The 72,089-nt window shown below is 43.4% G+C and overlaps 1 protein-coding gene across 1 annotated transcript; it reads left to right on the top strand.

Moving 5' to 3' along the window:
* The first annotated feature begins 31,461 nt into the window (after nucleotides 1-31,461).
* Nucleotides 31,462-32,409, top strand: LOC147664137 (olfactory receptor 2D3-like). The gene has a single exon (XM_086949956.1). The coding sequence runs from the start codon at nucleotides 31,564-31,566 to the stop codon at nucleotides 32,407-32,409; it is 846 nt and encodes a 281-aa protein (XP_086806082.1). The 5' UTR covers nucleotides 31,462-31,563.
* Nucleotides 32,410-72,089: the final 39,680 nt, after the last annotated feature.

Genomic DNA, 72,089 nt, shown 5'->3' with positions numbered 1-72,089 from the left:
ATACTATAATGGCTGTGAGTGCAGCGGCGTAATGGGGGAGCGTAGACTGCATTCCCCTATTTATCGAGGATAGAACTGCTCACTAATACCTGTGAAATGTTTCCCTTTCTGCCTTGCTGATGCCCTACTAAGCTGACCTGGGCGGAGGAGCTCAATGCAATGCTGTTCATGTTTGTATAACATAGGAGATCACTGGGACAAGAAATTCACTGTCTTCGTGAATATAGCCAAACTGGCACAGGCCTCGCGGGGTGAATAACGCGCCCAGCTACCTGTTCAACCCTGCCTGAGAACGCCTTAAAAGTGCCCATTGTTGCTTCATCTCCCGCCCAATGCCGATTTTTGTTAAATAGCTGAGGTTGCTTGTGGCTGTGTACGCCACTGTGGAGGTTGCCTCTCCATAATTGCCGATCTTGAAATAATGATGGCTCCCTTCTAATTTACATATTTTTAGCGTGTCCATGTTTCACTCACTGAGCTGTTGCTACATACATTTGGTTTTCTATGAATGCTCCCCAAGTCCAGGTCAGTAATGAGGGGCATGTTCCTTTGGCAATGCAAGTTTTTAGACCCTCCCTATAACTTACTACCTGTAAATCCCTTGCCTGACCCCAATATGGCTGCCACTAGGTTCCCCACCATGTTGTGCTAATTCTCTGGAAAAAAATGGACTTAGACCAGACCTCGAACACATCCCCCATCTGGCCTACCCTTCAAGATACCGAATCAGTGAACCTACCTCTGACCATGGAGACCTAGCTTTTTTGGACGATGCCCGGTGGAGCTACTTGATAGCTACAGAGGAGATGGGCTGTGGACTACCCCTTCAGCCATCACCTACCCAGCTTGACATTGGGCAGACCTTACTTCGTCTTTCCGTCGTATTCTCCCTCCTACCCCTCCACTTCACCCACTTTCTCCTTTATGCTCCATTTATCCCTCCTCTTAGCTCCCTAATTGTTTTCTAAATGAGACCTAGCTGCTTAACTGATGCCCGATGGAGCTACCTGATAGCTATAGAGAAGATGGACTGTGGACTTCCCCCTCGGCCGTCACAACCCAGCCGGACTTTGGGCAGACTCTCCTTCGTCTCTCCATTCCTACCTCCATCCTTTCTCCCTCCTATACCTTTACCCCACCCCCTTACCCTTCTAAGCTCCATTCAATCCATTTTACGATGCTCTTGAAATGTTTTGTCGTAACTTGTAACTGATGACATTTTGTGGATCCTTATGTAAAGCGCTCTAATACCTCCAGTTCTAGCAGTGCTATATAAAACTCAAAATAAACAGACACCACAGAAACAGTTGTTTCATGCACCCATGAGTAACTCCGGGCCATCTTGTTGAAAGGCCTACTGCAAGACTACTGGGCTACATAGTGAAATAAATAAATATTATAAATTGATTTTGAAAGATGGGGAAAATGTAGTGAACTGTGTAACATGTTTCCTTTATAAAAAAAAAGAAACATTACTTACAAAGAACCAACTAGGCCCCCTACTGAAACTAGAGGTCATCCACAGCAATACATTTGTAAAAGACAAGGAAAGTACAAATAAATCTAGGTGCATGGCTCCAATCAAACGAACAACAAAAATTGTCCAACTTACATGTGAAATCTCAAATTCAAAAGTTCTCAAATCCTATGATATATAATGCAGGAGACACACAGATTGATCCTTCCAGCTCCAAATCCAAATGAAAAGCGACCATGAGATGACAAAGCACTGGGAGGAGCCTTTTGCACAGGAACAGGAAGTTGGGGACTCTGGGGCACTTCCTTCCTCTTAAAAAGTAAAGTAAAAAAGAAAAAGGACCCCTTGCACAAACAAGTAGAGCTACATGTGATTTTGAGGAGTTTTTTTTTACTCCAAATTGTCATTTCAAGAAGGTTTAGATACTGCCTGGAAGAGAACCTTCTCCAGATTGCATTCACAGTAAATTTTCCATGTTCAAGATACTTTTCTTCACAAGACGTCCACCGTAAGTCCGATGGCGTGTACAAATGATGTCTTCACTATAACAAACTCTGGCTGGACATTGCGGTGACCTAGCAAATCTCATTGCTCTCACGAACGGCTTGGGAAATCTCATCAGCGATCGCAGGCTCCCAGGAAGTCGCTCCAGCATGTGCACACATTCTGGGTGCTCAATCAAAACAAACCTCTGCTTTGGCAATTCCACAAGCAGAGCAGAGTTTTACGTCAGAGGTTACTTTACGTATTTGAATTACTTTTCACCCTATTCAGACACACATTCCAGGCCGAGATGAGAGTTTTCTTGCGTTTAATGATTAATATTGAAATATTAATAGGAGAAAGTCTTCCTATCCCTGTAACTTTAATACAACACAACAAAAGACATTTAGATAATGGGTTGAAGGATATATCACAAGCCTGCATGCGGTGGGTTCTCAGACTGTATTGTTTGTGTCTGTACATAGATGAGATCATGGTCAAAATGAATTGATCCACGTGATAATCCATCTTATCATACCAGCCTTCATATGACATGAAGTATTGTGTAAGGAAGCTTTTTAGCCATCACAATTTTTGTCATGTCCCATGTTCTCCTGCTGACTACATTGTAAGAAGGCTATGATATGCTGTGTTGAAAGAAACAGAATGATATTGCCGTAATTTAGCTGCGTGACTGATTAATAGAAACGCTGCTTTATTTTTAAATTTTTAATCCTGTGACCAAAAGCGCTGAAAACGAACGCTGTTCGAGCGCCTCACTTTTATTTCTTCACCGCGCCGATTTGATTTTAAAAACCAGCACGGTGTGATGTTAACTTGTACCTCACCTAGAAACACGTAGGTTCCCTGTTGCCCGGTCCTCGGGAAGCGCTAGCTTTGTGTGGGGAAGGCACAGGGCGGTACCTTCTTCCTGCCTCCTGGCTGGGGCAGGCTCTGATTGGACAAAGTAAGTTTGCAGAGGCGGAGCTGAACTCAAGCACGTCCTCTACAAAATCAGTCCCTTTTTATGACGCGCAGCGAATACGCGCAGCATCTGCGCCGAACACCGCGCCAAAGACTAGCCTAAGACATGCCCGTCTGGGCCCGTCCGGGACAGGACGGGGCATGGGACATGACATCCTACATCCCTCGCGTTGCAGGTATGACCTCCATGCAACTAAAAGCGCTGCGCCCTAAATTACATCACGACTGTATTGGCCTCTCGCCACTAGGGGACACACATTGTAACAACTGCAATTTGGAACTTACAAATATCCAACCCTATGTGGACCCAATACCAATTTCCCAACGTACAACTAAACGCCCATCTTGCACTCATCCCAACTACTCCTTCATTAGCGCCAACTGCAGATCTCTACCTCAGCACAAATTAGACATCTTCACCCTGTTACAAGATGACGCCCCAAGTGCCCTCTTCCTAACAGAAACTTGGCTACACGAGAGCTCCGGACCAGATGTAGCTATGGCTCTCCCTGAAAACTATGCTATCGTACGGCAAGATAGACAAGGTCAAGTGGGTGGAGGGATTGCAATTATATATCTTAAAAAATTTATTTGTAAATTGCTCCCAGCCAATATCCCAGACTGTGAAGCCGCCTCCTTCCAAATCACCCTCAACCCGAATTTCACTCTGTCTGGTCTGCTTATATATAGACCACCCGGAAGCGCCAACTCCTGGACAGCCAATTTAGCAAACCATATCGCCCCATTGCTGTTAAATTTTAAAAATGTTACACTCCTAGGGGACTTAAATCTGCACCTCGAGGATCAAACTAATGTGGCGTGCTGTAATCTTATAGAAGATTTCACTGCTCTAAACCTAACGCTTCTAAATAGTGGTCCTACACACAGGGCAGGTCACCTATTGGACCCTGTTTTTTCTAATACCCCTGACCTAAAATGGACCCAAACCAGCCCCATATGCTGGTCAGATCATCATCTCGTCAGTTTCAGCCTAACTAAACCATTTCCTCCCAGGAATACTACCTGGTCTGCGCAACCCATGAAAAATTGGAAACTATTAGATATGCATAGACTGAACAACGTACTTACTACTAGCACCCCCTTTTATGACCAAAATATGGAAAACATTGCGACAACTACCAACCAGTGGCTGGATACTGCAGCCAACCAATGCCTTCCGTTAACGGGGGCAAAAAAAAATCTCCACCGCCCCCCGGCCCCTTGGTTCAATGAATCCCTCAAAAATGAAAAATCTAAATGCAAAGTTTTAGAAAGGAAATGGCGAAAAACTACATCCATGAAAATAAAATAATTTACAATAATGCAAGAAATGCGTATCATACCTCTTGTAGGAAAGCCCGAGCCCTTTATGTAGCAAACACCGTCAACAATGCCACAAACAAAACAAAGACCCTATTTAATATAGTAAAGGATCTAGCGGGTGCGCAAACAACGGCTACAGCCCACCCGTTAACAAAAAAACAATGTCAAGACCTGGCGACCTTCTTTAACGACAAAATTGAAATCATTGTCACTAATTTCGCAACTAGTCCTCAGGACATTGTTTCAAAGCAGTACATCCAAAAAACCTTGGAGAAAGGAAAATCTCTTGAGAAATGGCCCCCCATAACTTTGGACTCCCTAAAAACGTCTTTGAAGTCCATCTCCTCAGGCTCTCCCTGTGATCCTCTCCCAGTTCGATTTTTAAAACAATTAGACACTTCCCCTTTAACTACTATAGCAAACGTGCTAAATACTTCTCTTCTAACTTCCACTGTCCCGTCAAGCTGGAAACACGCTATCGTGACCCCATTATTGAAAAAACCTTCAGCTGACCCCGCGGTCCTGTCGAATTATCGGCCTATATCCTTACTCCCCGCCTTTTCTAAAATGATGGAAAGACACATACATGCCACCCTCACCTCCTTTACGCTGAACAACAACCTCCTTCACCCATCGCAGTCAGGTTTCCGTGCAGGACACTCAACGGAGACCGCTCTTTTGGGTGTAACAGAAAAAATCCGAAAGCTCCTGGATGAGGGTCAGACTGTCGCACTCATTCTTTTAGATTTGAGTGCGGCGTTTGACACCATATCACACAAAATTCTCCTGACCACACTAGAGAGATTCGGCATCCGCAACGAGGCCCTTCAGTGGATAAAGTCTTTTCTAACCGACAGATCCTTTCAGATCAAATCTAGCATTGCATGCTCAGATACGTTCCCCACTCCATATGGAGTCCCACAGGGCTCTATCTTGAGCCCGCTGCTTTTTAATTTGTACCTGAGACCACTGGCCGATCTAGCCGACTGCGTTGGCCTTACCTTAATGTCATACGCTGATGACTCTCAGATTATTTTTTCTCTATCTGAGTCAAAGCCTTCAACCCCATCTGCTCTGAAAAATGGTCTTCAGGAAATCTTCAACTGGATGACCACCAACCAGTTGAAGTTAAACGGGGATAAAACTGAGGTCCTCCTTCTGGGAAGAAAAAAAGAACTTTGGTGCCCCTCACATTGGCCAACAGAGATGGGCAACCTTCCCATTCCAGCCACACAAGTGAGAAATTTAGGAGTCATTATCGACAATAATCTGTCGATGAAACAGCAGGCAAATAAAGTGGCTGGCCTCTGTTTCACCATAATAAAATGGTTAAAGAAAATTATCTGGATGTTGCCCCAAAATACCCGAAAAACCGTAGTCAATGCACTAATAACATCCCGCATTGACTACGGTAACATTATTTACCTGAGCTCAAATCTAGCAGTGATTAAACGACTGCAACTGATCCAAAACTCTGCTGCACGACTCCTATGCAAGATCCCAAAGTTTGACAGAATTTCAAAACACATAAATGATTTACACTGGCTCAGGATAGAACATCGGATTAGTTTCAAAACCTTGACATATATGTTCAGAATTAAAACCAAAACTGCACCCGGCTACCTACAAGCCATGGCCTCCCCCTATCTCCCAACAAGGGATCTCCGATCCCAAACTGCAGCAAATTTCACTGTTCCAAGATTCAAACTGCAAAAAACGGGAGGGCGCTCTTTTGCTGTGAGAGGGCCCACTCTATGGAACTCACTCCCCCCGCAGATTCGGAAAGAAGAAAGCTATATTAAATTCCGAAAATGCGTAAAAACCTGGCTGTTCCAGAAGCAATTGCAGTAATTTACCACAATTATCTATCTTCCTTCTATCCAATCGAATGTCACAGGCGCCGGGAAACCCTTTTTGGGTAGCTGTAGCGCCGTACAAATGCAAAAAATAAATAATAAATAAATTCTCAGATGAAGGATGTAAAAATACTATTTGGCAACAACATGTGTACTGAAGCGGAACAATTACCTTGAGAGATGATGCAATACAGTAGGAAATCAGTCAGTCAATATAGACTCTCACCCCACAATAGCATTGTATTGAACAATCCAAAAATTACTTGTAACCCTAAAAGAGATAGTTTATTAAGACATAATATACTCTTCCTAATGACAAATAGGTGATACTTCTTTCTACTTTATATCAACTGGAATGGAGAAAACCCTGAGCAAAAATGGAATATAAAGCAATGACGTATTATTATGTTTGGCAACCAGTCCATGCTTACCCTTAAAATACTTTTATATCAATTTCTGTGTACTATGTGTAGTTCCCACATTCATCTTCCCATCAGGTTTTGTGTATTAACGATTATGGCAATGTAACCGATTTTGTGTTAAATTTAGTGTAACATTATTTTGGATTATATTTGGACTTTGATGATGGCATTTATTTTTTAGAATACCAACTGTGCCTATGTATATGAATAATATATGCACTGATTCTTCTGATAACCCTCACAGTTTGAACACAAATAGGGTTGGCTAAACTCAGTGTAGGATTATGATAGTTAGTAAACAATATATTTGATAAGACTCTTTTCATATTTGTTCTAGCCCTGAAGATGTTCGTGGCACTTAGCCACAATGACAAAATAGATGTTGGCTAGAGGACCTATGAGGATGCATTGGAAGAAAATAAAGATTTGGAAGGCACTATACTTTGTCAGTTCTACTGATGATTGAGTGCTCTAAAGGCATAATTTATAATCTGGACTTGTTCTTTTAGGGTTTTTTTTGGGTGGCCATTCTTCGCTTCTGAAGCACCAAACACTTTATTCTACTAAATTATTTTATTTTATCAGGGAAAATTATGTAAGTGTGAGCCAAATCTTAGTTAGCCACTTTAGTTTTATTATTCCTACCTACAATACATTATCAACCATAACTTAATTACAAGCCATACCAAACCTACCATATTTACCATATCAGTCCTAACCTACTATATCTAGCCTTCCGCAAGTACGTCATACAAACCCAATGCACCTAACCTATCACATCCTAACTAAGCTATCATACTTCACATATAGCTTACCTACCTACACACCTAACCTTACTATCATACATGGAATATATAACCTTCACTTACTTTCTTACCTACCCTGTTTACCCTGTTTAACCACCCATACCTACCAAATATTATATTCTACTATACCTAGATAACCAACTTTACCTACATATTGTAACTAATCTATCATACCTACTCTACCACACCTAAACCCACCATTCCTAACTTACTTCCGCCTCTGTAGGTCTAGTATCTAATACCTGCTGTGAGGTGGTGGATTTGTTAAAAAGGGCCAAATTATGTCCATGGAACATGAAGCAGCATCTTTTTGTTCTGCTGTCAGTACCAAAATCCCTTGACCTTTTTTGACAGGCTAATGTCCTGCAGCCTTCAGAACAAAAGACTGCAACTTTTGAAGGAGATGAAAACCAGATAGGCATTGCTTCTTTAAAAATTGTGGAACATGTTGTATTTGCCATTGATTGTTCATTTCTATCTGCCAAACAATTTCAACTCTTTCTCTCTTTCCATTCATACCACACATCACTGAAAATCTTTAGCTCTTCTTTCTGATTAGCCATGCTCTTCCTTTACTACCTTTTGACCTTGAATGCCAATACCCAGCTGTGTTTCAGCCACACTTTGTAATTATCATTTTATCTTCGTAATCACTATCAACATTCCACTTGGGCAACATCAGTAGGCAAGTCATATCACAGCTACAAGACTGGATAGGAGACACAAACATAATTTCCAAGTTTCAAACAGGGTTCCGGCAAGGGATGGGAACCATAACAAACTTAGCTAGCCTGTCACTCCTAATGGATAAAGAAGTAACCAAGGGATCTCGGTTGTACGCCTGTTTTATTGATATAAAGTCAGCGTTTGATCGGGTGTGTAGAGAGGGCCTGTGGGCAAAGTTAAACAGTTACATGCCATAACAGCCCTATACAACAACACTTGGGCAGGAGTGAAATTAGGCAATGGAGGCAGTACAACCTCGAGCATAACAACGCATCAAGGCCTCAAACAAGGCTGCGTGTTAGCTCCTAGCCTTTTTAACTTTTTCCCCTCAGATATCAGTAAAGTTTTGGAAACTGCTGAATGTTACCCACCGTTATTGGCCAATAATCCAATATATTTCTTACAATACGCGGACGACATAGTAGTGCTAAGCAAAACACCAATTGGACTACAAAGAGCAATAAATTAACTAACATCCTATTTGAAACGGGAAACGTTGGAATCAAACAAAGCAAAAACAAAAGTTGTCCGTCTAGTAGAACCAAAAAAGATCAAGTAATAATGGACGTCAAACGGGGTAACGGTGGAAGAACAAGGATCATACAAATACCTTGGAATCATAATAGCACAAGGACTAAAACATAAGGAGGACAAAGCAGTAATAAAAGCTAAAGCCCAATCACTAATTTTTGCTTAGGGTTATTAACATCTAAACTAGACTGTTCTAATTACAAGCACCTTTTAAAAGTCATGGCCACCCAAATCCTGCCCACGCTGTCTTATGGCCTAGTTACTTGGTGCGGCAAGGAGGCTAATCTATTAAACAACCTACAGACAAAGATCTACAAGGCTGTCTTCAACCTGCCAAAATCTGCCTCAGCCTCTCAAGTACGGCTTGAATTTGGACTGCAAAATCAGAAATTCCGGAGCATGAGCGGCTTCGTGAAGCTCTGTCACAAATTCCGCTCCGCCGACCCAGAGACCATGGACTGGCTGTGCTGGGACGAAATTAAACTACAGGCGGACATTGAAACCCCAAGCGACTGGGGAAGGCACCTGAAAACCTGTCTGAGAGAGCTTGATTTAGAATCAGCATGGATAACCAGGACAGACAAAGCAGGTTTAAGTAGCCAATGAGGCAGCAAAAAGGAAATCCTTCCTGGAGGATAAAAACACACTTGCAAAACGTCGGCATGGGTGGACCATCATCACCTCCTTTACAGCACTTAAACCTCAAGCATATCTCTCATCTCACTTCAGCGGGTACTTAAAAAAATCATATACAGACTACCGGATGGGACTGCACGTCTCGAAAGATTCATTACCGTCCTGGAAACACACTCATCAAACGGAGCAATGTCTTCTTTGCGGATTTAAAACCAAATCCTTATCCCATTTTCTTTGTGTATGTCCAGCAGTCATGGCCCAGAGGCGACGGTATTTGAAATCCATTTTCAATAAGCTGAAAATTTGAACTTACAGACACGCAGTAACAAGTTGGCTCAGAGGCTCCTCCATAATTCTGGCTTGCTGGGGAGTAAAATTCCTGATAGAGGTAAGAAAATGCTTAGAGCAAGTTGAGCAGGTGGAACACTGAGGAGGAAGGCCACCTTAATTTTGGGACTCTCATGAAAATCATAAACTGAACTCCAAAGTTGATTGAGACCCCTTAGAAATGGCTGGAGCCAGCCTTGACCCAAATTTTAAAAAATCGTATTTTATAACATTTTTTGGATGCTGAATTGTAAAATGACTAGGACATTTTAATTGTCTCTATACTGTTATTTTATCGTGTGAAAATTGTGATCATTTTCATTAATTCTGCAATAAACTTTTTGATTTGACTTGACAATAGGCAAGTCATTGTTTATACTATAAAAGCAACATTCCAGTGTAAGTGCAGATAGAGCAAGCGACAATACACCCCACTTGGCACAAGAAAAACAAGGCTGCTTGACTGCTAGACTACTATTATCTGTGGATATGAATACAAAATATTCGAGTCATGTTGCAATCTTCTTGGGCATTTCTATGATAGGTCAGGTATGTGCAGCAGGAGCTTCCATGGCACAGTGTGTTCTTCTCTGAGTATATCCATAGCACACATTGAGACTCACGTATATAGCATAAATGTGATGGGTGGTTAATCTTGAATCTCACTGATGGCACATACTCAGCTGGGGCTACAGGGTCTACTGACTTGTTATAATTTTAAACAATAAGAGAGAAAGGGTTAGGAGACACTCCTATTCCCCAAATAAACGGCCACATGCATCATTGTTGGTATTTGAGATTCCTAAATTGCGAAAATTAAGGAATCGCAATTTGGAAATCGCAAATACCTATGAATTAAAAATTCGCATTTTGATTTGCGATTCCTTATTTTTCCTTATTTGCGATTCCCAATTTTGCGAATCGCAAATAAGGAAACCCTTCCCATTGATTCCTATGGGCCAAAAGGCCCATAGGAATGAATAGGAAGGCATTCAAATTTTGCGAATTTCATTTTGAGAATCGCAAAATGTGAATGTAATTTCAAGGGTGCAGGGGGGGTTCAAAGAACCCCTCCCTGCACCCCTGAAATTTAACTTTAAGTGCAATTTACACACACACATGACCCACATGTGTGTGTGTAAATTAAAACTTTCAAATATGCAACTAGTGCATGTTTGAAAGTTTTTGGTAAATTAGCATGAAGTTCAACTTCATGCTAATTTACCCCTTCCAAATTACGAATTCGCAATTTCAAAATAATCATGCATTGCATTTAAGAAATCGCAAAAATGGGATTTCTTAAATGCAATCGCAATTTAAGAAATCGCAAATAAATTGCGATTTCTTAAATTGCGAAAAAGGCCAAAACCTTAATGCATCTCAAAAAAGGGATTTACATTCGCAAACGGACGATTTTTGAGATTCGCACCGTTTGCGAATGCAAAAACCCTTGATGCATGTGGGCAAAAGATACTTATAACAATAAAGGAGTGACTATTGGCGCAAGGAACACAAGACCTCAAACCAAAGGCTAAGAAAGGTGTGTAATGTGTTATTATAAAAAACCATTTAAGTTTTTAAAAAGAACCCTCACTCACCAACCTAGTTGGTGACGTGCTTCATCATCGGGTTCCCACCAGGAAGACCGAATGTCTTCCCGGTGTGCTATGACACCTGTAGTTACAGTGGAGCTGGTTTTTTGTGTGTGAAGTGAAGTTGTGAAAAGTGAGTTCAAAGAGAGCAAACTATTTCCAAGAAATTAACTTTAATAAAGGAAAAGCAAGCAATCGTTAAAAACAAGTGAGGCGGACTTCAGTTGGGTATTAGACTGAGCCAACTTTGTCCTTAGTGTGCAAAAGGTCGACATGTTCCTGTTCATGCGTGCCAATTAGGCTGATATTTCATCAAGACCAAAGAGAGGTAACCACCTGGGCGGTATACAGATGCTAAGGTGTACCCTAACCTCAGGGGCGTGGGTGGATTGAAAAATAGAACTCACGGTTTTGAACCAGACTTTCCATGCATTTCCAGGAGTCCAAACGTGAAAGCACGTTGCGCTTTACTTCTTGAGACTGGTGGCAGGGGTATTCTTCGTGCCAGAGAATTTCGGTCCTGATGTCTTCCCGCCTGTGACCTACTTGATTCACATCCACCACCCGAATTGGGCTGTGAATTACACCTTTCTTTGCCTTTGGTTTTAGGTTGCAAACACCAGTCCCCTTCTTGTGTTCCTTGCGCCAATAGTCACTCCTTTATTGTTATAAGTACTGACTCGTTATACCACCTACACACAGAAGCTGGGGCTGCAAGTTAACAAATCAAAGACTTTTATAAATAAGAGTGCAAAAGGGAGACGAACGTGTAGGGATATTTACATAGATGATAAGAAGATGTAATTTACAAAGACATTTCTGTACTTGAGCATGCTGTTCTACTAGAAGGACTCGTGGTGTCAGGGAATCAAATCTGGATATTTATTGTTCATGAAATATACAGCTGCTTTGGCTAATTTCTCAAGGCAATTGGACAAAAAAAACATGTAAAATGTATTAACATATATAAGGCTAAATGTGTAACTATGGCTATGTATGGTGCTGGTGTATGGGGCTATTATGATAGTCAGCCCCTACAAATGGTAGAGAACACCTTTGCAAGATTTGTTTATTCATTTTAGCTGTTCTGGGTGGCTGTTCCACCTATGTATGCCATGCTGACCTGGGCTTGCCCTATTTATCAGACCTAATTAACATATAGCCAATCCTCTTTTGGCACAAGATCTGGTCTTCAGAGAAACCCACCCTTAATAGGGATAATATAAGGAAGTGTCTTAAATTACAACGGGCACTCAGCATACCTTCGTTGAAGTATATGAAAGACTTTATGAGTGACTTAGGCCACCTGGAATATTATGTTATGTTATGTTATGTTATTGGGCTCTTTTATAGTGCCTGACTCACCCAGGAGCATCTCAGCGCTTACCAATAGAAGTCCGGCAAACAAGAACAGAAAATGTTATACCATGGCCTGGTTAAAATAGGAATGTTTTTAATTGTTTCCTGAAGATCATGTAGGTGTTAGATTGCCGTAAAGCAATCAGTAAAGAATTCCAATATTTGGCGGCAATGTAGGAAAAGGCTCTACCGCCAGTACGGGTTAGCCTAATCCGTGGAGGCTTCAGGAGGGCTAGGTCATTAGATCTTAGGTTTCGTTCATGTACTTGTTTTAAAAGTTTGTTATGGAGGTATGCAGGTCCCCCACCTCTGAATGCTTTAAAGGCAAGGCAGCATACCTTAAAAACAGATCTCTTTTTGACAGGAAGCCAGTGTAACTGCATGAGCAGGGGAAGGGAGGGGGATCCAGACGGCGCATTCAAAACCATTCTGGCCGCGGTATTCTGTATGACTTGCAGTTTAGCTAGAGTGGTGGTGCCTAGTTTCTGCCAGCAAGGCATTGCCGTAGTCTAACCTGCTAACTACCATGGCCTGTACCACAGTACGGCGATGTTCTAGAGGAAGATAGGGGATGATTCTATGTAACAGGCGCAGGTTATGGTAGCACGTCCCTGCTATGTATTTAACATTATTTTTCATGTTAAGTGAGGCATCCAGATGAATTCCCAAACTATTTACTGAGGCGGAGAGTGTAGGTGCTTCTCCCAACTCGGGAGGCCACCATTCCGATGTCCAGAATTGGGCATCCTTTCCTAAGAGCATGAGCTCTGTCTTCCCAGGATTCAATTGAAGACACAGTTCTTTCATCCAATTAGCAACCACTAGCATACCAGCCGAGAAACGAAGTTTCTCGTCCATAATGTTGTTCCCTATGGGAAATAGTTGCTGTGTGTCATCGGCATACGAGACCATCTCGAAGCCGAAGGATTGGACAATTTTTGCCAAGGGGGCTACATACATGTTAAAAAGAGTAGGGCTCAGGCAGGAGCCCTGTGGTACCCCCTTGTCCAATAAGAATTTGTTTTTAGAAACAAATGCTCCAAGTGAGGTAGTCTGCCATCTGTCTACTATGAAATTAGTCAGCCACTGAAAAGCTTTACCCCCAATACCACACTCAGTCAGTCTCTCCGCTAAGCGTTGATGAGATATCGTATCAAACGCAGAGGAGAGATCTAAAAGAATCAGGACCGCTGAAACCCCCAGCATCTAGGGTGCACCTCAGTGAGTCAGTAACAGCCAGATACGAAATCCTGATTGGGAGGGATCCAGTATGTTATTGGCCTCCAGATATTGACTAAGCTGGGTGTTGATTGAGGATTCCAATAGTTTTCCTAATATAGGTAGCAGAGATATAGGTCTGTAGTTATTCATCTCGCTGGGGTCTCCTGATGTTTTTTTCAGTATGGGGCGGACAGTGGCCTCCTTCCAGGCAGTTGGAATAAGACCTGTAGCGATGGAAGAAATAAAAAATCTTTTGAATTATGAATAGCTGGAATCCATAGATCACATTAGCATGACGCTATTGGGCTATCCTCAGAAATATTTAAGTCAATTGTATGTAATAACCAAATGAAATAGACTACCTATAATATACTGCATTACTTACAATCCATGGAAGAGTTGCAGGATAGATTCATTTGAACACATTTTATGTTAGACATTTTTCATCACCTAACAAAGTTTCCTGTAATTATTATGGCCAGGCATTCTTTGGAAATGCCCATATGACAGTATGTCACACAAAACAACAATTCACGTAATGTCTTTTTGAAAATTTGACGAAAATTAAAGGAAGGTCTGGATTTTACCAACCTGAAGGACCCCTGCCTTCAATCAACGTCGCCCAGCTTTGTTATCCCTTCAGTTGCTTACAAGTGAGTACATTATGTTCTCTATAGTAATGTTTTTTAAAGAAGGTGATTAGATGGAGAAGAGCCCTTAAATTGTGATTTTCCAGTGATAAAAATATGATTGTAATATATAATACATTATTAGCAGTAGTGATTGTTATTGAAAGCTTTTAATTTTATTTATTCGATTTTTATATACCTAATCAATTTGTATGTGATTTGTTAGCTTATTTTATATATGTAATCTGCTTTTTGGGTTTCCACTGAGGAAAATAAATAAATTCAATATTTAAATAAAAAGTAAAAGAGACTTATAGAGCGTGAAACTACCCAGAAAGTTCTCCCAGCACTAAAAGCAAACAGCTAGCAGAGATGCAGAAGACGATGAAGATAGCACAGAGATAGCAAAGCAACTAACCAATATAACACCAAGCTCAATCATGACAGTTGAAGAGCAAGGTCTTCGGGTCCTTATAAAAAGTCATTAGTGAGTGGCAATTCCTGGAGGCTGCAGGAAGAGAGTTCCAGAGTTTGAGGCCTAAATTGGAAAAAGGGTGACCTTTGACGAGGGCCTGACGAAACCTGGGTGTGGTAAACAGTGAAAAGTTGGCTGAAATCACATGTCGGGTGAGCACATAGGGTGTCACCAATCCTTGGATATATAAAGGGGCCCATCCCGGTCTGTAGTATAAGGCCTTGAATTTAATGTGCTTATCGATCTTAAGCCAATGTATTTTATAGATCAGATGAGAGACAGAAACACAAGGTGAATGGTTATGTTCTGAATGATCTGCAAGCAGTGGATCAAACAATTGTTGTCACCCAAATACAGTACATTCCCATAGTCCATGGTAGATGTGACCAGGGCCAAGGGAATCAGCCAGACAATTTTCATGAGCCATTTTAGTATTGAGAAGCAGTGGGCTGTGAGCATAGAGACCTAAGGCTTAAGGGAAAGAATATTATTGATAATGAAGCCAAGGTTCTTAACCTTTTTAACTGGAGTAGGTAAAGGCCCAGTGAGTCAGGCCAGTGGTTAACATCCCAGAGTTCAGGGTTAGTTCCCAGAATGATGAATTCTGTTTTATCGCCATTGAGATTTAGTGCATTGCGACATTAGTCAAACTTCCTTGGTTTTGAGAATCCGATAGTGAAAAAATAATCTGGGAATCATCAGCATAAGAGAAGAGGGTGAGACAAGACTTCTGAATCACGTCCTCCAAAGGGAGAACATGAATGTTAAATAGCAGGGGGCTCAAAATGGAACCCTGCAGAACTCCAGAGGTCAGTGTTAGGGCCTTGGATGTATTGTTAGCTGATGAGGCCTGAAAAGTATGATCTTTCAAGAAAGAAGACAACCACCGCAGGGCTAGGACAACAATGCCTGATGCCCCCAATCTGTCCAACAGGATGGAATGCGTGACCATATCAAAAGCCGCACTAAAATCCAATAGGATGAGGGAGTCTATCCCGCTGGAGTCGAGTTTTTATCTAAGGTGTTCTGTGACCCCAAGTAGAGTGGATTCTGTACTGAGACCTGCCCTAAATCTAGACTGAGAAGGGTGGAGCAAGTTACAAGTAGTGGTGAAAGAGGACATTTGGTTATTGACATGCCTTTCCAGAATCTTACACAAGACAGAGAGAAGGGAGATGGGCCAATAAGTTGACCAGCAGAGAGGGTTAAGGTTATTCTTCTTAAGTAGAGGGAGTACCAAAGGCATGCTTCCAATTTCGGGGTACAAAAGCCCATGCTATGGGATGAAATGAACAATTACTGTGAAAGTAAATTTATTAATAAGTCTAAATTATGAAGGGGGAAGTGGATCTAGTGGGGATCCCAACTTGATGGTACACAGTAAGGTGTGCAATGATGCGAAATCCAAAGAGGGCCAGACCCTGATTTTCAGGAGTTTGCCCATGGTCTTGGGTAACAGAGATTGACATATTCTCTAGATAAGAAGCATCTGCCTCTAATTGATGATGGATTAACAATATTTTACTAGCTCACCACAGTGTTGTTGCAAAAGACAGGGGGGCTGTGTGAATGTGTTTGCTGCCGAAAGTTCATTAACCACTTTATACAGAGTCTTCTGGCGGTGTTGGGAGTTTGTAATCTTCTGCGTGCAGTAGGATGCCTGGGCAGATGTGCAAGAGGTGTGGCATCTTTTCAAAGCAGCTACATACTCTGCCTTAGCCTCGGGTGCATAGTGGTTCCTCCAATACCTTTCAAGGGTCTTACAGCGTTTCTTTTTTTCCAAAATGGAGGGCTTTAGTGAACCAGGGGTCAGAAGTGCATTCTGCATTGTGTTTTAGTTGAAAATTAAGGGTAGGAATTTAGTTGAGAAGTAGATTGTTTAATTCAGCCATATCTAGTTTAGACCAATGTCTGGTTGTAAGTTGCAGTACAAGACAAGTAAGGGGAGAATAAAGGTCTGTGATACTAAAGTCACTGCATAATGATCCAACCAACAAAGTTGGTGTGGAGTAGCAACAAAAAGGGTAGAGAGATTGGAAAATATAGGGTCTAGAAGGTGTCACAAGATATGGGTGGGAACGGAATTAAGAAGTGAGAAATTTAATTAACATAAATCATATATAAGGGTTGAGGTTAGCTTATTTTTTGGGGTCCTCAAAATGTCAATAAGTCATATAAAAATGATCACCAATTACTGGAAGGCCCCTGAGAATGGTAAATAAGGGCCACTGAGAAAGTAAATTTTGAAAAGAGGAGGGGTGAGAAAAGTAAAGCTACACAGTTATGGATTTGGAGGCCTTAATATAGCATTTATAGTCATTTTTTAAAAGGGCATCTTTCGGCTAGATATCTCAATTTATGATTTATTGAATAGTATTTTAAGACTGTTTTTCAGCGATAAAGAGGCACTGCATCTGCCCTGATCTCTATCTGAGATGATCTTAACAACCCAGTGGACTAGAACAGAGTTAATGTCCTTCTTCTCCTGGAACTTTCAGCGACCTTTGACACAGTGGATCATCTTAAACTCTGTAATAGAGGTCACATCTCTCATTTGGATCACAATCTACCTTCGCACCAGAGCAAATATTATACAAACCTTCCCATTCTCTTCTAAGACATACAAGATTAACACAGGCGTACCTCAAGGATTACTGATCTCACTCACTCTTTTTAAAATTAAATCACTGCCAGATCCGATCAATGGTTTGATATCAACTGTTATTAAATACAAAGATGACATGCAGATACTTCTGCAATCAGAAGTATCTGCATGTCAAAGATCAAAGGACAGTACAACATCAAAACTCTTTGATTGCCCACAGGCTTTCCAATGGATGACATGGATCCACCATAAGTTGTTCAATGCCTCTAAAACCAAGATACTCACCTGTAGTAACTGTATAACCTATGATCCTCTCGGCGCCAGATGATCTAGGACCACTTCCAAAAATATCAAAGTAAGTGAAAGACCTTGCAAATACCATGGATGCCAAACTGTCAATGAATCCTTAAGTGGAAAAGGGTAGCCAAATAAAGCTTTATCGCTATGAAAGTACCGTGACACATCTTCCCACAGTTTCTCTATGGTTCCCACACAAGGATCAAGCTATCATCTTTCTTGGCATATGAAAATTGGGCTACACTAATGGTCTTTATAACAGCTGTTAGCCTCCTATATGTAAAACTACAAGCGAATATTGCTCCTGCCTGATTACCAGTTATGCAAAGACCCAGTTTCAAGCAACTATGTCTCATGCACAAAGCAATAAATGGCAAAGGACAACTCTTTATGAGGAATAAAATCTGCAAATACATACAGCAATGGAACCTATGCTCAATAATGGATCATAGCCTAATAATTCCTTCATACAAAAAAACGGGGGTGACACATCATGCTCTGTTTGAGCAGGCTTACTATGGAATTCCCTACAGGCAAACATAAGATCCATGAACAACCATCTCCACTTCAGGAAATTAGACAAAAGCTGTTTCTTCCTCACATGGCAACTATACTCACAACTCACAAATATTCCACAACAGTATACTCAGCCATGACAATCTATATTTCTTATGATATAAAAAAGAGACATTGTCACATGAATACATGTCATTGTTATCTGTTCTATGTCTACTTTTATAAGCAAAAACATGTATATTAGGGAAAATGATATATTACATCACAGGATACATGTACATATCAAACCCCGTAGAAATAGCTGCTTCTATGTAAATATAAGTGCATATATAGAAAGTTACAACTGCTAATATTAACTACAATATGTGCCATGTATACATTTATTTGAAACCATAAACATTTATCATATAATGTAAATAGACAGCAGACCATATAAATATTCCTACTTCAAAGTACATATTGGTATTTATTTAGAGGAGTTTAATCAAACAATCACAACTCTATCAAGCCTTGTATGTGTGTCTGTGTGTGCTAGTGTGTGTGTTGCTCTTGCGGTATGACTAAGAAACTTGCATTTCTCACTGAACCCACTGCAGAAGAATATACTGCTTGAACAACAACTACAGGTACCAGCATGGTTTTATTATGACTCACCTGAGAACCCAATAGTGGTGTATAAATTACTCAGCATGCAGTGAATGGCACCAACACGCATTCAGGGGAATGCAAACGTCTCCCTATGATTAAGGAACTGTGAAGCCTTGAAATGCATTAGTATTTGATTTCAATGGGAGTGGAAATGCCGGTTGCTGTCAATAAAGGATTTTCGAATCACCCGGTTGTCGGCGTGTCCTTGCCTCAGGGCGCCTTTTGGATTGATATATATATATATATCATGAATGTTCACATTTCAGTCATCTTTTTTCACGTGCTGGCAGCCTTCACCATATCTTTATTTTCTTTTTCAACTTTGCTGGTAAGTACACAACAATGTCCTTTTAACTGACTGCTGCCAACCACACTAAATCACACATTAGAGCAATGTACAAATATAAAAATGTTTCTCTAATTGCACCGTTTGTAGCATCAGTCTATAGTGCCCATCTTGTTATCATTATTAAGCTATGATAGAACTTTAACTTCCAAAACAGATGCTGGCAGGATTCCAGAAATCCACTTCTCGGCATATACCTCAAGCTCTGCCTGGCTCTTATTAAAAAAGATTAAAGGGGCTTCAGGCAAAGCAAACGCCACCACCAAGAGCAGCCCATCAGCTCTCGCTATTGCAATCTTCCGATCCTTCCTCCAATAGTTTGAAGTAGTGCTTGGGGGCTCTACACTGCTATCATCTGCATCCAAGGTTTGTGGTATTCCTGAAGTGCTTCCTAATCACTGGTGGCAGAAGGTAGAGGCGGTACCACAAGCGCCTCATTAAAATACAAAACATTCCTCACTACATCTAGAGGAAGCTTGCACTCAAATATCTGTGATGATACCTTCATTTCAAAGCCAGTACTTGTAAAAACAGAGTTTCAGCTGTTAACACAGTCTTTATCAACCATAACATGCGTCAAAAACTTCTCCTTGCTTACACCCACTCCCCGGATGTTGCCATGGAAGTTACACTGATGTTATTTTGGCAAACACCTGTAGAACGTTAACATTAAAATTGATTGCTTTTACTCCATAGTTCAAGCAAAATAAGAAATTCCATATTTTAAAGAGCCATTATCACTAGTTAATACTTGGCCTCATGCTTGCTGCAGTGAATTTTTACATTTCTCTCATCTCTTTTCACATGCTGGCAGCCTTTCACCGTATATTTATTTTCTTTTTCAACTTTCCTTTTCCTACTGGTAGTTTTTGCCAGCACATCTGAGTTTTCATGCAGCTCTTCCATATTTAAGCAGTGATCCTGGGAGTTAAGCAGGGGAGAACCACCTACTATTTGGATGCAGAGTGCCACCCAGGGATATGACCACTTCCTCCGACGTGTTGTGTATTCTCACCCCAGAATGCAGCATTATCGAAAATTCAATATGAAGAAACTACCTCCTTGGAGGTTAGATCATGCTAGGCCAACCTATTGGTGTGGCTAAGGTTCTTCCCTCCCAGACCCGTCATTTATCGAATTACAGGGGTCCTGTGTGGGTGGGGGTAAAATATGTGGGAGTAGCCCTTGTGTTCCTTGTTGCCGTGTTTTGTGCTCCCTCGTTCCTGTCGCCTCTTGCATCCCTTCTGCCATTTTGTGTACTTGTGTCCCTTTTTACCACGTGCGTCTCTTGTGCCGTTGTACCCGCTTTCGCCTTCCCCATGCCCATTCCCGTTCCCCACAGTTCCTGCCACTGCTGCCCTCACGGCCCCGCTGCTGCACCCCTTCGCTGCCACCTGCCCCCGCCTCCCAGCTGCTTCTCCCTCCCACCTCCCCTTATAATGCGCCTAAAGCAAGCCCGTATCCAACCTTCCACACCTGTGCTGCGCCCAGCACCAGTACCCCTGGACCTCGTGAACGCCACAACACCAGAATCCACTACGATCGCAGCAAACCTCCATGCATTTAACGCCGGCCAAAACCACACCTGCTTCCAGGCAGCCCTGCAACTGACCCACTGACCCTTCTCCTGCCGCACCTGCAGCTTCACCTGCGACAGAACCACCAAACCTCCAAGGACTGGACCCAACCACCTCCCCTGCATACTCCTCAACACCTGCTCCGCACGCAAACACGCCGTTGAGCTTTGGGATCTGCTCTACACCTCCACCCCAGACATGGCCTTCCTGACCCAAACCTGGTGAAACGACTCCTCAGTGCCCGACATCACCATAGCCATCCCGGACGACTACAAGATCACCCACAGTGATCGCGCCAACGGAATCGGAGGAGGAACAGCCATCGTCCACAAGTCCACCCTCAAGGTCGCCACCCATGCGGACGACACCCTCGACACCGCTGAACACCTGCACTTCCGGATCTACACCGACCCCAACACCACCCTGAGAGGAACAGTCATCTACAGACCCCCCAGACCCCAGACTTAGTTCAGCGACTCCTTTGCCGACCTCGCCAGCACCCACGCACTCACCTCCATGGACTACATCCTCCTTGGGGACCTGAATTTCCACTTCGAGAACAACCACAATGCCAACTCTGCCACCCTGATCGATAACCTCGCCAACCTCGGCCTCAGACAACTCATCACCACTCCCACCCACACCGCCGGCCACACACTGGACCCCGTCTTCTCCACAGGCCCTCACGTCACCTTCATCCTTACCACCGAACTCCACTGGACCAACCATCACTGCATTTATTTCACCTTCAAGAAACCAACCACGCACCACCGAACCAAACAGCTGCCTCGCTGCTGCTGGAGCAAAGTCACAGAAGACCAGCTGATCACCACCCTCGGCCAGAACCCACCCACCGACCCCACCAACCCAGACGCCCCAGCCCGCAACCTCAGACAGTGGATCGACAACTGCACCAACACCCTCGCCCCGCTCAAGAAACCCTCAAACAACCACACCAACAGGAGAGCCAACTGGTTCACCGACCAAATACAGACCTCCAAACACGCATGCCGGAACTGGAAAAGATATGGCTCCACGAACGCACACCGGACAACCACGCAGCCCACAAGGATGCCACCTGCAGACATCACCACCTCATCAGACTTGCCAAGAGATCCTCCATCAAAGACCACTTGAATAACAGCGCACACAACAGCAAAGAGCTTTTCAGCATCGTTAAGGAAATCTCCAACCCCAGCGCCAATGCCAACAACATCCCGCCCTGCCAAGAACTATGTGATTTACTAACCATCTTCTTCTTCCGCAAGATCGACAGCTTCAACAAACCGACCGCCCCGACTACTACGCCAGACCCCACCCCCCTGTGAACACCACCAGCATCAACCACCTGACCTTCTGGTCCAACGTCAACGACGACAAGACACGCAAGGTCATGAACTCCATCCACTCAGGATCTTCGTCAGACCAATGCCCACACCACGTATTCAACAAAGCAGACACAGCCATCGCACCCCAACTAGGTCATCAACATCTCCTTCGAAACAGCGACATTCCCAGAAAGCTGGAAGCATGCCGAAATCAACACCCTCCTCAATAAGCCCAAAGCGGACCCAAAGGACTGCAAGAACTTCTGGCCCATCTCCCTGCTCCCGTTCCCGGCAAAGGTCATCGAGAAAATCGTCAACCTGCAATTGACCCAAAACCTGGAAGACAACATGGTTTTGGACCCATCCCAGTCCGGATTCAGATGTATCCACAGCACCGAGACGGCCCTCATCGACGCCACAGACGGAATCAGGAGCCAACTAGACAACGGCGAAACATCAGCCCTCATCCTCCTGGACCTGTCACCTGCCTTTGACACAGTCTGCCATCACACCCTAAGGACACGCCTCCTAGAAGCCGGGATCCAAGTAAAGGCCCTTGACTGGACCACGTCCTTCCTATCTGGCAGAACCTAGAGCGTCCGACTCCCACCCTTCCGATCCGAAGCAACCAACATCATCTGCTGCGTCCCCCAGGGCTCATCCCTGAGCCCAATGCTGTTCAACATCTACATGGCCACCCTTGCACAAGTGGCCCACCATCACGACCTCAACATCATCTCCTACGCTGACGACACCCAGCTCATCCTCTCCCTCACAAAGGATGCACACACTGCCAAAACCAACCTCCACGAGGGAATGAAAGCTGCCACCGACTGGCAGAGGAGCAACCGTCTGAATCTGAACTCAGACAAGACAGAGGTCCTCATCCTCAGGCCCACCCCCTCAGCCTGGGATGACTCCTGGTGGCTGACTACACTGGGAACAGCACCAACACCCACCGACCATGCATGCAACCTAGGATTCATCTTCGACTCCTCCCTCTCCATGTCTAAACAAGTCAACACCGTCTCATCCTCCTGCCACAACACCCTCTGCATGCACCGCAGGATCTACAAGTGGATCCCGACCGAAACAAGAACAACAGTGAGAGAGAGAGAGAAAAACTCTGTTTCATTTAGACCTTAGTTTTTAAAACCAAATCGAATAAAATTCAGGATAATATACATAATTAGTTATTAATAAAACAGTGTACAACTTTTGTTAAAATCTTTAAAAAAGTATAAAACATACAGAACATTCTACTTAAAATCCGAATTATCTTAGACTTTTAAAGTCAGGGCTGTTCATTATCTTCATCAGTCCACCATTGCTATAAGGAGATTAAAAGGTATTAAAACCCATTGGACTTATCCTGCCTCGGTTACTCTTCTTCATTTTTTGTATACAGGGTAACTGGGATTTCTCACTACGCTTCTTTGAGCTTTCCCCTGACCATTTGATTAATTTCTTTCAGGTAATAACCCAAAGCTTTAGCTATTTCTAGATATTCCATTCTTAGCACTAAATTGATTGCTTGGGCTCTCACTCTTGTGTTATATTTTATGAATATAGGTCGCAGAATCCGTTTTCTCACTTCAACATACCTGAGACAGTCAAGAAGAATGTGCATTATCTCACACTTAGACCCCATACCGCACTTGCAAAAACCATCTGGGTACATCATTTCTGCCGTGACTTTCTCCTCCACTCTCCAGGGGATGATGCCAATTCTGATTTTTAAAATATCCCACCTAAATCCATAGTTCGGGAGTGCTTCTAGGTATGGATATCCTATATCGGTTTCCCACACTTCTATCATGTTTTTTACCGATTTTTTGTTTCTTAAATAACCTAGGTCCTGTGACCTCGAGTACTCCCTTCCTTTTTGTCTTAGTGTCACTTTTGTAAAGACTGCTTCTAAGGGGTTTTGGGTTGTACCCACATCTAGGCAACAAATTGTCTCTTTTATCTTCTTTTTTGCCTCAGCTGCCCATCTTAGATTGCTATGTTGTATTTCCCCACTACACCAGCGGACTCAAGCAGCTGGTATCCACCCCCACCCACCTCGCCGGACACACACTCAATGCCATCTTCTCATCCAGCAAAGACATCGCCTTCAGCCACGCCACTGGACTCCACTGGACGGACCACAGCTGCGTCCACTTCACCTTCAGAAGAACGACGATCCACCACCACCAGCAACCGGTTGCTCGAGGAAGCTGGAACAAGATCACAGCCGACCAGCTCGCCGCTTCCCTGAGCCAACACCCCCCCGCCAGCTCAGCGAACCCCAGCCAGGCCGCCGACAACCTCACGAAGTGGATTAACAACTGCACGGACGAACTCGCCCCACTGAGGACCCCGCCTAGCAGACCCGGCAGCAAGAAGGCCCCATGGTTCACTGACGAACTCAAGAGCTCCAAGAAGAACTGCCGAGCCCTCGAGAAAGCCTGGAGAAGGGAACCAACACTGGACAACATGGCCGCCCTCAAGCTTGCCACCCGGAAGCACCACCAACTGATCCGCACCACTAAGAAAACTGCATTCAAGGACCGGCTAGACAACAACGCACACAATTGCAAGGAACTCTTCAACATCGTCAAAGAGCTCTCCAACCCCAACGCCGGAAACAACAACATCACCCCATCGCAAGACCTCTGCAACTCCCTCGCCTCCTACTTCCACAACAAGATCGCGGACATACACAACAGCTTCAGCACTCAACGGACGCACGCCACAACCGAACCACCGCCCCCCACCACCACCCTCCGCGCCTGGACTCCGATCAGCACCGAAGACACCATCCGCTTGATGAACTCCATCCACTGCAGATCTCCGACCGACCCCTGCCCTCACCACGTCTTCAACAAGGCCGACGCGGTCATCGCACCCCACCTGCGGGACATCATCAACACCTCCTTCGACACCGCCACCTTCCCGGAGAGCTGGAAGCACGCCGAACTCAGCGCCCTACTCAAGAAACCTACAGCGGACCCCACCGAACTCAAGAATTACCGCCCCATCTCGCTCCTCCCGTTCCCAGCCAAAGTCGTCGAGAAGTCCGTCAACAAGCAGCTGGCCGCCTTCCTCGAGACGAATGGATCCCTCGACCCCTCACAGTCTGGCTTCAGAGCCAACCACAGCACCGAGACCGCCCTCATCGCTGCCACCGATGACATCCGAGCCCTGATGGACAACGGAGAAACAGCGGCCCTCATCCTCCTAGACCTCTCCGCGGCATTCGACACTGTCTGCCACCGTACCCTAGTGCAGCGCCTCAGCAACGTCGGAATCCAGGAGAAGGCACTGGAATGGATCATCTCCTTCCTCGACGGAAGAACACAGAGAGTCCGTCTACCACCGTACAAGTCAGAGGCCACCGAAGTCATCTGCGGCGTCCCTCAAGGATCCTCGCTGAGCCCCACCCTCTTCAACGTCTACATGAGCCCCCTCGCGGCCATCGCACGCCAACACAACCTCAACATCATCTCCTACGCTGACGACACCCAGCTGATCCTCTCCCTGACCAACGACCCCGTCGCCGCCAGAGCCAACCTTCATGAAGGGATGAAAGACGTAGCCGAGTGGATGACGACCAGCCGCCTGAAACTGAACTCAGACAAGATGGAAGTCCTCATCCTGGGTTCCTCGCCCTCCGCCTGGGACGACTCCTGGTGGCCCCCCGCCCTGGGCAGCGCACCCAAACCGACAGACCACGCACGCAACCTGGGCTTCATCTTGGACTCCTCCCTCACCATGACCAGACAAGTCAACGCCATCTCCTCGTCATGCTTCAACATCCTGCGCATGCTACGGAAGATCTTCCGGTGGATCCCCACCGAGACCAGGAAGACGGTCACCCAGGCCCTCGTCACCAGCCGACTGGACTATGGCAACGCCCTCTACGCCGGAACTACCGCCAAGCTCCAGAAGAGACTCCAGCGGATCCAGAACGCCTCAGCCAGACTCATCCTCAACATCCCACGACACAGCCACATCTCCGGACATCTGAGAGACCTGCATTGGCTCCCCGTCAACAAAAGAATCACCTTCCGCCTCCTCACCCACGCACACAAAGCCCTACACGATCAAGGCCCTAGCTACCTCAACAACCGCATCAAGTTATACGCTCCCAAACGACATCTCCGATCAGCCAGCCACGCCCTCGCCGCTGTCCCCTGCATCCGAAGAACGACAACAGGAGGAAGGTCCTTCTCCTACCTGGCCGCCAAGATCTGGAACTCCCTACCGACCGACCTGCGCCTGACCCAAGACCACCTCTCCTTCAGGAAGAAGCTCAAGACCTGGCTATTCGAGCAGTAGCAGCAGTCCCCCCCCCTAGCGCCTTGAGACCCTCCGGGTAAGTAGTGCGCTATATAAATGCCTGTGATTGATTGATTGATTGACACCTTTTGCGCTTCCTGTAGAGATTGCCGTTTCCAAAATCTAGCCACAGCCATTCTGGTCTGGGGATTCCACCCTATCAGTCCTGTTTCGAGTCTAATTGCCTGTAGCATGCCTGACTTTGGCAAGGACAGTAGCGTTTTTACCGCTTTACCTTCCTCCCGATTCCAATCCCCTTTACCACTAAGGAATAGGACCTCTGCCCCATATAGTACTTGTGGGGGGACCATGGCTGAGAAAGCATCGGTTTATGTGACATGTCTCCGTAGGTTTTATTACATTTTTTCAAGCCACAAATAGAGGAAGAAGCTTTTGCATTTTGGTTTTCTACATGTTTGTTCCATTTTAAGGATGATTCGAACCATAGGCCCAGATATTTATATTCTTTTACTGTTTCTAATTTAGTTTTATCTAGATACCAGCAAAAGCTCTTTGGCTTTTTACCAAAGCACATAACCTTTGTTTTGTCCATATTTACTATTAGCAGTTTACTCTTGCAGTAATCGTTAAAAGCATTTAATTTCCTCTGTAGCCCCAGCTGTGTCTGCTTAGTAATAATGAGATCGTCTGCATACAGTAAGCATGCTACTTTCTTACCACTCATTCTGGGGCAAGCACTCTTCTCCACCTCCAATGTTACCGGCAAGTCTGCTAGAAAGATTGAAAAGAGTAGAGGAGCTAGCACGCAGCCCTGTCGAAGTCCATTGTCTATTGCTATTTTCCTTGTGAGAACAACAGTGACACAAGCAGCAGACTGGACTACGGTAATGCACTCTACGCAGGAATTCCAGCCAAACACCTACGACGCCTACAACGCATCCAAAACGCCTCCGCCCCAACTGATCGTCAATGTCCCCTGCCACAGCCACATCACCCCCCACCTGAGAAACCCACCTGAGAAACCTACACTGGCTCCCCATCGACAAGAGGATCACCTTCAAGCTCCTCACCCACACACACAAAGCACTCCACAATGCCAGACCAGCCCACCTGAATAGCAGACTAAGCTTCCACAACCCCACCCGCCAGCTCCGCTCTGCTGGCCTCACCCTCGCAACCGTCCCACGCATCCTATGAACGACCTCCAGTGGCAGATCCTTCTCCTACCTCTCCGCCAGGACCTGGAACACCCTACCCACCCACATACGGCAGACCCAAGACCTGCTCGCCTTCAGAAGACTCCTGAAGATCTGGCTCTTCGAACAGTAGCAGCACCCCACCTCCCCTCAGCGTCTTGAGACCCTCGCGGGTAAGTAGAGCGCTTTACAAGTTCTCTGATTTATTGATTGACTGATTGATTTCACTTTAAAGACAAGTGTGGCTACCCCACCCGCGTGCTTCTGCAGCTGCAGTTCATGCACACAGGAAATCCTCTCTAGAAGGACACTTCACAACTCATTAAGACAGCTAAGGCTCAGCCTGGCAGAGGCTGGGCATTCATGAGAGAGCAGCTGAGAGGCTGGATGTTGGCTCACCAAAAAGAAGGTTCTATAGCTTATTTTCTGTAATAGTTAGAACAAATCTAACAATCGCAAGTTGTTGGATATATTGTAACTCTTAATTTAAGTCCTTGAGTGACATTCCTAGCTCCCTCAATATTCATACTTCAATAACATATTCCCATCTCAGCCTATGGAGCTAGTATTCTACATTGAGGAAAATACAATTGACAGTTTCCCCCTCACCAGGGCTTATAAAGCATATTTTATAAATTCCCTGCTTATATTTACAAGGCACCCTACCCCTGGGGAACTGAGGGGAGACCTTAGGAGTGACATATATAAAAGACTTTGGAAGTACCTTTACATTTAAATCCAAAGTCAATATTGCATATACATTTAATGTAAAGGCAGTCTGAAAGCAGGGCTAACTTTAACATGACAACAAGCAGCACCGTAGAGCACACTTAGGTCATTTAATTCTACTGGGTCTCTAAACGTACATTCCTTATTCCTTATTATAGATGAGGGACTGTAATTATACCTAATGACCATGTCTCAGGGCACAATAAGAGTCAGAAAAGCAGCACATGGTAGTCAGAGTGGTCCCAAAAAGAGGGGAAACACTGCAAACAGATCCTGGTTTCCCACAAGGAGTTAACATGAAATGCATCAAGATTATGCAATAGGAGGAGGGCTAGTGGAAGATACCCCCTATAGTGCTAAGATCTTACAGCTTCTCTATGAGGATGACTGGTTCATCTTCAAGGGTTTGATAAGGTCTAGTACTGTTTGGCTGTGGGGGCTGTAATTTGTGAGAAACTATCTGATCATTTTTGCCTTACTGGATTTTAGTTGATCTTAGACGTTTTCTATTGTTGCCGAGTCCAAGATCAAGACATTGTCTGCGAGAGCAGAGAGTAAAGTTCCTATAATGTTGTGATTAACAGTACGTGTAAGGATTACCAGTGTAGGAATCTGTGTTCTGTGTGCATTACTGAAGCCTCTCTCAACAGAACGATGTATTGCCATGGATGATCCTATTTGCTACACCAATCCCCTTGAATGTGACCTAAATAGCCATAAGCACTCGAAAGACAAAGGTGAAACAGTTGTGTGTATAGTGGAGCAGTGATTGTCTGGTTGATGCATTCTGTATTCTCACTATTCTCAAATCTAGGTAGAGACCTGCTATCAAGTGAAGACTATTTCCAAAGTCCAGATGTGAAAGAATCTAGGTGATATTCCCCTGGAACATCTTTGAAAAAAGAGTTTGCATGGTTAAGAAGGCACTTCCTGTGTATCTATTCTTAATGAATGTGAACAAAGGAAAATAAGAGCAATATGTCAATGTCAATGTAAATGTCAGAAGTTCTTGTATAGCGCAGCTTATCACTGTGAGGTCTCAAGGCGCTTGCAGCATAAGAAACCAGAAAGAGAAGTGACAAGAGAGACAAGGAGCTTAAAGAACATGGGAGGTCCTACTTGGTAAAAGCAAGGGGCCTTATTTATGAAGGCCTTGCGCCACAGGTGCGTCACTTTTTCCCATGTTAAAAGTGACGCCCCGGCGGCGCAAGGCCTTTATAAATAAGGCCCCAGGTTTTCAGTGCTTTACGGAATTGCTGGTGTTCCACAATAGAAAGAAGGTGAGAGGGCAGTTTATTCCACAGTGACGGGACAAGGTAGGAAAAAGAGCGTTGGCCATACCTAGAGGAATGCACAGGGAGTTGAGCGGGTAAGGACTTATTACTAGACCTTAAGGGCCTTTTCGGGACATACCGTTTTTTTGAGGTAGCGGGCCCTTTGTTGTACAGCGCATTATGGGCCAGGCGCAAGATCTTAAATTGGCTTCTTTGCCGGATGGGAAGCCAATGCAACTTTGCCAAACACGGCGAAGAAGCAGTTCTAGGCAGCATGTCCAGCACTAGTCTGACTGCGGTATTCTGCAAAATTTGCAGCTTTACCAGTAGGTCCCCATTCAAGCCGTAGTACAGTGCGTTACCATAATCAAGATGACTAATGATAAGGCCCTGCACCAAAGGTTTTCTGGCCTCAATGGGGAGCCATCTGAAGATCTTTCTGAGGCGGAGCATTATGCCGTAGCAGGTACCCGTCACCCTGTCTACATGATTTTTCATAGACAGAGTGCTGTCAATTATAATTCCCAGGTTACGGACTGACGGCTTGGGGGTCGGGCATGCACCCAATTCAGCAGGCCACCACTCCCGAGTCAAGCACCTCTCTGCCTTGCCAAACAAGATAATTTCTGTCTTGCCCGCGTTTAGTTGGAGCTTGTTTCCCCACATCCAGCTGCTGATCTCGACCATGCAGTTTTTAAAACGGGTGCAGGTGTCAGTGGAATCTACACCGCACGTGATCAGCAGCTGGGTGTCATCCGCGTATGACACAGTTTCAAAGCCGAATGATTTGATGATTTTAGCCAAGGAGGTCAGGTACAGGTTGAAAAGCAACGGACTCAGGATCGACCCTTGAGGTACTCCTACAGTCACAAGGCGTCTACCGGAGACCAGGGAGTCGACTCGAACGGTGGTAAGGCGACCAGTCAGATAGTCCTCAATCCACCCCAGGTCCCCCCCTCTGACATCTATCTCCCACAGCCGTTGTTTCAAAATGCCGTGGGAAATGGTGTCAAAGGCCGCTGAGAGTTCCAGGAGGATGAGGACAGCCGAGTCGCCCCTATCCACCGCGAGTCTGATGTTATCCACTATCTCTACCACCAATAAACATTCCAAAGTGTCTTACTTCATCTGATGTGATTGGAGTCCCACCAACTTTGTTGGGGAGGTTATAATATGATGGGGAGTCTCTCAATTCTTTTAGGTTGAACTATTCAGATGAATGTTCAGCATTAAGTTCTTAATGGCACAGTGGTCATGGAGATAGCTGTGCAATTCGAACAGGTATGGCTGATGTACCTGGCACAGTGTTGTATGATCAATTCTAGGAAAATATTAAAGACACCTGGAAATCAATGCACAATGCAGTGGGAGAGAAGGTGCTTTGTCACAAAATCATCATTATCGCACATTATGTAAAGCATTGCACAACCTGCTCAAGACTTACCTGCTTCTAAACGGTACAGCCTAAAGAAAAAAACAAAGAGTTTCAGTTCAAACCCTACATTGACACCTGATATGCTCTGGAACAACAGCTATCTATGAAGGGAGAAATGCAAAAGCAAAGAGAATAGGTATTTGCATCCTAAAGAATTAAATGTAATTTGCCTGTTTGCTAGTCATTTTGTGTAAACGTAACATGGTGGTCAGGATGTGACATTTGTGCATTTCAGATTTTAAGACAGGGATGAGTTTTCCAGAGGACAAAGGTCTCATGTAAAGTAAGTTTCTAGGCCACACATCACATTTATATGGGATACACTTACCATTTATTTGTTTTAATATTCCTACAGATAAGAGAAAAGCAGACATTGGATTCCATTGCGAAGACAAATGAAAGCTCACCAACAGAGTTCTTGCTGCTGGGCCTGTCTGAGGACCCAGATGTGAAGATTGTACTCTTTGTGTTTTTCTCAGTGATGTACTTGGTGACTGCAGCTGGAAACATTAGCTTGGTTACAGCTTGTGTGTGTGATTCTCGCCTTCATACTCCTATGTACTTCTTTTTGGTAAACCTCTCCTTCTTGGACATCTGCTACTCATCAGTGACTGTCCCTAACATGTTGGTCCAACTCCTTACCACGAGGACTATCAGCTTTACTGGTTGTGCAGCTCAGATGTACACCTATCTGCTCCTGGGAAGTACAGAGTGTGTGCTCCTGGCAGTCATGGCATATGATCGCTATGTAGCCATCCTATTTCCTTTGCGTTACACAGTCATCATGAACTCGTCAGTGTGCATTACTTTGGCATCCTGCTGCTGGATAAGTGGCAGTGTGATGTCACTCCTGGACACCATTTGTACACTTCAGTTGCCTTTATGTGGATCCTATGTTATCAACCATTTTTTTTGTGAGGCCACAACTCTCATCAAGATGGCCTGTGTGGACACATTTGCTACAGAGATGGTGATATTTTCTGTTGGAATCTTTGCGCTGCTGCTGCCAAGCTTTTTCACCATGTTGTCCTATGTCCGCATCATTGCCACCATCCTGAGAATCCCCTCCTCCGCAGGTCGGCAAAAAGCCTTCTCCACTTGTGCCTCTCATCTCATTGTTGTTACTATATTCTATGGGACTGCCATCTTCATGTACATGAAACCTGTGTCCAAAGACTCTTCTAATCAGGATAAAATGATCTCTGTCTTTTACACCGTGACACCCCCAATGCTGAACCCCTTGATTTACAGCCTGAGAAACAAGGATGTGAAGATGGCTCTGAAGAAACTTGCACAGGGACACATTCATCATCAAGTATCTGTCTAATGCTTGAGGTTCATTCAAATATCACTCTGAAAAAACAGAGCAGTGAATGGGTAAGGGGCAAAATAGTGTGCTTATTTGAAAACATGTGTCATGAGCTACTGAAAAGCGTTTAAAAAACAAATATTATTGATAGGAAGGAAAACTAGGGGAGGATTTACTAAGTATCCATGCATTGAAGCACAGCAACCAAAGTTGCAGCACTGTGTCCAGGGAAAGGGAGAGCAAGGAACAGTGGATATCCAGTAAGATATGGCACTGATGATCTTTCACTGGTGCTGGCACCCTTTAGGGTGCCTTGTGATGATGCAAATGTCCTCTCACCAGAGTGCAAAGGTGCAAACATTATCTCAAGCATAGGTTTTTATGTTGAAGGGTACTCTACCAGTACAAAATAATATGCTCCAATTTAACAATGATTAACCATGTTCCACTTGGTATGTGTGGTATATGCACATTTTGTATACATAGGACAAAACTTTTCTCCAACATTACACCTACTTCAAGGAGACAACATGTTTTTTATATAAATATCTTAGTACTAATTTTAGTAGAGGGGGATTTGGATTGAAATTCCTGAATGGTTGTGTGAGAATTCACATGTCCCACCCATGAAAAACCCATGTGACAGACAGTATTGCAAAGCAGCTTCAAGCTTGATTTTTAGCAAAACAAGGCAATTGTCCTGCACAAAATGAGTTTTGTGCTGCAAAATAAATACTAATTTTTTATTTTGCACTGGTTTGCATCACGTCTGTGATGCAAACCTGGTGTAAAGTATAAGCAAATCTACCTCTCGGTATTTCCCTATTTATTAATAATACTAGTTTGCAGATAAGATGACCAGAGAGGTTTATACTGACTTTTATAGTAGTACAGCATCTCTCAAAATGAGCAATACATAAGTGTATGCTTTTCCAACTCCTATTGTTGTTGTAGTTTAGGAGTCCATCAGTACATTCCAAAGCTCCATGGGTAGTATCAAGGAACTTACACTTATAGATTAGACGTTCATGATCTTTCACAGCGTGCTAGTACTATAGTGAGGGGCTCATTCAAATCTCTGCAGTATGAATGATGCAGCAATATTGCTCACAGAAATGCTGATAAGGTAGAGTAGGGTCCTTTCTAGCTGCAGTGTTACATTAAGACCTACAACTCTTGGAATGAAGAATATCTATGAAAAACAGAGCTGGCCCACCTTTTTCCCAGTATTTCTCCTCATTCTGGCCACTTTTCCCCTTTTGTTATGCTCTTAGTAGACAACATGTGTCTGATATGAAACCTCAAGGTGCAGATGTTATCATAGCATTTGTAATTCCAATTTGTTTTCATCTGAATCTGGACTGGGACTAAACATGTCATTAATACGCAATGCGGTTACTACAGGTCTTTGAGTCAGTCACAGGTACCACAGCTTACAAACATGGAAAATTGATCACCTCCCAACGAGTTTGAGTACTGTTGTCTATTGCCCATGCACCTAATAGTGTATGCTCTTCAGACAGCCCAAATGCATTAAAAAATATGTCTTGTGAGCCTGTGCATGGATGAAAAATGGGGTTACATACCACACTCTGATATTTTCCTTAGCCCCCGCCCAGCCAAGATGATTTGCTGTTATAGAGTCAAAGTGGAGTCTTCTGGTCTTCGGTTTTGATAACTTGTGTCACATATGAACAATCCCATTCCAGGTTCTGGAGACAGAAGTCTTGTTAATGGGTCATGAGGAACAGGTCCAACTGGCTGATTAACTTGGGATGTTACTAATGTGATAAGCCTGAGCTTTTGATGGGATAACATTATATATTAAAGGGCAGAAGACTTCAGAAGTGACCTCATGTTACCTGAAGATGAGGATGATCAGGGGAATTTTTTGCCATTTAATGTTTTCTCACATGACGGCTTTGGTGACAGATGCTGGCAATCAGTCTAGATAGTATTGTGCCAGGGCTTGCTATATGGGTATGTTACTAAATCTACAAAGGTGCCTTAGCTTCAAGGGGCACAGAATAAATAGTTCAATGATCCATGCTATGTTCTGTGATTACAGCTCCAGCTCCAAGAAGACTGATGATGCATGCTTGTCTTTACAGGGTACCTAGATCCCCTATAGGATACAAATACAAAAGAACAAGCAATGCCTACATTTTGAGGAATAGCCAGGAAGCAAAATTTGTATAATGACATAATATGTGTTCTCGAGAGAAAACTGTTTCCAAAGTTAAATAGTAACTCAAGATAAAAAGCACAAATCAAGCATTACGCGGGACCTAAATTGGTCGTAGTTAAAACATATGATCTCCTTATATATGGAAGTACTTTACGTCAAGAGGGTTCTGATGAAGGCTAGCATTTAAAATCACATTTGACAAGGGTGCAAAACATGTTGAATAGTTAGCTCTTGTGAAGGATGATCATTTGTTTTCAGTGGAAGCTCTCATTAGTGTTAGCTAAACACATGATGATGTCACCATTTCATTGCTTATTACCTCATGGCTGCCTGTTGAATGCCTCTCCTGCATTTCATAAGTGTAATTTTTCAGCAAACACTGATAAGTTTGAACACTGATTAATTTTGTAAATTGCAAATTACTGATGAGCAAGGCTTCTGTGTTGCTATTCATCATTATGAAGGCAGCATCAGTACAGGAAAACATGGACATATTAAACAATTACAGCTTATAGAGAGTGTCTTATTAATCATGTATTGGTACAACACTGGAGACAGTGTTAAACGTCAATCACTTGGATGGATTAAAGCAGTAGGAAAAACACCCACACATGTGGGACCTCAAATTTGCTTTCCTGTTGGGACTGGACCCTTGCTGCCGTGAACGTGCTGTTGCCGTCCTGTGTGCTGCTCCTCCTGTAGTGCTGCACCTCGCCGGACCCGCTTTGCGGGTCCCCCTTCGCAGTGCTCGCTCTTCGTGGGAGTAGGCTTGAAGGAAGGGTCGGGTCCTGAAAGACTGTTGTGTGGTTTCTTGTGTAGTTTCAGGGCTGCGAGCGGTTGGTACAGGGACTCAATCTCCCAGGAGTCCCTGTCAGCCAGACCCGAGACACCTGGGCCGCCCTCCCTGATTGACATGCCCCCACCAACGCTGATAAAGACTGTGGATTTCCTAACCTCCGTGGGACCTCAAATTTGCTTTCCTGTTGGGACTGGACACTTGCTGCCGTGAACGTGCTGTTGCCGTCCTGTGTGCTGCTCCTCTTGTAGCGCTGCACCACGCCTGACCCACTTTGCGGGTCCCGCTTCGCTGTGCTCGCTTCGCTGTGCTCGCTCTTCGTGGGAGTAGGCTTGAAGGATGGGTCGGGTCCTGAAAGACTGTTGTGGGGTTTCTTGTGTAGTTTCAGGGCTGCGAGCAGTTGGTGCAGGGACTCAATCTCCCAGGAGTCCTTTTCAGCCAGACCCAAGACACCTGGGCCGCTCTCCCTGATTGACACTCCCCCACCAACGCTGATAAAGACTGTGGATTTCCTAACCTCCGTGGGACCTCAAATTTGCTTTCCTGTTGGGACTGGACCCTTGCTGCCGTGAACGTGCTGTTGCCGTCTTGTGTGCTGCTCCTCCTGTAGTGCTGCACCTCGCCGGACCCGCTTCGCGGGTCCCGCTTTGCTGTGCTCGCTCTTCGTGGGAGTAGGCTTGAAGGAGGGATCGGGTCCTGAAAGACTGTTGTGGGGTTTCTTTTGTAGTTTCAGGGCTGTGAGCGGTTGGTACAGGGACTCAATCTCCCTGGAGTCCCTGTCATCCAGACCCGAGACACCTGGGCTGCTCTCCCTGATTGACAAGCCCCCACTAACCAACTTCCCTATAACATCAAGCCTCGTTACCGCTGCGCGGGAGCGTCCCGAGTGAAGCCCGGGACAAGGGTGGGCCGTCTAAGGCCGTCCAAGGACGATTAAGGACGGGACGGTCCACCCCCCAAACATTTGCTCATATTCCCTTGTTGCGAGTTGAACATCTGCTGTAGAAAGTTTGTATTGTGCACATCCCACTGTGATCGCACATTTGCTTAGATTTCTGCATTCTATGTTATACTTTTAATCATGGCCTCCCATACGGGGAAAAGTAGTAACATTACTGTTAAAACCTCAAATGGGGTAGCTGCTGGCACGATTGACCAATTCTTTAAATGACGTTCTATCGTTTTAGAGAAAGAAATCGCTGATACAGAGAAGCGTCTTTCCCTGGATTTATTAACGGGAAAGCGCTCCTCTCTAAGACAAATAGGGCAAGCACCTTCTCTGGTTACCGCAAACTTAGTAGGAGGTGGGCCTCTGCCGACGGTCACAGGGGATGAGGATGATGAACTGATCTGCCTCAGTGGAGACGTTTCCCTCCAGAATTCTTCTGCAGGGACGGACACCACGGGTCTATCAAGTTCTCCAAAACTATCCATTGCCTCCTCCCCAATGACGGGTCAGTGTGGTCAATCAGACATTAAGGGAAAGAAAAGGAAGAGAAGGGGTTCACCCCAAATGAAATGTCAGGCTAAGCGATTAAACAACCCTATTCCAATAACCCTAGCACTCTCACAAACACTAGAGATTAATAACTCAGTTCCTCCTAGTAATCCCCCAGAGATGCCCCATGGTTCCAACTCAGAGGGTGAACTCCTATCTAAATTAGAGGTTATGGTTAGGTCTCTCCTACTTCCTCTATTGGAGAGAACGAGGAGGATTAGTGCAAAGTTAGACAAACTAGGTGAACAAATAGAAGGAAATACAGTTGCTCTGGCCGAAATAGCAAAAGCGCAGGCTAAAACTGTCACTGGAGGTCCCGCTGTGACTTGCACCCTGATCACAGAACAAACCTCAACTAGTACTTCAAATGTGAATACTGGCATTATAACTGGGGAAAAAAGTGGTTGGTAAATCCTCTAAAACACTGCTTACTAAAGGACAGTCCAGCCAACCAGTAAAGGGCCTTGCGAAACAAACGGAGACTGCAGTCACTAAAGAGAAAAGGGATGACGAGAAAAGGGAATCTTAGAATAATACCCCATCTATTAAAAATAGGATGGAGAAGGAGAATGGGGAACAGCCCCCACAGCGGTCTTCTAGATCTACGATCAGAAGAGTAGACTTACCACCTGAATCTGCCCCCTTTACCATCATTATGACAGGAGTACCTGAGTTAGCAGAAGGAGTGAGGGGAAACCATCATGCCCTAAGAAATAAAACAATCTATTGGTTAGAAAAATAGACCACTCCCTGCCCATGTAAATGGAGAAATCCTAACCGTGAGGGATGCTAATTGGGAGGGATCATGACCAAAAGATAGGAAGGGTGACGTAGTAATTGTAAATATGAAGGACCAGAGAACTGTGAGATGCGTTGGAGATTGGTATGAGGCAAGAGGTGGGATTCCATCTCCACGCACTACGTTAGTTACTTTCACCCACCAGACCCATCATCCTACCAAAAAGTGAACTCTGCAGGAAGGAACCCCTTTGAATGGAAAGAAGTGGGGCACCAATCTTTTTTCCAAAATCCATACAACCACTTACGCTGTCCACCGTCACATAGGGTTTCAAAATAGTAGCTTTCCAGTACAACAGAGATTTAACCTGCCCACCTTTAATCATTTCTCAATGCTGTACGGATTAGACGAAGTGGATTGACTCACTCCGACCACTATTGGGGACGTGGGCCTTCCATCAAAACGTACTCCATCAGCAATCACTGATATACAGGGTGTCAACAATGTGGAGGGTGAGTCAAACGAAAAAATTATAGCACGTGACAACCACCTGGTAAATTTTAACCTGGTAAACTTAGAAGGAGGAGAAACTCTTAACCTAGGGAACACACCATGCAGTATAATAGGTTCACCAAGGGAGGAGGGCCAACTGATAGTAGAGAGTTCCCCCCTGGAGGAGGCTAGTCCAAGTGAGGTACCTTGTGCACAGAAAGGTGGAATGGTACCACTCTTGTTCTGGAATATAGCGGGACTTCGCGCAAAGATTGAGGATGGTAGTGCCCTAAATTATGTCCAAGATTATGAGGTTATCTGTCTACAGGAGACTTGGGCTACCGCAGAACAACGTCTGATGGGTTACAAAACCTATTTTTCCCCAGCAAAAGCAGTTACTCATGGCAGGGCAAAGGGCGGCCTGATCGTTTTTATAGCAAATACCATACCGGGGCTGAAAGTCACGGTCCTCCAAATAGAATCAAACTACCAACTATTAAGCCTTTCATTTGGGAAGAAGGAGACTGTTCTCCTCATAAATTTCTATGACAACCTAATGGATAGTGAGGCGGTAAAAATACTTGGTGCACTCCGCCAGAAACTCGGCAAACTGATAAATCAAATCAAAATTACAGACTCACCGAGTATCATTTGGGGGGATTTTAATCAGCACCCCTGTTCGAGAATTAGTACTAACATCTGCGGGCAGGTGGATAAACAAGATGAGCAAATTGTCCACTTCGATCACTCTACGGTAGAAGACTCTGTAAATGAAACTCTATCCGAACTAGGCCTAGTGGTAATAAACGAGGTAAAAAAAACCTTCTGGACAACTGGATTCAACTTATTTGGGGAGAGGGTGTGAGTCGACTATAGATTACATCCTAGCCACTACTACACTGGTAAATAAACTCAATGGGTTTAGAGTGTTAGTAAACACTTTAAGTGATCATGCAGCTTTGGGCGTGAATCTATTTGTGGACCAGGGGCAGCTCTCACCCCAGCTCATAATGAGCGCTCTCGCTCAGAATAACCTACACTTATCCAAAATGAATGGTTATGCTCTAGGGTGGGGAAAGATAGATCCAGCCAAATTAACAGCCAAGGTGGTATGTGCCGTATACCCGGACAAATTGAAATGTTTAGACACTGACATAGGGGAAGAGGAAGTTCTCCGAATTTTTGGATTAATTTTGGAAAATGTGAACAAAATACTAACTGTAAGGAAGAAAGGGAATAGGGACACAAAAAAAGGGTGGTTTAATCATAAATTTACACTGGCCCATAAAAGTCTAAAAAGAGCACTATCTAACACAGCCAGAAATTTGGAGGAAATAAAGACGCTAAGAAGGTCCTATAGATTAGCCCGCAAGGAAAGAAAAACTGAATTAAAACAAGCCTTATGGAACCAACTACATGAACGTTCCTTGAACAAAAACAGTAAGGCATTTTGGAAAGTGGTGAGAGCCCCATACCTCGTAGACAACAAAAATCAAGCATCAGTAGGGGTACCTATCGAGGGACCAGCATGGGTAATTCGTTTCTCGAGAATATTTGGGAAAAACTCAGAAGTAGATCTTGCAGGGGGGGGGGCGATAGCGATAGCAATACCCAACAGTTAAACCCTCTTCCAATCCCATTAGTTTTTGCATTAACTGAGGTTATTGATGGAGTGAAGGCAAGTAAAAGTGGGAAAGCCCCTGGCCCAGATGGGGTACCAGTGGACTCCTTTAAATACAAATTAGATTTGTGGGCCCCAGTTTTAAAAAGGGTATTTGACTCCGCTATGAAGTGTGGGTTACCTAAATCCTGGACCCAATCTACTATGGTCCCCATCTTTAAGAAAGGTGAAAGACAGTATTTCTCCTGCTATCGTCCAATCTCGCTCCTGGATTCGCTGGGGAATGTCCTGGGCAGAGTGGTTCTCCAGCGTCTACAGGAGTGTGCCGAAGACGGTGAGATTCTTTCCGATATCCAGTTTGGCTTTCGAGAGGGCTTTGGGACAACGGAGAAAGCCATGGATTTGGCATTAATGATGGGGAAATACGTCTCAGCAAAGCGGGGCAGGTTGTACATGGTCTATGTTGACCTGTCTGCAACTTTTGACTGCGTTTAACATTCAGAACTATGGTCCGTTCTTACGGAGATGGGGATAGATCAGGCCCTCATAACCTTTCTGAGAGAGCTGTATTCTAACGCCTCTGCTAGAGTACGTTTTGGAGTGAATGGCAAACTATCTGACTCGTTCGCGGTGGAGCGCGGTGTCAGGCAGGGCTGTGTCCTGGCTCCCTTTCTTTTTTTCCCTCTATACAAATGGGCTTGAGGTCGAGATGTTGAGGGGGGTCAGGACCTTCCTCGAGTAAGAAAACGGCCGGTTCCCGCTCTTTTATACGCGGACGATGCCGTGATACTTGCACGCACTCCGCGTGAACTGTAGAAGGCATTAGATAGGTATGCAAGGTTTATGGGCAGCCTGGACCTGCGCATAAACATGAAAAAGACATACGTTATGGAGGCTGGAAAAAGGAAAAAAGGGGGAAAAGGCTTCTTCCTTGACAGCGAAAGGATTGAAGTGACTGCCCAATATCCATACCTTGGCATTATGATGGATGAAAAGATAAATTGGAAACCAGCCATAGAAGCCTGAAAGCACCATTTGTTGTGAGTAATCGCTGCCCTTAAAGAATTCTCTCAGAAATTAGGAAAGAGGCCTCCAGTAGAGCTGCTCCATATTTATAGAGCAAAGTGTCAATCTACTGCACTTTACGGGACAGGACTGTGGGGACACAAAAACACTAATTCCCTACAGTTTGCAGAGAATACCTTTCTAAGATTTCTCTTGGCGGTCCCCAAACATGTATCTACTTTTGCCTGCCATATGGAGATAGGTATTTCGCATATAGAGGATTTGGCAAAAATACAACCGCTCCTGCTTTGGCGACGTATCTGGACCACGACAACGGATTCTTTTTCTAAACAGATAGTGACAGACTGTATGTCACTGGATTATGCTGGGAAAATTGAGTGGCTCATGTACGTGAAGAACTTCCTCACTGATCTAGGGTTTAGTAAATATTACTCTGCTCCGGAACTAATTTGTGAAATATCCAGAAAAGATCTAAAAAAAGGGCATTGAGCCATGTAGAAGAGTTATGAATCTGTACTGAGGCAAGGAAACCCTCGGTCCAACATTCCATGGCGGTTATGACCACCCTAGAGTTTGAGCCGTATCTGACATATGTCCAGTCACAATTTGAGGGTTTTCTACTGACAAGATTCAGAATGAATATTTTCCATAGATTGGTGGCATTCCCGACGAAAAATAGCTGGGAAGACTGTTTAACAGTGTGCCCATGCGATGATGCATCAGAACAAACCACCATGCACATCTTTCTGTTTTGCAAATTTTATTCTGCTCACCGTAAACTTTGGCTGATTCCACTAGTATGAAAAATAGGTCTTAGAAGATGTCGCCCCGCTATGCTGCGTTTGCAATTTGTAGAATCAGAAATGGCTTGCAAATGTATTGCAACCCTTTTAAAATTTATTTTTAAGCATAGAGTAAATCTTTGACAAAGCCCCGTTGTACATATTAGGAAAACTGAGATAAACCTAAAAATGCTTGATATGACTAAACTTTTTTTACAGTTTTAATGTAATATTAATCTTAACAAGGGGAAAATCATCCCTTTTTATGATGTAAAAGCAATAACTTGACAGCTGTATATGATAAGATATGTTTGTTGAAACTCTTTTATGGTTTTTTATGTACTTTGAAAACCGAATAAAGATTTACTTATTTACTTATCCACACATGTCAAGATGTCAACAGTGTACCTATTTATACTTATTATATTTCTGAATGTCTTAATGAAGAAAGGGAGGTGCTGAAGGAGGTTCAGATGATTTTTACTTTCTGACCTTTGGATAAATCAATTTGAAAATCCTTCGAGAATCAAATAACTGGTTAGGTATTAGCAGTCCAAGGAAGCATTATAAAAAAAAAAAAATTAAGAAGCATTTTTGTATTTTTAACTAGGCTGTGTTCCCCACCAAACTTGCAAATAATTTCAAATTATACAAAATCTAGACAGAAAGTAAATAAATCGTTTTTTGGTGATGTTCCTTTGAAGCTCTTATACAAGTGAAATCACTGCGATGAAGTCTTTGGTATAGATTTTAATGAAATAAAATGCAATAAAACAATCATGTAAGAATGATATCTAAATTAAGGGGCATATTTGTTTTACAAATCATGCAACCTGCAACCTGGCTGACTTGGCTATCAATTTGATGTGGTCCCGCATGTTCAGGTTGCTGTCGAGGATTATACCTGGGGATTTGGCCGAGTCCACAATTGTTGGCGGGCAGTTTAGGGGTGTGATGGCCATGATCCACGTCTGAATGTCAGGGTTGGCTTTTGTAGGGGAGATTAGGAGGAATTCTCTTTTCTTTGCTTTGAGTTTCAGTTGGTTCGAGGCGAGCCATTGGACAGTCAGCTTCAGGGCGTCATTCAGGGAGAGGATCTCCTCGAGCGAAGAGATTTTAATGTATAGTTGGGTGTCATCCGCATACATATGGTAGGAGATGTTGGCGATGCAAAGAACTTTGATAAGCGGCTCTAGGTAAAGATTAAAGAGGGTGGGAGACAGGGTTGAGCCATGAGGGACTCCAACCGTGACTGGGGTGGGAGCTGATAGTTTGCCGTTAATTAAGAATCTCTGTGATCTGTTGTGGAGGAAGGACCCTAACCATTCTAAAACAGAGCAATCCAAACCCATCCTAAGTTTGAGGCGTTCAAGTAGATTTTCATGGTTGACCGTGTCGAAGGCCGAGGAAAGATCTAGGAGGATAAGAAGGTAGGTTTTGCGTGGTCTACGGCTTGGAGGGCATCATCCACGATGTGGAGCAAAGTAGTTTCAGTGCTGTGTCCCAGTCTAAATCCAGATTGGAAGTCGTCAAGTAGGTGGAAGGTATTGATGTGTTGACTTAGTTGATGTTGTACACACTTCTCTAACACTTTGGCTAATAGAAGGATGTTGGAGATAGGTCTGAAGTTGTCAGGGGAGGCAGGATCCAGTGATGGGTTTTTTTTAGAACAGGGAGGACTTGGTCGGCTTTCAGAGCATCTGGAATCGATCCTTGCTTGAGAGAGGCATTGATAATTGCATTCCAGCTAGGGGAAATGGATTGGGAGGCAGCAGCAAGGCAGTTGGATGGTAGAGAGTCAATAAAGTGGTTATTCGGGTTTAAGGACGAGAGGATTTTAGCGACAGAGTCTTCGTCATAGTATTTGAAATCGGGACATTGTGCTTGGTTTTTAGGAGAGGCCAGAGGGAGTGGTGTAGAAAGGGGGGCTGGTCATGAAGGGGTTGAGAAGATGTAGCAGTACTGAGTTCATTTCCTAAAGCAGTGATTTTATCAGCAAGGGAGGAGAATTATTCAGATGATATTAGAGACTTGGGAGCTTCTTTCAGTGTTTTAGCCAGTTTGTTTGGTTGGTGTTTGACCAGTTCAAAGAGCTTGCGTTGTCTATTCATGGCATTCCCCAGTTCTGATCTGAAGTACTCTTTCTTTAAATTGAGGATGTTCTTGTTATAGGAGTGTCTTGCCTGGCGGAGAAGTTTTAGATGCGCAGCAGAGGGGTGCTGCCTCCAAGTTTTTTCAAAGTGCTGGAGGGATCTCCTTTCCATGTTGAGGGATCCAGAGAACCAGGGGTTTCTGTCTTTGATTTGTATTCTTTTTAGTTTTAGTGGGGCAAGGTCATCCAGAATGTTCGATATAGTCGCTGAGTAATGATCGTTGAGGTCATCTGCCGTATTTATGTGGGGGTGGGGTGGGAGGTCAGATTTGCAGCAAGCCTCCAGTTTCATGTGGTCAAGGTTCTTGGTGTCTCTGATCCAGCGTTCCGCAATCATGGGTCGCGTGCCTTTGTCTTGTGGGTCACGGGTAAAAGGAAGGCAATGGTGTGGCGGTCAGACCAGTCACATGGGTCAATGGAGATAAGCTGAACTGAAGATTCCTAGGCGATGATCCAGTCCAGGGTGGCCCCTTTTGAGTGAGTTGGCAGAGAGCAAACTTGAGTCAGGGCTTGATAGGTTAGGAGATCTTTGATGGTGTTGACATGGGGATCCTTAGGGTCATTTCAGTGCAGGTTGAAATCGCCGAGGAAAAGCTCTTTAGCGTTGGAGGAAATCTTAGTTGTGATAATTTCCAAGAGGTGATCAGTGAAAGAGTCATTTGAACCTGGGGGGTGGTAAAAGTTGTGCAAATTGCACAGATGCAATGAGTTGCTGCAGATGGAGAGGGTGAGGTATTTGCAGGAGTCAGTGGTATCAGCCGTGAATTTCTTGGCAAGGAGGCTGGAGCGGTAGATTCAGGGGATGCCCCCTCCTTTCCTGCTTGATTGTCTGTTGAGTCTAGCAATATTGTAGTTGGGAGGGACTAATAGATCTAGACAGGGAGATTATTTGTTGAGCCATGAACCATTTACAGGAGTAAGTTGTAGTAGGTCGCTGAATACAATTACATGTGTTCCTTCAAATAAAACATCATAATCTGTTTTAAAAATCTGCTGCATTCTTACATTTATAAAGGCAAGCATTAAGTTTCCGACCGTGCTAAGCCCATCAATGATCAGAACTTTCATTTTCTTTAGTAACCTTGAAACTTCATAACCAGCTTCTCCAGATAGCTTGTGCTATTCCAACTTATTTTCATGTTCAACTGGTAGCATCAGTAAACAATGTAATGTAATCCCTTTAATGCTGTGTGCTGCTATCCCAGTTAGAGCAGTTACAACACAAGACAAATGTGATTCAGTGTTTTTATGTAGATAACTGGCCAAGACTTTAATTAAGAAACGTTTTCCTGTACCAACATGAACACTATATACATTTGAATAGATATAAATGAAGTCCAGTTGGATTATTTTCTTTTTATGAAGTAAACCATGCTCTATATGTTGTGTAACTTGCAGATATATTTCTATCTATTCAATATTTAGTTGTTTTTACAAGTTTCCCAGCTCCATGATATCCTGTTGTGCTTGTTGAATTGCTAATTCTACTTCACTCATGGCTATTGCTGCTTCATTTTCAAGAATTAGTTGCCCAAGTGGATCTTGACTCAGTGGAGCAGAAATGTGACTAACTTGAGAACTGTCTCTAGCAATTTCAGCTGCAATAGTAGTTTATTTTAAAATCTCCTTATTCAACATTTATAGATAATCTGGAAAAACTGTGCGTTCAATGCTATCTTTACATGCATTAAAAAAATCTTCATAGCATTAAAAAAATCTTCATAGCATTCAAAATCTCTAAGTAATTCCATGTCAGTAGGCCATGACTTGAAGAGTTGCAGAAGTGTTAAATATTAACATTACCATGTATCTGAAGTATCACAACTAAGTTTCCTGTGGCGTGTTTTACAAAACACCCATCATATCCAAAGACTGCATATTTTTCTTTATTTATATTTTCTGTAACATTTCTCTTAAAGCTGTAGTATTGCAGTACTTCATAGAGACATATGTTTTACAGATGTGGACTTCTTTTAGGATAGTACATATCCAACATGTTTGGTTTAACAATAGCTGTACTTTCCGGTTCAATTAATGCTAAGTATTCAATTTCTTGTACAGATATCAATTCTTGATTTCCTGTTGCAGCAAGGCCTAGACTTATCCAGATGATTCCTCTTGACTTTGAATATAAACTTCCAGATGTCAACTGATCCGAACATTCATACAATTCAATCTCTCGATGGGAAAGCATCTTCAAACTAAAGCTGTACAATTTGTTACTAAGAGTCTTGTCTTGTGAAATGTATTCCCAAATTTCTTTCAACTCTGTCTTCTCAGATTTTGTTATATTTGAGGTAACATTGCAAGCAACAGCAATTGAATTATCTGCAACATACTGGATATCCATATTTGCATTCCACATCATCGAAATCACTGGATTGTCATCATTATTATACATTGAATCTTCACATCTTTTTATATTGTAAGTATTCTTTGGAGATTTTCAATTTATAGTATGCCTCACTGCTGACATGAAACTGTTGACTCTTCCTTTGGAAATTACTGGATTTGGGAATCTAAAATTACTTTTTCCTTTGACAATATTTCCCACATCGATGACTTTGAAACCGTGACACTTGTTGTCTTAAGGTATTTTCTCCTCCTGTTTTTGGAATAGCACAGGTAGCATAGTCTTCACCAGAATCAGGTTCCAAATTTAGGGGCATATGTATATGAAGAGTACCTTCGGCTTGGGACTCCTTTCTCCAAATGAAATCAATAACTTCTCCAAGAGGTGGGTAATTTTTATTGCAGATAAAATACATCATAGCTTGAAACCTATGATTAAAATATCTGCACACATTTACAGGATCCAAGGATCACGGTTATCCAGAATTCTTCAATTCAATGTTTTTATTATTTGAATATGCTTCTCGCAGAAATTCAAGTAAATCATCCCATGCGTATTCAGCACATCTTAGCGTAGCACAACACGTAGGGGTTCCTAAGTTTCTTAACTTACATTTAAGTTCTCAATGATGACGATACCTATACTCAATAGTACCAAGTTGACATGCCATCAAATTAATCAACTGAGATTCAAAATGATCGTCTCTGTGTTGTACTTTGTACATGAATTCCTTTGCAGAAACATGTGTAAGATGAACTCCTGTTTTTAATATGTGATCCACTGCATAGGAAAGTCCAGACAGGTCACGTTCAAACAGAAACTGAAATAATTATGGATTACATTGTTGAAATCTTGGATCTTCCGAGTACAATCTTGTTGTACGATATGCAGAAGCTGGTTGTTCATCATATCGTCCACCTTTTCCAGTAGAGAAGAGCTGTGGAAAACAACAGGCTTCTAAACTTCTTTCCCAAAAACACTCATAGGAGTTCCCTTCGCTTTCTTCATTTGGAATAAATAATAGTATTTTCATTCACTTATTTTTTATGTTCATAAATTTCTTCACTCCTGGAGATATCCACTTTTTGGATTTGGACTGTTGAAGTTTCACTATCATCTCCTACAAATATTTCTTGTTCTTCCAGATATACATTTAACAATAAAGATTTACGACTCTCTGTTGGAACACCATTAACTAGAATAGCTACAGGTTCAGTTCCCTCTCTCTCTACACAAATAGTTTCAATATTTTTCTAAAATCTAAAGGTAAATACATAACTGTTTCTTTTAATCCTCCTTGTAAATCTGTTTGAGGCAGCTTACCTGTTTTAGGCTACATGCATAGCCTGAAACAGGTGCACAGATTGAATCAGAATCGACTCATACATATTTTAATCCACCATTTCTGGAGGAATAGCTACCAACTCTAGGTAATTATGTACAGCTCTAGCTGGCATTTTGTTCTCTTCTAATTTGCTGTAACAATATTTACAAAGATCACTCCCCAACTCAAAAAGACCTTCTACCAACAAAGAAGCTCCAAATTCCTCCCACTTATCATAGTTTGCCTTTTCACTTTTTAAATACACATCAACATTCCAAGTTGGATTTCTATAGTGAGGACGTCGACAACAAATGCGAACATAGTTTAGTTTTTCAAAACAAATGACCTAAACTTTGTAATTTCTTCTACAAACTTCTCAGCAGTACTATCTTCCAACTCGTCTTCAATACCTACAATTATAAAACTCTCACTTTGTCTGCACTCTTCTTCGGTACAAAAGAATCAAAACTACATATTGTCACAAACTTTTTTTTATATCCGATACTGACACATGCAGTGTTTATGTCACCTAAAAATAATGCAGGGCTTTTTACATAGTACAATATTCTTACTAACTTCGGCATTGCAGAGTGATGTACAGCTAGCATTCTCAATTGATGAAAAATACACTTTTCTAGAAAGACAAGCCAGAGAATGACCCTGCAATACAGTATTTGTTCTCCTTATAACATCTTAATCTTTTGTTTAATACCTTTTTTAGTATACTGTCATAAGAAATTCCCTAAAATATCAATAGATTCCTGTTGTATACTACAAATACTACTACAACCCCATGTAAACACTGGAGCTTGTGAAAGTCTCTCTTGAACTTCTTCAGCTATATCTTCTTCCACATTTCTCGGAACCATCTATTCTTTTTCAATTGCACAACTGTTCCTAACTTCATTTCCATGACCACTGGTATAAACTGCTCGAACTAATGTATTGTTTTGAAAATAGCTCTCTTCATTAAAAATAATTTCTGAACTAGTGTGTGCTTCCATTTACCCCAATTCTGTTTACAAAAGTTAGTTCTGTCTATTAGACGTTTCTTTTTACTTTTGTCCATCCTAATATGCATTGGTTTATCTAATGTTCGCATACATTTCAAAACAAATATAAACAATCTTCTTTTTAATTCAAAAGCCTTTTTGACTATACTTTCAATCTCTTGTGTCTTTTTATAAAATGCAGATCTTCTTTTATACTTCTTGCATATCTTTCAATACATTTTGTGGCACTCTACTTTTATACATACGTTTCCTCAAATTGTGAGATTCTTTCATCATTCTTTCAACATAGATTGTTTTCTCGGAACGTGATTTTCCATTGATTTGTTCTTTTTTCATTTTGTTCTTCCTTGTTCTACAACCATGCTCTCTATTTTATGCATTTTTTAAATTCTTTCCAGTTCCTAAAAGTCTTTTTACAAAAACTTTAGTTCTCTTACCAGAAGACTTTTTATTCAATGTCACATGTTGTACCTTTGGCGTTTCTTTCTCCTGTAAATAGTATTGTTTTTTTTTGCTCTCTTTTCTTTTCAAATTTTCTTGCCATAGTAAATATTTCTCAATAATAATAGAGAATGCCTACAGAATATATATTATGTTATTAAAATAATTATATACAAATATTCTTATCTATTATTAAAGAAACACCTTCTATTTAAAAGGTATGAACAAATGCATATATGCTTTTCGAAATATGGTAAGACTTGCATCTGAGACATGTTATAGACTTTTTTTATATTTGCGTAGGCCCAACACTTTTAGCATTAGTAGAATAGTGAAGGAGAAGGACAAAAGTGATGTTTAAGTCATATTAGAAAAGGGACTCCAACATAGTTGCAGAAATAAGCAAGAACACTGCAGTAAGAACCAACAGAAGTACAAAACAAGGGAAGATATATGTAAAAACAGACAACAGCAGTAGAGAAAGAACCAATACATGTGTAGGAAACAGACAAATAATGGAAAGAGAGGCAAAAGGGGTACAGTACAAACAAGGAGAAGTGCAGAAACAAATAATTAATGTAGTGAAAGAGGTATGAAGTGTGCAGAAAGAGGTAAAAGAAATGTAGGAAAAAGCCACAGAGGTATAAAAGAAGTCAGAGAAGTACAGAAAGAGACAAGTGAGGTTCAGAAAGAAGAAAAAGCAGTGCAGAAAGAACTGACAGGGGTGCAAAAAGATGCAAGAGTGGTGCATAAAAAGGTAGTAGGATTGCACAACTCTCTTACATGAGATGTGTGTTGGCGAGGGGGGGGAATTGGTCGCTTTTTTTCAAGACTTGAACTTCAACTACTGGGCCGATGACATTCTTGGCGGCCCACAATCAGCAGAACTGACGAGCTCCTTTCTGGACTGAATCAAATTCAACAGGTATCCACGGCTACGCATATAAAGGGACGCATTCTTGATAAGGTCCGGACTCTTATTCTTTCTATATCTCCCGTTGTAGTCGCACCATGCACCTGGTCTGACCATCATATTATCACATTTAATGTTCAAATTAATCTTGTGAATAGCCATCATAGCCCAGCTGGGCGCACTCGTAGAAACTGGAATAAGATTGAGAAGTCTTTATTCCTTGCTTCTCTTGCCAGCTCAATCACTTCGTGCAACTCCTCAATCAACCTGGCTGATGTTCAGTTGAATAGTTGGTTTCTGACCGCCAGTGACAGGTTTGCTCCTCTCAGGAAGGTTCACACCCCTCGCCGCTATGATGCCCATACATGGTTTTCTAACGAGCTGAAACAACAAAAACTTGCCTTAAGGCAATTGGAAATAACGTGACGAAGTAACTAAAAACCTGAAGACAAACAAGCCTACTTGGATTTTTTGAAAGCTTATAAAAAGTCTATCTTAAAGGCTAAAGCCCTCCTCCCACTTCTAACCATAGCACTTTCTCGCACTTTCCTGCAATATGTGTGCACACTTTCAGAAATCTTCTTTCTAAAGTCAAATCTGGGTCTCCCACCGATTGTTGCCCCCCCCCTGTATTCTGAAGGAAATCTTTACTACCCTTCTCATCCTGCTCTTAACTTTTTAAATGAGTCTCTGTCTCAGGCTACTTTTCTGGCAACCTTCAAAGAGGCAATTGTTATCCCCCTCTTAAAGAAGGTGGGATCTGATCTTATCGCCTAATTTCTCTTGTCCCCTATCTAGCAAAGATTCTGGAAGCCTATGTCACAGGCTGCCTCACAGACTTTTTGGAGGAATCTGAATTCCTTGACTGCCACTGGGCAGGTTTTCGCCCGGCACATTCTACTGAGGTAGTAATCCTCACAGTCCTTGATACCTTGCGCAGTGAGGTTGATAGGGGCTTCCCACAGGCTCTTGTTTTACGTGACCTTTCCGCTGCCTTCGACACGGTTGACCATTCCCTCTTGGTCGGCCGTGTTAGGGAGGCGGGAATCTCTGGCCTTGCCTTGATTTGGATTAGCTCGTTTCTGGAAAACCGCTCTCAGGCAGTGTACACTGCCCAGTTTACTGCCCCTAGAGTTCAAATCTCATGGAAAGTCCCTCAGGGCTTCTTTCTCTCTCCAATCTTTACCTCCTCTCTCTCGTCCGAGCTTTGAAGGAGCACAACGTCTGCACTTTCAATTATGCAGATGATTTCAAACTCATTTTTCCATCAGTGACTCCCCGGAATCGGTTCATGCTCATGCTGTTAATCCGTGAATGGATGAACAAGAATCATCTAAAACTTAATCCGGACACAACGGAGCTGGTATTAACTGGTGGTATTGATATGGAGCCCATGGGGACCCCACTTTTGGCCTAGGGAGTTGGGCCAGCCCCGCCCCCTCTAGTTCAGCCAAAAGCCTTGGAGTGGTTATCAGCCAGGTCCTCACTTTGAAGTCTCAGATCAACTCGTGATCTCCACCTGCTTTTTTCAACTCCGTAAAATAAAAAAAGATTTGTAGATTCCTCTGTCATGATACCCGTATTCAGGTGATCATCGCCATGGTTATGTCCCATGTTGACTATGCCAACTCATTATACTTCGACATCCCTCTCTATCTTTCCAAACGTCTACAAATAATATGAAATCAGGCTGCTAACCTGATTGTTCAACTTCCCAGGCATCAGCATATCACCCCTCTTCTGAAGAACCTACACTGGCTTACCGGTTGCCCAGCGGGGTGCTTTTAAGATCAGCTGCCTTATTTGTTTTTTATCAAAGTTTGTTAACAACATGCTAATCAAATATGTTCCAACTCGGAATCTTGGTTCTACCCACAAAAATCTACTACTTACCCCTCATTTCAGATTAGAGTGGACTGGTGGTGCCAGGTTTTTAATCCTGGCCCCCACTTTTTGGAATACTCTTCCTTCTGAAATCTGTTCTTGCACTAATCTTCTTGGCTTTAAAAGTCTTCTGAAGACTTGGCTCTTTCAACAGGCTTTCTCAATCTTTCTCTAGAGCTTGGATTTCTACCAGATTAGCACCATGAAACCTCTCCGGTGTACATGCACTCTCTAAATTCCATTTAAACATAACATAACAATGTGGATTCATACCTCCCTGTGGTGAACGAGGATAGTTCCTCTGTGAGTTAGAGTGTGGAGAGGTTGCAATCTGGGGGTTGAAATGGTGGCTTCTCTCTGACATGTAGTATGGGTAAGCAGCTCCCTCGGGTGGGAGATGGTGGTTCCCCTGTGACTTAGAGTGTGGGTAAGCAGGCCCCTTCGGTGTTACTGGGAGGTTCCTCCATGAATTAGTGTGAGGGTAGACTGGTACAAGGATGTAAGAGGGTGGTTCATATGTGCCTTAAAGTGTGGGTAAGCAGACCTTTCAGGTGTAAGAGGTCAGTTTCTCATTACAGAGTGTGGGTAAGCAGCTCCAGGGAGTGTACAAGGGTGGTTCTTCTGTGATGTAGAGTGTCAGTAGCCAGCTCCCTGGGGTGTGGAAGGAGGGTGGTTCCTGTGTGACTTAAAGTATGGGTAGGTACCCCCCAGCTGTGGGATGGTGGTTCCCTGTGACTTAAACTGTGGGTAGGGTGCTTCCTGACCTGTGGGAAGATACGTCCCTGTGACTCAAGGTGGGGGTAGGCAGCTCTTGATGGTATAAAAGGGTGGTTCCTCTGTGTCTTAAAGTGTTGGAAGACAGCTCCTAGGGGTTTAAGAGGGTGAATGGATGATTTCGTAAGTCCATGGTATTATTTAAGATATTGCAAGACTACTGAGGTACTGCCTGAGTAATTACAGGACTACAAAGGTAGTGCCTGGGGAATTCCTTCACAGTATGACTACTGGCTCAGTGATTACATAATTACAAGGACAGTAGCTATGTCATTGAAATAGTGCAACGGTAGTAGGTGGGTGATTATATAACTGCATGAGTAATGGCTACATGATTTAAAAATTGTATGGGTAATACATTAATGATTACAATAGTGCATAGGTAGTGGCTAGATCATTTTATGAAGGCAGCAATAATGCTTAACGGATTACAGCAGGTCATATGTAGTGCCTGCATAATTTCAAGACTGCATGGGTAGTACTTGGGTATTTTTATAACTACATGGGTTTTGGGCCTAGCCAAATCTAAAGCAGCACACTATTACATGATTCAAACATAAGTCCCTTCTTATTGTTAAAAGTGGGCACACATATATCTCTACTTTTAAAATCATCATCAAATATAAAATAAATATGTATAAAATATTCTGGAATCTAGAGAAACCTAGAAACTGACACATCTAATAGCTCTACATCAGTGATTGCATAACTCCATGGGTAGTGCTTGGCTGCTTCTATACGTTCAAGGGTAGTCACTGAGTAACTTTACAAGAAGATGGATAGTAAATAGCTAATTTCATGATTGCACACATACATATTAAGAGCATGGATAAGTCTATAGCACCTGAATGCATAATGAGTCATGCAGTAGTACGTATGTGAATAGATAACTGCAACAGTAGTACCTGGGGGATTCTATGACTGTAAGGGTAGAGTGTGGGTTATTACATGACTGCATGAGTACACCCTGCATGACTGCATCACTGTACAGGTACTACATAATTACTACCTTGCTAATTGCATGAGTGCACACATAAACATTGATACGTCCAAAAATAGCACCTGAATGCACAGATGAGTCATGGAGTAGTACCTACGTGAATAGATGACTGCAACAGTAGAGCCTGGGTGATTCTATGACTTCAACAGTGGAGTATGGGTTATTGCATGACTGCATAGCTACAGCCTGCATGCCTGCATGACTGTAGGGACACTACATAACTACTGCTTCTCTGATTGCATGCGTGCATAGGTAGTGCCTAGATGATTGCATAAGTGTAGCACTAATGCCTGACTGAATATAGCAGTGTACATGTACTGGCTGCAATATTGGAAGACTGCATGGGTAGTTCTTGGGTGTTTTTATAACTGCATGAGTCTTGGGCCTAGCCAAAAATAAAGCAGCAGACTATTACAAGAATCAGCTATAAGTCTCTCCATATTGTCACAAGCACACATACATACGACTCTACCTTTTAAATCATCATCATAGCTAAAAGAAATATGTATACAGTATTTCTGCAATATACTGAAACTTAGAAAGTAACACATATTCTAGATCTGCTTGAATGATTGCATAACTTTATCAGTACGGCTTGGGGGATTATATTGTTGTAACGTATCTAGGGCTCTAGTGTAATTTTCCTGATTCATGCCCTCATATAGGTATAACTTATTATATCCTTATATAGGCATAAGAATCATAACCATATTTAGACACAGCCAATGCAGTTCAAATACGGCTTGGCTACTTCCACTAAGCTCCTAGAGTACAACGAGTTCTTGAAGACAACCAGCCTTCAGCAGTACAGGAATTCCCCCTGCTGCAGTATTGATTTGTCCCAGAACTCCTGGAGCATGTAAAGAACTTTGAGTTCTTACTGACATTATTATGTCCACCCTTATGTCAAAATCGGCACCTTCCAGGTATAAATATACCAGCATCTGCCCTAGCAAACACACAGTGGTTATGGAGCAGATCAACTAAATACTTGCCTGACGCCCTGCTGTATGCGAGTGCCGAAGGAAGCCGGCCCTCCCCCTGATGCACTGAGAGAGACGTCGTCTTTTCTCCTGCCGAGAAATACAGCTCCAGTGTTTCCCTGCAAATCCCTTGCGGGTTACTGGGAGATCGAGTCCTGAGAGAGAGATACAAGACCTCCTTCATTCTATAACCAAGGTACGGAGCTGATTAGACCCTTAGAGAATTCTTGGATAGATTCTTGGCAAAAACTATTTAACTCAAGCTACACCTCACTTACTTCTTCCCTTGTACTAGACTTAGGTTAGGTACAACAGGGTAGGCATATTTTAGATGCACCAGTTGGAAACTTTTAGTCATTATTTATCATTGTATGTATTTTATCTATTTTATGTATCTTATGGCTTAGAAACCATTTAAATGCTTTTACAGTATTATTTCATAATACTCTTTTTACTGTACGCACTTTACTTCATAGCAAGTATTATGATTGTAGCAATTCACTTCTCTTGCATGAGAAAGAAGACTGCTCAATAAATAACCTTTTAATTGAAAACGCCCTCCTCTCTATTTCTCTGCAAAAACCCGGTGAAACGAAGCATGCACGATTGACTGAGTGAAATAACCATCTATATTTTCCGCGACTCTGATGATATATTTCTTATTCTTGGGAAACAAAGTTGTCATGTTATATGGTTGTCAGAAACTAATCCCTTCTTGTTTATTCGAGAAAGTTTCTAGTGACCTCTGAGCTAGCTGGCATTCACAAATTAAGTCTAACATATTCAATAGAGACCTAGTCGACTTCAGTCCTACGTCTAAACTATCGTTTATGTTATTCCAATGCGCAGAGCCTATTTGGAATATAGGAACAACACTACATGGCGCCCAACCTTTGGTAAGGCGATAATTTAACGCTAGATACTAAAGTAACTCAATCGTGCATTTCACACAGACCCCTTTTTCCGTAAAAACTCCAATAGACGTCTGGAGTGGGTGAAAGGTTAGTATCCGCCAGAACTAAATGGGAGGAGAATCCTAGGTATTCGTTTTTGGTTTGTTCAACGTTGAAGGATACAGTGTTCCAAAATATTGTGCACCTAATCCTTGGTACTGGACTTCATACATACTCTGTAATACAGTGTTACACTGGAGATGCCTGTGACTCAAAGGTTCATCGCCCTTTAAATGTACTGGACTTCCTCTAGGTCCTCGACAAGAGTTTACACATTTTGTATGTTTGCCTAGTTGGTGATAGTACACAATGTCTCCTATATACCTGGCATCACTTCCCGCTGTAGGGAATGGATCTCCATCGTTCCGTTCGTAGCTAAGGTTTAATTGCTAAAAGACTGGCTATGTCCATTGTGCCTGCCCCTTGAAAAGTAGGCAAAATTTGGTAGGACAATATATAGAATGTATTTTCAAATCTTCAGCTATTGAAATATCAGGTGCCCTTTTTTAATTCATTGATACCATACATATGGTATATTGATTGACATTAGGTCTTCTGGTCATCTATAATCTGTTCCCATTAGCTTAGAACCATAACTCAAAGCATTTTTGGGGGGCAAGGCAGAGTAGACAGGACAGCAGCAGTTCAGCTCAAAGCAGCATGATTTTCCTGCTTGATTTAAGCAGTGGTGTAAAGTTTTTGCCCCACCTGCAGACCCTTGTTACATGTTTTCCCGATTGTTAGTGTTAGTTGCTAAAGGTAAGAGAGAATACTTTGTGGCAACATTGACAGAGCACTGTCTCTGTCAAACTGAAGGTCCGTCTAATTTACACTCAGGCAGACCTTTAGCATGTTAGTGACACAGCCTACTCAGACTTGTCATTAGCATATTTCTCTGACATCTTATATGACATCTTATATATCCCTCAGACAAGGCAGAGTCCCCACAGATTTTAAAAAAGCCCTCCTTATACCTTTGGTAAAAAAACAAGGGAAGAATCCTTCGGATCTTACAAATTATCGACCCATCTCCCTGCTGCCCTACCTCTCAAAGGTGCTGGAGGCTCATGTCTCTAAGAGCGTCTCTAATTTCATCGAGACCACCAACTACTTGGAGCCTAATCAAGCGGGGTTCCGCCCAGGTCACTCAACAGAGGCTGTGATCCTGGCGCTTCAAGACAACCTTAGAGCCAATGCGGATGCCGATACACACCAAGCCCTGGTGCTGCTTGACCTCTCGGCTGCGTTCGACACGGTTGACTATGACATCTTGCTCAACCGTGTCGAACAGGCTGGCCTGAGAGGACCAGCGTTGAGCTGGATCACTTCCTTTATCGAGGGCCGGACTCAGGCAATTCAGCTAGGCAGCTTTATAGGCACTAGGCATACATCCACCTGTGGAGTCCCGCAGGGGTCGTCATTGTCCCCCTTATTATTTAATCTTTATCTCCGCCCTCTTCTTCATTCCCTTAAGAAATTTAAAGTCACGGTGTTCAATTATGCGGACGATTTACAGCTATTATTCCAACTGAACATTCCCGATGCTGTGTCCGAATTTCAGAACACCATGAGACACATCCAATGCTGGATGAACGAAAACCATCTAAAACTTAACCCGGGAAAAACGGAACTACTTTTGCCCGGAAATAGTTTTTCCAGCTGGAGTGTCAACTATTGGCCAGCAGACCTGGGCACCCCCCCTGTAAGGTCCACTGCTGTAAAGAGCCTAGGTATCACGCTCCATACGGACCTGTCCTTAAAGACCCAGGTGGGTGCTGTGGTCTCCGCAAGCTTTTTCCAAATGAGAAAAATAAAAAAAATTGCCCACTTACTCACCCAGTCTGCCTTAATCCAGGTTACTATTGCCTTGGTCATGTCCCGTCTGGACTATTCCAACAGCGTCTACCTGGGACTTCCAGTGGGCCTGTCGAAGAGACTTCAACTAGTCCAGAATCAAGCGGCTAGACTCATTTTACAACAGCCAAAATGGTCTTCTATTAAACCTGGACTAGAAAAGCTACATTGGCTTCCGATTTCCCAGCGCATAGCCTTTAAGGCTGGCTGTATCACCTTCAGGGCCACACAAGATAAAGGCCCTGCCTTTATTCGCAGTTTGGTCTCTAAATATACCCCCACTAGAAGCCTGCGCTCTGCTCAAAAATCCCTATTGGAGGTGCCTCGCTTTAAAAGGAAGCGTCAGGGTGGCTGCTGCTTTCGCCATCTAGCAGCCTCACTTTGGAACTCCATCCCCTTACCGATTAGGCAAAGTAAGGATTTACTCACCTTTCGTAAGGGACTAAAAACCTGGTTGTTCTCTCAAGCCTACCATTAGCCATTGTTAGCTTAGTGTTATGTTGGACGGATTCTTCACACTTCCTATAGCGCCATGAAGCCCACGGGCGTACGAGCGCTTTATAAATTGATTTTAACATAACATAACATAACATCCTGAAGGAGTAATGGCCTTTCAACCGCCTGCTTCATTTTCGGTGGGTATCCAATGGCTAGTTTTTACTACACCATACATCTGTGAGACAGTAAAAATGTTTAACCCATTTACCATGGCCGAAAATCGTTGCGTTGCGGCGGCTTTGAAGAGTGGTTGGAGCCACTTCGGCCAGCGGATGTGCGCAGCATTACAGAGGTAGTGCTCGCGACGGTCGTTGGCTGACAGAAGCAGCGAACGGGTTAAATGATGGTCACATCATGAGAAGAAACAAACTCCCATGGTTTGAGGGTTCAATGTTGCTGTTTTTTTCAAATAAAAAATTCTGTTTTAGGATTTTGTTTCAGAGGAAACAAAAAAAAATTAAAATTCCACGTGCGGATGTAATGGTTTGACTGAGTTGTCTGTCACTCTTTTTAACTCATTGCCTGGAACTGTCATGACCGCAATTCCTGCCAATGACTAGAGATGTCCACCTGGCTAGCAAACATATATAAATTAGGACTAGACGTACTCTGAAATTAGGGCCTAACTGCTTTCTTGTTCAACCAAGTTGTGTCTTATACTTATGCATTGAGAATATAAAAAGTAGATATCTACTATGTCATACTACATAAAATGGCTTGTATTCACCACTTTAAATTGTTAATTGAATATGTTTATCATAGTGAGGAAGGCACTGCTAGTTTATTGTGTCTGAAAATGGATTGCTATCAGTGTGATTTTCTACCAGAATATCTTTGTCAGGTATACATGCTCTTGTAAATATGAAGAGGTGTCAAAATCCATGGGTGTTGGATGAGAAAACCTACTGCAACACCCATGGAACTCATCCAGAGTGCAGAGTAAGGCAATGCAGTGCTTTGCACTGCTGTGTCTTATTTATGAGGTCACTAAATGCCATTCATATTGGCTTTGGGTGGCTTAATAGATATAATTGTGTAATTTGTGCTGTCAGAAGTGTCAAAAAAGTAATGCTCCAGTGGCGGAAGGGGATTGTAAAGACACCCCTTGTAGACCAGCTTGATGAATCAATGGCGAACACGGCCCATTCTAGTTCCAATGTGCCTGTGAGAAATATGCAAAAACGAACCGGGAATAAAAGTATAGGAAATAGACTCACGGCTCCAGGACTTATCATCAACTTTTTTTATTCAAATATTTTTTATTTGATTTTTTCCTGCTCATAGTGTAAGACAGCCATATAAAAGGAATTTATACAGGGTAAACATTAAGGAGAGGCAGTCTAAGTAGGTACAATTATGATTGATAAATTCATAATAAATTTGAACATACATTAACCCTTTCCATGCGGCCGCGATTCCCCTGGTGTGCTGTAAATAGCACGAACAGGGGCGGGCCGTGACGAACCCTAGCCGTCATCAGCACACGAGCACCGTAGTGAATGTTGGCTGGGGTTTGTCATCAGCATGGAAGGGGTTAAGAGATTTGCTAATATTATATTATGTTACAGGTATTTACACATATATAAAGTCCGATCATTTCAATATCTAAAATCTTTCCAGATTTTATAAAACTATAGTTGTATGGATGGGCCCCTTGCTTTAGTCAAAGTGAGATCTAATACAAATATCTGATAGATAAGGGAGCACTATTCCATTTCTTTAGGAGCATTCCCTGTAATTCATGCCATTTAAAGACGGGCGGATACCAGCATAAATGTATTAATTTCCGAAACCCCTGTTCAAGTTCAACTTTAACTCCCATCATTTTCTCTTTAGCAAATAATTGTACGGAAAAGCCCAGAGTTAGCAACATACAGTTCATCACCCCTTTCCAAAATTGTTATAAGCATAGGCAAAGTGCGAACATCTGCCGGACAGCAGCAGTAAAAAGATTACACTTAGGAAATCTTGTTCTATCTATCTTATCTGTAACGGCAGTTACTCCCCATTTTAACATTACATCTGGGGTATAATATAAAAGACACGGCGCACACCACAGTTGTAGCTTAAGATTAACAGAATGCACTGAGCTGTCCAGCAATTCTAAGGCTATCTGAATATATCCAATCTTTACTTTAGAGGGGATGAGTCTGCTCTATTTTGATTCTAATAATGGAGTGTCTTCTGTAGCAAATTGCTAAAATATTAGTACATCATACTTATTGTAGATGTAATACCCGGCTTAAAATAGCATGAGGAAAGCGCTGAGCTGTGGATGTCCTTTGTCCATACACTGCTCGTCCACATAAAGTCCCTCAGTTTAAGCTATTTAAAGAAAGCATGACAGGGGAGACTGTAGTCATCTTGTAAATCTGAAGAGGATCTAAAGCCACTCAGATCAAATATTTGACCCATAGTTATTATTCCGCAATCTGCCCAGTCTCTACAGGATGGATCTGGAGAAATAAGGGGAAAGGCAGGATTGTCCCATAAGGGGGTATCTTTGTTGATAAAACCAACAGAATATTTCATACAAACCCATTCCAGGTAACAATAATATCTTTAATTAGTTGAAAACGTACACTTTTGTAGAAGTTGGGGTTGTCAATAAAAAGAAAATCCTAACTTGTGCTCCAAGAGCGCACTGGTAGCTGAATGATGTTGAATCTTGCCTCCCTTAAGTCAGTAAACCACGCAAATGTCCTGCAAAAGTGGCCCAAAAGAACAACTTAAAATCCAGAAGTGAGAGCCCTTCTCTCTTATAGGGAGATTTCAAAAATTGACTAGCCCGTCTTGCCCGTCTGGAGCCCATGATAAAACTACCAATAGCTCCTTCCAGCTATCTAAAGAAAGAATTCAGGACCCTCAGAGGAATTGCCTTAAACAAAAAAAGACATTTGTGGAGAATACTCATTTTAATATTTTTTACGTGTACAATAATAGTAAGTGGTACTTACTCCATGATTTTAATTTAGCATGCAGTTACAGATAACAAAGTTTCATAATTTGATTTAACAATATTAGAAACCTCAGTGCATAGCTGATGCCTAAATAAACTAACAAGGTGAGAATTGGAGAATTAAGAGTAACATTCAATAGAATCTGAGTTTTAGATAAATTAAGCTTACTGCTAGAAAATTCCCTGAAAATACGTGCTTCAAAAGTAATATGAGTGGCTGCTGTTGCTGGGTGAGAAGAAAAGATTGCCACATCATCGGCGTATGCGTTTAGTTTCAGTTGCTGATCACTGATAGCCCATGATTGAATATCTGTATTCCTAGGGAGAGACTGTCAGTAAGGCTCTACATAAAGAGCAAAATTGATGGGAGAATATGGGCACCCTGTCTTGTCCCATGATAAATCTGAAAGACTTCAGAGTCACTGCCAACATGTGCCACCCAGGCGCGTTGGATCTTATAATGTGCCTGAATCAATTTAATAAAATCTTACCCTATACCAAAGGCAGACAGCGTAACCCATAAGCAGTCCCAACAAAACACGGTTGAATGCCTTCTCAGAAACATGTAACATCATACCCATATTTATGTTACATTTCTCAGTAATGTCAAATGCAGCAATTGCTGTATTGGGATAAGCTGTGGTATCTCTGCCTGGGACAAATCCGTGTTGCCATGGGGATACTAGGTCTGAGATTATTGGAGCGAGAAGGCAGGCCCAAATGTTAGCAAACCATTTGGCATCCATGTTAATCAATGAAATGAGCTTGTATGATCCCAGATTATCACATCGTTTATCCATTTTTAGAAAGATCACAATATTATATATGTTCCAGCTTCCTGTGATAGCCCCTCCTGCCTGAACGACTTTGGATAGCAATTCCACGCTCAATATCTCTCTAAACATCTTATGGACCTCTGTAGCAGCAAGTCCTCCCCTGCCCCCTTGCCCAAGGGTAGGGCCATAAGTGCAGCCTCAATTTTCAGCCTTGAGATTTCTGTCTGAAGGTAAGACAGGGAAAGTGCCACTGTTGAATATATTCTACGCAATTATACTGATTGAACATTTGTGACTGGCTGAATAACTTTCTATAAAACCAAGAAAATTGTATGAAAATGAGTGCAGTATTTGTGAAGAGTTTTCACCTACTCCCTCAATGGCCTTAATTTTACCATTGTTTTGTTGTTCTGTAATTTTATATGTCAAAACTCAGCAAACCCTTTACTCCATTTGTATTAAAGCCTCATGTATTTTACAATTCTAGCAGGTATCTGCTCTTCAATCTACATCCAACACAGGATCACATTTCTAAAAGTTGAACAAAGACTTTACCTTCATTTGTTGCACCTTGAGCATTTTAAAGGCCCTTTATTAGTTCTAGCTGCGAACCATTTGGTGGAAAGAATAAGCTTCTTCGGTGGTGGCTCCAGTTTGCTTGAACACATATTGTAACGTTATACCATGGACATATGCTTTCATGGTGTCCCATATTTTTGTAAGCAGATCCTCTAATAAAAGTATCCCTAAGTAAGGCTGAGATAGAATGTATGTACTCACTGTAGGTTAATAGATGGTGAGGGAAGTTAAAACTAGGACTATTGGGCTTGAAAATAAATAAGATTATGATTACCTTTGGAGAGACAGTCATTCCCATGTTATCTAACAACATATGTTTAATACGTTAAATATGCCAAGAGGTGTGGCGCAGCAGCCAGGGTTGCTGACCCCAGACAAGGGGGCTCAGCACTGGTGGCAGGTTAGCCCAGCACCATGTGACTCTGGGCAACAGCTCGCTTAATCTTCCCGACGGCCCCCAGCGCATTGATACCCTTAGGGATAATTGTTTGTGATTTACAAGAACTTGTCTATCCTTAAAAAATACTTAAGAGGGTGATAGTCTGCCAAGATTTGCAGATGCCATATAACCTAATCAGATCATTGATGGAGGTCCTAGGTCTAGGTTCACGAAGCGTAGCCCATGATTGGTGGAATCAATGCCGTAGTTTATTACATAGTTAAAATCACCCAATAGAAATCAATTCTCCCACCCAGTCCAATATTTCAAATGAGTGTGTGTCAAATATTTTGGGCTCATCAGTGTTGAAGTGTAAAACCAGTTGTACCAATACCCATCTTCCCCAGTTTTTAACAACAGGCCCTGAAATGTTTAAGAAGAAAGAACCGGTACCCCCACACTTCTGTAGCCTGGGATGGATAGGCAACTATAATATAATCTAACTGCTTAACTAGGGCCCTATCTTTACATGCAAAGTGAGTCTCTGTCTGTCAGAGCCACCAAGTGGGGTTTATAATAACCAATCTCCCACTGCACCAATTGTCGCTTATTTTATTTATTTTTATTTATTTTATTTTTAAAGGTTTTATATAGCGCTGGCTAGACCCGGAGGTATCAGAGCGATTTACATGAGCATCAGATCATAGTTACAGGTTACATTGTTACAAAAGTTACACAGTTATTAGAGCATGGCAACATTGTTACTTGTAAGATCAAGGTAAACAATAAGCACAAATACGTAGAGGGAAAAGCAGGCAAGGGGAAAGATTCAGAGGAGGGTGGGTAGGAGCTGGGGAAGTAGACAGGTAATGAAGGTGGGAAAGAGGAGGGGAGAGAAAAGGGCACAGCATGGAATGATGAGGGGAAGGGCAATGGGGACACAAACCAGTAGACAAGTCAAAGCGATGTCCAAAAGTCCAGTAAGCTCTGATCCCAGGGGAAGTGGTATCACTACCCTATCTCTGTTGCGGGAGGCTCCCTTTACGCAGTGGACTCTCTCAGAGGGGTCTCTGAGACTCCAAGTCCTACATACTGGATCCTTCCCCAAAAAGGGGAGAGAGAGTGCTATGGCAAGGGGTGCCATACCATACCTCAGCTGTGAGTGGCTCCCTTGGTGCAGTGGACTCTCTGAGGTTGTCAAGTTGGAGATTCAGGACTCCGAGCAGTACATAGTCCGTGGAGGCGAGGGCTTGTGGTGTGATGTGGTCTCTGCTGGGGTTAGTGAACAGGGTGTGGGTTCCGGGAGGTCTGTAGGTGATAGTTCCACGTAGAGTTCTTCTAGGGTTGACCTGGATCTGGAAATGGGTGTGCTCCATATGGGGCGAGGAGACGTTTGAGACGGAGGTTGTCAGTAGGAAGGAGTTTTTGTGGACGATGGCGATTCTTCCTCCAGGGTTGTTGGGGCGGTCTTTTCTCTGGATCTTGTACCCGTCGGGCATGGCGGTTGCAATGGCGGGTACGTAGCTGGAGTTGGTCCAGGTCTCTGTGAGGAAGTTGACATTGGGCAATAGGGTGTTGAGGAGGTCCCAGATTTCTACTACATGTCTGTGCAGGAAGGATACGTTGAGGAGGGTGCAGCTCAGGGGTTTGGGTGTGCTGGTGTCGGGTAGGTTGGCGGTAGTAGTCAGGGTGCAGACCCTATGACCTATTCCCCCACAATCTACATATGGGCCAGATTGCCTGCAGGAGGTCACCAGCAATATCCATCTTTGTGTCACTGCCCACAGCACTCATCAACCCACAGACCCTAGCCCAACCCCAATGTTCTAAGGAAATATTGACCCCACTCTAGAGCAGTTGATGGAAGCAGCCCAAGAAAGAGCCCCAAGCCCATCTACCTCAGAGTCCTACCATGACCATCCACCAAGTAGAAAAAGTAAAAGGAATATGAGAAGGGGAGGGATAAATTAGAAAGACCAGAGAAAGCATACTATTTCAGCTTATCATCCACCCCCTTTATAATCCATCGCATCCAAAGTGCCAGCAAAAAAAGGGGAGTAAAAAAGGAAAAAGCAGAAAATGAAACTAGTATGGAGTAGTATTAGACAAGCCAGAGCCTGGGCTGCATCTTAATAATTTTGAAGTGAGCAAGTTCCTGCAGGAAAGCTTGTGAAAATGCCGCTTTCAATGGATCAATAAACTGCCAAAGCTTCCCTCTCTGTTTGATTGCGGATCTACATAGATCTGAACGTGCAACAATCGACAGGTTGTCAACTAAGTCTGGTGGAGTTGGTCAGGCTGTAAGAGAGACAGCCTGACTCAGAGGGAAGTTCCAAATATATATCAGTATAGGTCGGTGGTGCTACCTTGATGCCTGAGCCGATACGGTTGTAGGGAAGCCGATGAGAGCGCTGTATTTGCGAGTTCCAATCCTAATCACAAAAATTGGGAAAATCCCTCCTAAACAATTGAACCATCTACTGTCAGGGGTAAGAGCCTTCTATGCCTTCCGATATTACAAAAGAATCACAAATTATTATTCCTTCGGTGCCTGTTTTTAATGTCTTCAATCTTAATTTGGAGAAATTTCAACTGGTCCTCATGATTATCAATAGACTTAACTGTTGTCGTCGCAATCTCCTCATAATGGGCAACTCTTTGCTACAGATTTGCCACATCAGTTGCAAGGTTACTGATCTGTTTAGAGTCCTCATCCAGTGATTTTTGCATCTGTAGATTATCAGTTCTTGCCTGAGTGTAGAAGGCCTGCACCTCGACCCGTTGGGACTGTTGGGCCATCAGAAGTAATCCTAATGATGGTTAGTGTATATCCCCCTCTGTCTACTCCATATGCCCCTCCTTGGTCTTAAGCAAGACCTCTGACCTCCTGGTCAGAAAACTGCTCTCATCTCGTGCCGCTGCGTCGTGAGTGCCTCTGTCCCCAACACTTCTCTGACCTGTGTTTGAGGCCTCTGTGCTTCACCTCGCTCCTGTCCTTGCCATTTGCCTGCTATCCCTGTTCTTGTCTTTCTCTCTTCCCCCTGTCTTCTCCTTCAGTCTTGCTCCTTTTGACCTGTCCTTGCATTTTTGCATTTTGGTCTTTTGCATTGCTCATATTTTGCCTGTCCTTGCACCTCTGCCCTTTTGTCATTTGCCTTGCCTTGCCTTGCCCCATTTTATCCTGTCCTTAGCCATTTTGCCCTTTCTGCCTTTTCGCTTTTTCCTCTTCCTTATTCTGTGGCTTCAGCTTTTGGCCCTATCTTGTCAGACTTTTGTAGCAGTTTTTCCCTCTTTCCCTGCTCATTCTCCTGCATCTGCTGCCCCCATGGCCCCACCCCCTGCCATATGCTCCTGATCCCCCTTGCAGCTGCCCCCCCTTCCCCGACCACTTCTTAATGGGACCCGCTGCACAGCCGCATTGCTGGTGCCCAAAATGTGTGCCAAAAGCAAGCTTGTCTGCATCCATCTGCAACCCAACTGCTACCTTTACCAGGTACTAAGGCCTTCCGTCCCACCAGCACTACAGATTGTTGGCCCACCATGCACTCAACACCAGCCAGGACAACTACAGCAAATGTTCTTCTCCTATCGACACACACAGACTTTTTTCCTGCTGCCACTGTTGCCTCTCCTATGCCTTTATCGGGAACCCAGGACTCACCCAAACTGACCCGCCACAACTCCACTGCAACCCAAACCCTGCAATGCATCCTCCTCAATCTCTGTTCCCTTCATAGACAGGCCGCATAAATCTAGGACCTCCTCGTCAGCCCCTCCCCCGATGTCACCTTCCTTACAGAATGCCACCTCGGGACCTGACATAGCGATCGATATCCACCAAAGGATACAAGGTCACCCAGAAGTTAACCCAGGCACCACCATCAAGTACAAATCCAACCTCCGACTGAGCACCCACACCTACAGGTCCATAGACCGGATGGAATACCTGCACTTCAAAATACAGACCAACCCGAGCACCACCATCTGAGGCACCCTCATCTACAGACCCCAGACCCTGTGCAATTTTTGCCAACTCCATCACTGACATCATCACACCGCAAGACATCACCTTAACCAACTACAACCTGCTAGGAGATATCAACTTCCACCTCGACAACCTCCAAGACCCCAACTCCTCCTTTTCCTACACAACCTCCTCAACATCAGACTCATACCGATCAAGCCAGAAGCCCGGCACTCAGCATGACACACCCTCAACCCCATCTTAATAGCAGGAAACACCATTGCTTTCAGCAACACCTCCAAACTCCCATGGAAGGACCATTGTTGCATCCACTTCAGCTTCAAAACTAACATCACCTGCAAACGTCCACACCAGTTCCAGCGCAGTATTTGGAACAAGATCTTCGATGACCAGCTTATTGCCTCCCTCAGCAGCTTTGCTCCCACTGCCATAGACAATGACCTAAACACCACCGCCCAAACCCTGCACAATTGGATCACCAACTGTGCCAACATCATCGCCCACTTCAAGAAGACCACTAACACTCAGGCCAAGAGAGCCAGCTGGTTCTCCAACAAAATCCGAGAACCGAGCTAAACCTGCAGATGCCTCAAAAAGACATGGAACAATTCTAACACCTCACCAGACACACCAGGAAGAAAGCATTCCAGAATAGAATCTCCACCCATGCACACAATACCCAGGAACTCTTTGGCATCATCAAAGAGTTTGACCAACCCAACAGTGAGGCAATTGACATCCCACCCTCCCAGGGCATCTGTGACAGACTTAGCTCATTCTTCCACCACAAAATCATGACCATCAATGACAACTTCGACGACGACAACCTACATGAGGAACCTACACCCACCATCCCCTACACCACATAGCCTACTCTAGACGGCTGGACTGCCCTCACCTGAAGACTATGTAGTCAACCCATTCTGGGGCCCCCACAGACCCCTGCCCCCACCACATCTACCACAGAGCCGCTGACATGATCACCCCTGAGCTTTGTAGAATATTCAACTGCTCCTTCGAGACCACCTCCTTCCCCGACGACTGACAACACACCAAGATAAAACCTCTCCTGAAAAAACCCAGGGCAGACCCAACCAACCTAAAAAACTTCGGACCTATCTTCTTACTGCTGTAACCAGCAAAGGTCATCAAAAAAGCCATCAACATCCAGACCCCCTGCTTTTTAGTAGAAAAACAGCATCCTCAACTCCTCCCAATCAGGCTTCAGGAAAAACCACAGCACCAAAACCACCCTTCTCACAACAAACTCCGAACTCAAAATTGGCCGCCAAATCCACGCTGTCTCATCTTTCTGTTTCTACACCCTCCACCTCCAATGAAAGACCCTCAACTGGATTGCTGTTGAGTACAGTAAGACCATCACCGATGCCCTCATCAGCAGCAGACATGACTATGCTAATGCACTCTCTGCCAGAATCAGCATGAACCTCACCTGCAAACTCCAAAACATCCAGAATGCCTATGCCAGACTAGTCCTCAACCTACCTCGCCACTGCCAAATGACCCAAAACCTGCAGACACTGCATTGGGTCTCCGTCGAGAAGAGAATCAACTACAAGCTTCTCACCCACGCCCACTAAGCCCTCCACAACACCGGACCCGCCTACCTGAATGTGATGTGATGTGGAACTTTTATAGCGCGCTATCACTCCGAAGAGCATCTTGGCGCTTTTGACTTGTGTATTCAAGATGGTGAGAGTTGTAATGCTCACATTGGCGATCAGAATCTAAACCAGGGTATTGCAAGTTGTGTCTGCCATGCTGTAGATCCAGGTATCCCTGCCTCTCGTTCCACGCACCCCAATGATCTCTCCAATCAGCCCAGCTCTCCCTTGTGATGGTACAGAAAATGAGGTTGCTCCTTCTCTTTCCTTACAGCCAAGGCATGGAACACCCCCCTTCTCCTCCTCCGGTAGACACCAACACTCTCCAAGTTCACTCAATTCTTGATTTTATTGGCCGCCATTTTAGGTGGTTGGTGGTCCAGCTTCAACACCACTTTAGGGTGAATATATTTAAAGAATGGGAAGCCAGATGTGCAGTGGATGCGAGTGGATGTAAGATGTTGCACGGATTTTAATTAAAAATAGCTATTTTAGAGCTTATTTTAGTCTCCTGAATAGAAGGAAACTGGTGTACTATTTCAACTGTTAGCCTACCTCTTTTGGTCTTTCACTCTCCGTTCCACCTTGGAGGCTCCAGTTTGAGTGGAAAGAGTGTCACTCTGTTAGCCACCACTCCGGGGGGAATATATTTAAATCATAGAAAGCCAGACGTGCAGAGAACGTGCACAGCGGGCACCCCACTGGAGCGCTGATGGCATGCTTAAGGCAAGCCTGTCTGCCCCCATCGAAGCGCGGATCTTGCCTAGCCCCAGTGATGCTGCCTATTTTCTTATCCACCCAGTTGAGCGCAAGTCATACTCTGGTAAGGAGCTGTGTAAATTAAATATTTTACCTGTTACTAGGGTCAAAGAATGTGTCTGCTTAGATCCTAGCAAATTGACTTCAGAGAACCCAGAGGGCTGTGTTAATTGTGGCTTTTCATTGCAGCAGAACATAGGCCCTCACATTTCTCTCTTTCAATCAGCTACCAAGAACAACCACCACAAGAGTCCCTTGTGTAACGTGATGTGCCCTCATCAATGCCCAAAGTCAGAGATTGCGGAGCTGACTGATGCTCAGCACCTATTCATGCTTTTTGTCTCAGAAACCTGGGGTGACCAAGAGGCAGAGCCAGATTTTTGATTGGGCATCCCTCAAGCATTCACAGCCCTAAAATGAAAAATAGCTAAGTATCTTTCATTTAAAAGTGCACTACTCTATCGCCCCCCCCCCAGGGAGGAAAACTGGTTTCCTTACCTCACTTAATTCTCTGCTTGAAACCTGCACTATTGAGAACTCAGTCCATATGTTGGGTGATTTAAATTTAACCTCAAAGCCGACATGGATTCAAACACTGCCTCTTTATTCGATATCATGACTATGGAAGGTCTAAATCGAATAGTTACAGATCCTACACACCGGGCTAGCCACACCTGAGATGAAATCTTTACTAACAGCAAACACACTGTGATTAAAATCTAAAGAGATCTTGCCACTAACATGGACGGACGATTTTGAGCCGAACAACCCCTCCACTGATACAGCCAATAATTTGAAGCAACTATTAGGACCTATCAGAACTGGCAGCAGGTTGATGACAATATCCACAACTTCCAACTTTCTCATGCTCAAAATAAACTATCAGAAAATATGGAATTAACCTCATCCCAATTCAACTTCTGGTTTACATTGGTTGCTAATAAGGTAGCCCCATACAAAGAAATCTTAAGTAAGAGAAAATCTCTAACTGCCCCCTGGTTCTTGAAAGTCCTCAGAGCTAAGAAACAAGAGTGTAGGTGACAGGAGAGACGTTGGAGGTCTACTTATAATATAAGCAAACCCTCCAACTCCAAATCTCTACTGGTTGAATACAAAAGTTTGATATTTACGGAGAAGTACTCCTACTATGCTAAGCAAATTGAGGAGGCAAAAAATCCACCAGGGAACTTTTTCAGGCAATTCAGAAAAAAGAGGGGGGAGGTATAGGTTTAAGCTAGGTCTGCACTCCTTATGCCATAATAAACCTGAAACCCAAGGTATCGGGTAAAGAACCTAGCCGATAAACAGGGATGGGATTTTCACTCAAATTGAGTAGGAAAATCAGCAGGAAAGTAAAATTCCTTTCTTGAGTCCTCTCCCTCACCAGGGTTTCCCCATGGTGACATGCTTCATCATAGGCGCCATTGCAGCTCTCTACAAACTGAGGCGTGCGGTGAAAAATGAAAATGCTGCAACTAATAAGAATGCGTAAATACATACATGTGATCAAGATTCTGTCATGCGCTCTGGAGGGGAACCAACTAGGTAACATACTGCGTGGAGCTCTCCCGCCAAATTTAGGATTATGGGAACCTCATCTCCCTCAGTCCATTGGGCACAATTTTGCTACCATATAAATACCACATGACAGAAACTTGATCACATATATGTATTTACGCATGCTTATTAGTTGCAGCGTTTTCATTTTTCTGTTCTGGTGTGGTAAATTTAAATAACCTATACTTAATTTATGCGGTAAAGTTCAATAAGAATAACTCAGAAAAAATAAGAGGCAGAATCCGTGATATTTGAGGTTTTAAAAGGGGTTTTATTCCTTAAAAAGGAATTGGTTCGAACCAGGCAATCGGGTTCCGTCACCACGAAGGTTCGGGAAGGGATGGACAATACTTTATTGACAGATTATCATATATATAGTCAATGCATTACAGTAAAGGCAGATGCAGAAGGCGTAACAGCTGAGAGGAGAGATAAGAATACAGATACGTAATGAAAAAGGCGTTACAATAGGCGTGCATAAGGACGTGTACTAGAAACGTCATTATGAGATGTCACAGGTGGGTGGATCCATAAGAGAATCCTGCAGTGTCAGCAGAAATACATGGCAGAGATGCGCGCGCAGCAGCATGACGTGTAACTGACGTGTAACTGGAGGGTGAAGGGGACTTGACATTTAGCCTTACATGAGGAGACAGAAGTCTGGGATGTCAGAACAACCTAATCCCAAATCGTATCTAATATCTTGTGTTTAAGGAACTGTATTATCTGGAAGGAAAGGTCTCTCGGGCAGAGGCTATTCTATACTGACTGTTAGTGCGTGTATAAGCGTCTATGTGTCTACATGAGATGCGAGGGGGCATGGGCCTACCATAGTAACAGGAGCTATGAATTACTTGCACGGAGACAGAAAGGCCGGGCCCTTTGCTCTGCAGCTGGAAGGATGTTTACCTAAACTACTAAACAGGAATGTATTTTTCGAGGAGCGGAACAGATAACTTGAAGGCTGAATACAGTCTTGGCAGGCAACAGGCCGAACCAGGCACTGTTAGCCGCGCAGGGAGTAAGACAAAGGTCATGGATACAGATGCAGGTCCAGGCTGGAGCATTCAGAGGTAGAAAGCAGGAAAAGGCTCGATGGCAGAAATCAGGGCCTAACTCGCCAGAGCTGAAAATCGTGAAAGGTACACCATATAAAGACGGTGGCAAGGCATACTTAGGAACGGAATATCCGACCCATTCATGGTGGATCTGAAAGAGGACATGTTAACGTTGGACGCAAATGTATTTGCGTCTTCATAGCTGGAAGTTGAGGGAACATACATGTACTTGTAGCACGTACATGGAGCCGTTGGGGTCTAAGATAGGGGACACAATTGATCATAAAAATTCATATTTCCTCACTGGATTGCCTAAAATAAGCTGATTAGGAGTGGCGTACACAGGGCTGGTCCCGGTGTAGTCCTGACAGAGAGCTCTGGGGAATCTTCAAAACATGTTGACGTATACTAAGAATTCCTAACCCATTATTGCTAGGTTTTCTTGTATCCTACCCTATTTTTAGACATACCAAACTAGGAGCAACAATAAAATATTTTGTCCACTAGCAAGGTATTTTTAACCCACCTTAGTCCACTCCACTACAGTTTTGCTCTACACATAGTGTTCACAAAAGTGCTCCTACATAAATGTCGCAAGTCGCAGCACGTCTCAGTTCGTAGTGAACTGAGATGGCCCCTATGATGAAGTATGTCACAATGGGGAAACCCTGGTGAATGAAGGGACTAAAGAAAGGAATTTTGCTTTCCTGCTGATTTTCCAACTCAGTTTGAGTGAA

This window comes from Lissotriton vulgaris, unplaced genomic scaffold (genome assembly GCF_964263255.1).
Source record: "Lissotriton vulgaris unplaced genomic scaffold, aLisVul1.2 SCAFFOLD_1700, whole genome shotgun sequence".
Taxonomy (NCBI): domain Eukaryota; kingdom Metazoa; phylum Chordata; class Amphibia; order Caudata; family Salamandridae; genus Lissotriton; species Lissotriton vulgaris.
The sequence above is the reverse complement of the archived record's forward strand: the minus strand, read 5'-3'. Positions and strand labels throughout refer to the sequence as shown.

Excerpts from the sequence above, each read along its gene's own strand:
- LOC147664137 (XM_086949956.1), top strand. The coding sequence starts at position 31,564 with ATGTACTTGGTGACTGCAGCTGGAAACATTAGCTTGGTTACAGCTTGT.